This window comes from Ranitomeya imitator, chromosome 6 (genome assembly GCF_032444005.1).
Source record: "Ranitomeya imitator isolate aRanImi1 chromosome 6, aRanImi1.pri, whole genome shotgun sequence".
In the NCBI taxonomy this organism is placed as follows: Eukaryota; Metazoa; Chordata; class Amphibia; order Anura; family Dendrobatidae; genus Ranitomeya; species Ranitomeya imitator.
Window position 1 is genome coordinate 271,118,577 of NC_091287.1, and position 72,089 is coordinate 271,190,665.

Genomic DNA, 72,089 nt, shown 5'->3' on the forward strand with positions numbered 1-72,089 from the left:
AGCAAGGGTATTTACTAAGCTAGATCTGTGGGGCGCCTATAACCTGATATGCATCCGTGAGGAGGACGAATAGAAGACAGCATTTCACACTACGGATGGCCACTATGAATATCTGGTGATGACCTTTGGGCTCTGTAATGCCCCTGCTGTTTTCCAAGACTTTGTGAACGACATCTTCTGGGATCTTTTATCCACCTCGGTCATAGTGTATCTGGATGATATTCTCATCTACTCTCCAGATTTAGATTCCCACCAGAGAGATGTCTGCAAAGTCTTTGACCTCCTAAGGGCTAGTTCCCTCTATGCAAAGCTTGAGAAGTGCGTTTTTGAGCAGGAATCCTTGCCATTCCTTGGTTATATCATCTCAGATCAGGGATTGGCCATGGATCCTGCCAAACTAGAGTCTGTGATAAACTGACAAAAACCCCATTCTCTGAAAGCGGAGCAGCCCTTTATGGGGTTCATTAATTACTATTGCCAGTTCATACCCCACTTTTTAACTTTGATAGCTCCTCTGGTTGCCCTCACCAAGAGAGGAGGTAATCCCAAGTTGTGGTCAGAGGAAGTCTCCAAGGCCTTTCTTTCTATAAAGTCACACTTTGCTAGCGCTCCCATTCTACATCACCCTGATGTTGATAAGCCATTTATCATGGAGGTGGATGCCTCTTCCGTCGGTGCTGGAGCCATCCTCTGTCAGAAGGATGCTCTGGGTTGAAAACGTCTGTGTTTTTTCTTATCCAAGACCTTTTCACCAGCGGAGAGGAATTATTTCATCACGGACAGGGAGCTGCTAGCTATGAAGTTTGCCTTTTCTGAGTGGAGACATCTCCTGGAGGGGGCCCATTACCCCTTCCAAGTATACGCTGCCCTTAAGAATCTCATTTTTTTGCAGAGGGCCCAGCGGCTAAATTCTTGCCAGGCCAGATTGTCCCTGTTCTTCTCCCGATTCAACTTCACCCTGAACTTTCTTTCCGGGGAAAAGAACTCTTGTGTCGACGCTCTCTCCCGTTCCTTAGTCTCAACTGAGGAGGGAGAGGAACCTCAGCCTATTGTCCCTTTGGAGAGCCTGAGAACTGTGGTTTCAGTTTTGCTAGAGTCTGTTCCCCGGGCAAGACTTTTGTTCCATCTAATTTGCAATTGGAGGTTCTCTCTTGGGCTCATTCGTCCAGGGTGGGTGGACATTTTGGGAATAAGAGGACATCTGAGCTCCTGGCAAGGTTGCATTGGTGGCCACATATGGCCCATGATATCAGAGACTATATTTGGGCATGTGTCTCCTGCGCCAAAAATCGGTCTCCCCAGCAGCAGCCTGTGGGTTTACTGTATCCCCTATTGGTGGTGGATAGGTCCTGGGAGATGGTCGGGATGGACTTTATTGAAGGTTTACCCAAATCCCGTAACTAAACCGTTATCTGGGTGGTCACCCACCATTTCTCCAAGATGATGCACTTGGTGCCTCTGCCATGGGTACCTTCAGCAAGGGCTTTGGCGGTACTCTTTATTAAACACGTGTTTCGCCTACACAGTATGCCTGACAAAATTGTCAGTGATCTGGGTCCCCAGTTCGTTACTCAGTTTTGGAGAGAGCTTTGTCGTCTGCTCAGCATTGAGCTAAACCTCTCTTCAACGTATCATCTTGAGATGAACGGGCCGGTGGAGAGAGCCAACCAGACCCTGGTCACGTATTTGTGACATTTTGTTTCCGCCAGGCAGGATGACTGGGCATCCTTGCTACTGTGGGCAGAGTTTGCCTTTAATAATGTCATTGCTGACTCTACATGGCAGACCTCTTTCCTCTTTAACTATGGCCAGCATCCGTGTATTCCTGTGCCCATGTCCGTGTTGTCCACTGGCTCTAGTGTGGCAGACTGGATGGTGGAGGCTCGTGATATTTGGGACCGCACACAGGATGCCATCTGGGCTTCTAGCGAGAGAATGGGGGTCACTGCCTATGTGCATCGGCGCCTCGCTCCAAATTTTGCCTCTGGTGTCTTAGTGTGGCTCTCTGCATGTAAAATGCGCATGCAAATTGAGTCCACTAAGTTCGTTTCCCACTTCACAGGTCCCTTCAAGATACTGGAACAGGTCAACCCTGTGGTCTTTTTGTCTGGCCCTTCCTCCGTGCCTGGGTAACACCGATAACTTTCATGTGTCCCTCTTAAAACCCGTTCACAGTTTTTGGAGTCATCTCTGGGACATCAAGCTAGTCCACAGATGATTTTGAGGTGAACATCATTTTTGGGTCTAAGGTGGTACGCGCAAAAAGTTCTAACTGGTGGATTGGAAGGGTCATGGTCCAGAGGACAGGACCTGGAAGTCTGTTGCGCACATCTGGGTTCCTCAGCTCATTGCAGCTTTTGAGCTTGGCGAGGTCCAAGGAAGGGCGACCCTAGGAGGGGGGTAATGTTAGGCATCGAGATCCCGCCGCTGCACAGGGGAAATCTCAAGCCATGTCTTATGCGATCTCCCATTCTTTCTCAGCCGCAACGATCATGCTCAGTGGAGACTTCGGTCCCGGTAATGCTCAAGGTAATGCTGTGCGTTTGAATGCTGTCAGCATTAGTAAGCGGCAAGGCAGACGCTTTTGGGACTAATTCCTTCTTTTGGCCTTCTGAGCATGCTCATGTGACAACCACTCATTGGTGGTTGGAGGTCACATGCCCAGGTCCTCAGGCAGCTCAGATTGGTCCACTAGTAAGGCCGTACACTAATATACTTTGAAATTGTGGTGTCTGTGCAAGCGTGTATGTCTCTGGTGCTAGCTCCTAATGAACCCTCTTGCTGTGAATGTGTTTGGGAGTTTGGAGTAAAGACAGTGCCAAGTAGTGGCATCGTTTGTGCGATGCCGTGTGCACACCTTGCGTCAATCCTATAGGTAGCGTCTGTTAGTGGCGTTCACCAGTGCAGCGCTGCGGGCACTTGTTGCGCTAAATCTCTAGTTAGCATCAGTTTAGGCATGACCAGTGCAACACCGCACGCATAGTGGGTCTAGACACACTCTTACCCCCATGTCTAAGGGGGCTAAGTCTAGTTACTTCACTTGCACCTAATCTGCTGTGCCCTGTGACAGCTAACAGGGTATGGTGCTGTTATGTTAATTTATAGCAGCTCTGTGAGGCAACAAAATTCACTGTAGTACAGAGTGATTGTTAACCCACATGTGTTTAGTGCTGTACGCCATATACTAACCGCCATTACTGAGCAGCAGTTACCATCTCTGCACGGTGGACCCTAGGTTGCGAACGCTCCTTATCTTTATATTTTAGTTGTTGTGTTCCTTCAACCCTAACAGTATGAATACTTTCTGTACCCACTGTATAACTATTAATAACCCATTCGAAGATGGTAATATACTGTACAACCACTTTTTATAACATTCTGTACAGACAGACATTTTATACTTTTAAAAACAGTAAAAACGTTTAAAAAATATTTGTTTTTTGTAACAATTCTGTCGCTTCCTGATTGTCTGAGAGAACAACTAATATTTCCTTTGCTGTGTCCTACCTTGATTGGCCTTTAGTCATTTTCAACTCTGGTTGGACCATGCATCTTAAAAATAAGACAACAAGGTAGTGGTGTTAGGTTTTGCTCTATCAACTTTGCGTTCTGTTGCTATCATGGTGACCAGACCAAAGATAACTCAGTCACAGTTGATTCCTGATTAAATTATCCTGTCAGACCTGATAAGGTACTGACAATAAATACCACTCCCCAGGTCCCCCAAATTTTGTAAAAATTTTGACATTATTTGTGCAGATTGCTAAAAAACACAACATTTCACACATTGCTGCAGATTACATCAAGCAGGTGCTGCTGTGTGGGCTTCCCATTAAACGCTTGTATCACATGATCTACTGAAGCCAATGATTGTAGACTATCACAGACAGATAGTAGCAATTTTCAGGTTTTTCAGCCTAGAAATAGGAAATAATTGTGCACAGTTCATTATTATATAAAGGGTTAGAAAAGCCTAAATTTGAGTGTGATGTACTACTGCTGCTCTGATTATTATTGAAAATGTGAATGGTACTTTCAGTTTGTGAATAATATTCCATGGATCCTTATGACAAGGAGGTCCAGGAACTGTAAAGTCTTTGTGATTGTAAATTGATTCACTTGCGATATACTGCAGAACAGTTTTTTTTATTCTTGGCGTTCTATAATCAAAGAGAGTATTTCAAGTCCTCAGTCCTATTTTCCTAAGGAAGAAAGATACTGAAATCAAGGCTTATCTCACAGAGAATATGTGCTCCTTGTGTCCTGTGAGACTGACAAGCCATAAGTGATCTCAGTTTTTGCAGTACTTTAAGTTTTTTTTTAAAGATATACAGTGATGAGCAAAAGAGTAACAATATTTTGAATTCTTGTCTTTCAGACTCCATATCTCACGCTCCACTACTGCTCTCAACATGAGACTACCAACATTTTATAGACAATCTTTTTGGCTACCTTATACAAAAATTTGAATTCCAACTGTTTTGCATATGATTAGCTAATCAGATCCTTGTAATGTCACTGCATTACTACTGTTTTGCTCCTGGTGGTGGAAAAATCTATTTCTTCCTGTATATTACAAAATGCAACCTGTTCCTACATTCCCTAACAGCTCAGTGTGTTTCATACTGCGAATATACAGTGTCTGGTATAAATGGTAAAAAGTCTTGGGTATTTATTCAAACATTTAAAAATCCATGTCAATCAAGCAGGGAACAGGAAAACACATGGTGACACATATCAAATGCAATCCAGTGCTCTTCCACATGGCCAGTGAAAGGGGCTAACCAGCGGAATTCACACCAGTCAATGCCGCCAAAATTACTTGCGCTTGCATAAAATAAGCATGGTGGTAAAGAAAATTGTAATAATGAATTACGTGTATTTTTTATGATAATTGTAGTCTTTGTTCCCAATCCTGCGCAGGGATCCAAAAAATAGTAAAGATAGAAGCAATAGATTTTTAGGGGTTCATGCTCAATCAAGCGCATAGTCTATTGAGGAAAGTCACACAAGTCAATGCAAAAAAATCTTCATTTTTGCAAAAATATGAAAATTGTGGTCAATAAAATAAAATCATAGAGGCAGTAGATTTTTGTAAATGTTGACCTTTTGCGTCCAGTCCTGTGCAAGGTCCGACTGGGAGAAATATGTGAGCCAATGTCCCAAAAAATCTAATTTTTCCAAAAGATGTTGAGGAAGGTAAATTATGAATCATTGAAGCAATGGCTTATTATGGCCATGAGAAAATAAATTGATTTGGCAATGCAGCAATATCTTAAAAATTTACATTCCCGTGCCCATGACAGCCCAAAGAAAGTCACAAAAAGGTATTCTTGACATTTATAAAGCAATATGAAGCAGCAGAGGCCCATACACGACAAGCAAAAATCAATGAAAAGCAGAGCCTGTGCAATGAGGAAAAAAGTTGCTAATCTTGATTCATTGTTTGTTTATTCTGAGATAGCATTCTTTCTAATATAATTATGTGAGGAATTATGTTTTTTAGCCAGAGTTGTCCATCAAAGCTTGGCATATTCCATAATTACAGCAATGGCAGAAGAATCCATGTTGTAAAACAGCAACTGTAGGTTATTTGCATATGTTGGAGTTGAGTTTCTACACAAAAGGACAGTATGAAATTGTTAAGATTCCTGACTGCATATATGAATACCTGATGATGCAATGTAATTCAAGGAGGAAGAGTATGGAAATCAGTATATAATGATAATGTGATTATGACAGTGACCAGGTACTACTTGTGGATGCATACAAGCTACCAGAAAGACTATAATAAGGAGAAGGATGGTAGGAAAATGAGACTTGCTCATATTAGTGGCCAGTCTGATTTTGACACATGAGCAGGTTATGATGCTTGTTTTACTTATGTTGAGCTATATTTTCTAATTGATTATGCTCCTGAACACCTTTTGCTTATTATGTTGCTGCAGAACCTTCATGATTGAATGCAACATACAAATGAATTATCACACCTTAAAGAACCACACATAGGACTCACAACCACTATGGCCAGATCTTTTAATTGTTGTTCAACCTCCTCCGCTAACAGCAGTTGCAGCATCAACTACTCCTGATTTGACCACAGATGAAGTTGGTTGGCCCTTAAAGCATTTTAAGAAGGTTGTAGACTATTTATTGCAAATACAGCAATCTTTATCTCTGTCATCATCACCTCTTTGACACCCTAATATAATTTCCAGGCCCTGTACATCACACAATTATCATAATCATCATCGCCATCACCATCATTGTCATCATTTCTAACTTGAATGACAGTTACCTAAGTGTGGGAAATGTCCTTAGTGCCTTGACTTTTACCTCCACCCTCCCGATTTCCACTGTTAGATTTGCCATGACTTAGTACCAGTAGCACATCAGCTGTCAATACCAGTGGTCCTAAATCAGATGCCAATAAAACTATTACTACCAACACAGCTATGTGTTTGAGTCTTGTCATCCACCTTATCTCCACATCTCATCCAAGTTCCAACACATCAACTCTAAAACTCTGTAATGTAACATATGAAATCCTATAACAGTGAAGGAGAAAAAATATTCAGAACACTTATTCAAACTAATGAAGATACGTTCAGAAGGAACATCATCATGCTGTAGCTGAGATGAGTGTCGTGCCAAATAGTTCATACCATTCTTCACATTGTTCCCATTATTACACTTGCTTTAAGCAAAGGAGGATAATTGTGACCTTTACTTAGAATTACTTACAACTCCAATATTCATGTTGCAAGGAACATTGGTATGTTTCTTAATTTTTTCATTAACTCATGCATCGTCGTTACATTTAACATTGTATTTTTATTATATCATACTAACTTTTTTGGCTTGAACCACAATTTCTTCTTCCCAAAAATGAGTGACTAAGAAATGCTAGGTACATACCAAAACAACAATATAAAAAGACAAAAGTGTTCAGTTGCAATGTAAATATATTAAACTTAACTAATATGATGAGTGCAAAAAATTCATTACTTAGTGGCATGCACACTTTGTGAGGCGGAAAGATACAGTTAATTATTTGCAATTTTTGCTTTCTCTTTTGTAACGCAAAAAAGAAGCAACCAAAACCAAGAAATGCTAGTTACATGCCCCAAAAAATATTAACTGGCCTTGGTATTGGTGTGATATGCACTGTACGTACATCAAATTTGAATAAAAAAGCAAATGTGCACAGACTCAATAAATTGTGACACGTACAATGGCTTGTGAAAGCAAACAACGCCTTGGCTTTTTATCTGTTTTGCTACTTTGCAACCTGTGTTTAAATATTTTTGGTGTCCGATTTGGGTCTGATGCATCAGAACTAAAAAGTTCTAAAGAGTTCTTGAAGTGAAGTGATAAAAATATAGGCATAAATCAAACTTATGGGATGAAATAACTGAAAATTGGCATGTGCATTAGTATTCATCCCTTTTGCTTTGAAGCTACTAAAGAGTTATGGTGCAAGCAATTACTTTTTTGAGTCACATGCTTAGTGAAAAGAGGTCCACCTGTGTGCAGTCTAAGTGTCACATGGTCTGACAGTATATACACACTTTTCTGAAAGGCCACACAGGTTTCAACACCATTAAGCAAGAGGCATTAGACGCCAAACCACACAATGAAGACCAAAGAGATCTCCAAACAAGTGAGGGACAAAATTATTGAGAAGTACAAGTCAGAATTGGGTTATAAAAAAATTTCCCAATCTCTGATGATCCGCCTGAAGCACCATCATATCCATTGACAGAAAATAAAAAGAATATGCTCCAACAATAAATCTGCCAAAAGAAGGCAGCCCACCAAAACTTTCAGCCCAGGCAAAGAGGGCATTAACCAGAGAAGCTGCACATTAACTAAAGATAACCTGGAAGGTACTACATAGATCCCAAACAGAGGCGGGAGTATTTGTCCATACGACCACAAAGAGCCGTACACTCCATAGAGGTGGCCTTTATAGAAGAGTGGGCAGAAAAAAGCCCTTATTTACACACAAGAATTGTAAGGCTCATTTAAGGTTTTCCAAAAGACATGTGGGAGCTCCCAAAAAATATGGAGGAAGGTGCTGTGGTCAGAAGATATCAACATTGAACTTTTTAGCCGCCACCAAGGTAAATGCTATGTCTGACCCCAAAACTACACAGATCATGACTCAAAAAACACCATCCCCACAGAAAAAGATGGTGGTGATGACATTATGGTGTGGGGATGATTTTTGGCAGCAGGGACAGAGAAAATGGTCAGAGTCAAGGGGAAAATTGATGTTTCGAAATTCATGGATATTTTTAAGCAAAACATGCTTCAGTCTGACAGTGATTTGAGACGGGAACGGAGATTCACCTTCTACCAACAAGACAATGATGCCACTTAAGCAACACTGAAGTGGTGTAAGGGAAAACTTGGAAATATTTGAGTGGCATAGTCAAAACCTAGACCTGAAGGAGTAGTTGCAGTATTGCCTTGAGGAATGACCAAAAATAACAATGGCAAGATGTGGAAAGTACAAAGAACCATTTCCAAAATGGCTTGCAGCTGTAATTCCTGCAAAAGGAGGTTTTACAAAGTAGTAACTTTAGGGTAGTAAATAAACACAATTAAGTTTTCAGCTATTTTGTACAATTTTTTTTGCTTCACAATGAAAGAAAACAAAATCTTCACAGCTTTGAGGATAAATTTTAAGGTGAACCTAAGATGTACACTAACCTTTTCAAGTGAACTTAATGTGACATTCTCTAAACTTTTGAATGCATTGACCAACTGTTCAATGTTTCAAACCTTTTTGCATAACTTTCTGTTTCCTAACAAGGAGGTTAATGGAAAAATTTACAACAGGTGTATTATCTATGAATTGACCAATACATTTAATGGTTTAATTAGAATTGGTATTTAAACAGTCCTGTGCACATTTTGGTATCAGACCAAGACAACACTTGCTAATTGATCGTTCTCAGATGGAAGTTGCCATTGAGCTTAGAGTGTAACAGAGTATTATCAGCAGGTTGCCACAGAGATACAGAGAGATTGGAAGAGTCACAGAAAGGCAGAGAAGTGGACAAACCTTGGCCACGTTCCACAATGATGATTGCTTCTTTGTGAACAATGACCTTCGGAACTGATGATGATGAATGCAACTCAACTCCAGGCACATATTATGGAGGTGAGAGGCACCCAAGTGTCACGTCAGACCATTCAAAACCATTTACATATGCATCATCTGTGCGCTAGATGATCTGCAAGATTATCTGGCCACACCACCAGGCACTGGTGTCATCATCTTGCGTAGGCCAGAGAGCATCTCCACTAGATGAGAGACCAGTGGGCCTCAGTGATTTTCATTGATAAAGTCAATTCATGCTGAGCAGATATGATGGCTGCCAATGATGTTGAACACGTCAAGGAGAGTGTTATGCATCAGCCACTGTTTTCACCAGATGAGCCTTTGGTAGTAGCTGTATTACAGTGTGGGCAGTTGTGTCTAATCGATACAGAACTTCCCTACACTTTGGGAGTGGAAAAGTGACAAACTCACACTACTTGAATAAAATTATTAATCCAGACATTGTGCATCTGCACCAACAATATTAGCTTATTTTCGCCTTCATGGAACACATGTTAGAGCACATCGAGGTCGCATCATTAGGAAGTGTATGCTTGAGACTGGGGTTCATCAAATGCAGTAGCTTATACTTTCTCCAGACCTAAATCCCATAGAAAGCATAGGGGATCAGCTGATTCAGCATGTAGAAGATCATAACACTGTACCCCAGAGCCTCAATGACCTGAGGGCCACCCTTCAAAAAGAGTGGGATGCTATGCCTCTGTAGACAATAACTCTGCTTGTGAACAGCATGAGACATTGATGTCAAGCTGTAATTGATGCTCAAGCCACATGACAAGTTATTGAAATATTGACATTTTTTGTTGGGGTATACCCACCACTGTTGTTTGCTTTTGCTTCAATAAATTGTTTAAAATGAGGAAATCGCCACTGCATGCTCCTACTTAAATATTCTACTTTCATGATAAAATATCACTGCAACGTGATCTTTCTACACTTTTTATAAAGCCAAATGTCCCTAATTTTTTATGAGTAGTGTATATTAAACATACAAAGACTGCAACATTATCTTTTGACTTGTCAAAACAATTTTGCAGAATGAAGCTTATAAAAATAAAGCATAAATTACAATTCTACTGTACATTTGTTATTTTTTCTATTAGTGCAATAGATTTTGAAATAAATTAGCTGCGTCAATTGGACACTTTGCTAAAATATATTGACTGCACAGACAAGTTCTGCTGTAGTAATTACATTCTGTCTATGCTAATTAACACTGCATTTCGTTGTGAAGCCATACAATATAATTTATTCACATTGATTCGATTTCTTTTAAGCTAAAAATAGATAAAATGTGCAATAATAGGGCATAATATTTTTACAGATCTAAGTGTAATATCAAATATTGCCTATAACAACAATTTCATTACCTTTTATTAATAGATCACACAGTAACAAAGAGTTAATTTTTGTAAGTTTATTTTATTTTAAATAAAAAGAGCTAGTTTATAACTTGTTTCAAAGACTGCCAAATCAATTTTGGAAACAAAGATAAAAATAATTAGCAGAAACAGTACTAACACTATATCTGAAAAGAACAATTACAATTTTTTTTTTACTTATTTTTGGATTTGCTTATTTACACTTAAATTAGTAATGACCTATCATTACAGTTAAAAGATTTCCATTTTAAATTACGAGGTTGTTTTACTGTTTCGCATTTTAAAAAAAATATTGGAAAATCAAATGTTTTTAAGATCAGACTTAAAGGATGTGACATGATATAGAGATATTTTACATATATTAGTGGCTAACTTTAGTTAAAAAGAGTTGTCCAGAACTTTTATACAGATAGCCTATCATGAAGTATCTAATATACATGTTGTTACCTATTTTTAAGACAGTTCACTTCACTGCCCGTGGTTGTATATACTTGTTTTTATTCGATTCCTTGTATAATATTATTTTGACCTTGCAAGGTATATATAAACACTTTTTTCCATCTATTTTATAAAAGATTCAGGGGTATTGTTACATTTCATGTGGTTTTAAGTGTTTTTATCATGTTCGTATGTTTTTTTGTGTTAATAAGTTCTTGTTTTGCACTTTATCATACATTAGTTGTGCACATTTTATATGCACTGATCATTACTGCCTCCCATTTTATCCTTAGGATAGATCATCCACATAAAATTCATTTGGAGTGCACAGCACACTCACCGAACAGCTAATCCCCTCACAACTATTCACACCAGAAGCCACTGACAACAAGAGCATAACGCTATAAACACAGCGCCAAAATAGTCTATCAAAAATAAAAAGTTTCTGTATTAAATTGTAACAACAATATAGGTAATCACATATAATACATACAGTGGATGCAGAAAGTATTCATACCCCTCTAAATTTTTCGCTATTTGTTTCAATGCAACTGGAGTTGAGCGACTTTTACTTTTTTTAGGATCGAGTGGGGTTTCGCGAAATCCGACTTTCTTAAAAGTTGGGTAGGGTGAAATCGGCCGATTATTGCAAAAAGTCGGGGGCCGACTGAAACACAAAACCCAATGTAAGTCAATGGGGAATCAAAGTCGGCAGTGAGTGGAGGACAGGAAAACACCAACAGTGCCCATTTTAATGCCAAAAACATCAATTCGTATTACTGAAGCTTGTCAATCTTAATTTACTTTATAATAATAGTTAGGCATTGAAAACAGGGGGTCATTTGGCTAAAGTTGTGGAGGGGTAGGGCTGGCTCAAGACTTTCGTGGGCCCAGTAAATGTGGAATACGTCATGGCAGTGGAGCAGGGAAAGGTAAGTATTTCAGCTTTGCAAGTGCTGTGATCCTGAGCAAGCAGGGGGGGGCCCATTAGTTGGCACTGGCACAGGGCCCCTCATAATACGGCGGTGTGATTGACGGTGGGTGGCGCCTCCCACTGCCAGAGACACTTTTGCGTACTATGAAGGGCCCTGTGTCAGTGCCAATGAGTATGCCCCCCCACCTGATGAAGGAACCTGCACTTTCATCTGCACCTTCCTCTTTGTCCCCGTGTAAGGTGGTATAGTAGGCGGGAAGGGGAGCCTGACTTTCAGCAGGGTCAGATTGGCTGTGTAGAGTGCAAGGGGAATGTAGTGGTCTGGGTTAATGTACCAGCAGACTCATCAAGCAGTGGCTGGGCAATGGGCAGGATGAGGAGGAAACACAGATATAGGCCCAAATAATAAAGTAGGCTAAGTGCAGTTCAAAATTGGTAACAGGAGTCCACAGGCGGCATAGCTTTGTTCAGTGGAGGACAACTGCATTGAGTGGTGCAGATAGACTTAGTAGGCCCAAAATAAAAAGTAGGCTAAATGCAGTTCAAAATTGGTAACAGGAGTACACAGGTGGCATTGCTTTGTTCAGTGGAGGAGGACAACTGTAATGAGTGGCGCAGAGAGACTTAGTAGGCCCAAAATAAAAAAGTAGGCTAAATGCAGTTCAAAATTGGTAACAGGAGTACACAGGCGGCATTGCTTTTTTCAGTGGAGGAGGACAACTGTAATGAGTGGCGCAGAGAGACTTAGTAGGCCCAAAATAAAAAAGTAGGCTAAATGCAGTTCAAAATTGGTAACAGGAGTACGCAGGCGGCATTGCTTTGTTCAGTGGAGGAGGACAATTGTAATGAGTGGTGCAGAGAGACTTAGTAGGCCCAAAATAAAAAAGTAGGCTAAATGCAGTTCAAAATTGGTAACAGGAGTACAAAGGCGGCATTGCTTTGTTCAGTGGAGGACACCTGTATTGAGTAGCGCAGACAGACTTAGTAGGTCCAAAATAAAAAAGTAGGCTAAATGCAGTTCAAAATTGGTAACAGGAGTACACAGGCAGCATTACTTTGTTCAGTGGAGGAGGACAACTGTAATGAGAGGCAGACACAGTTACTAGGCCCAAATAAGTAAGTAGGCTAAATGCAGTTCAAAATTGGTAACAGGACTAAAAAGGCGGCATTGCTTTGTTCAGCGGAGGACAACTGTAATGAGAGGCTGACACAGTTAGTAGGACCAAAAAAGTAAGTAGGCTAAATGCAGTTCAAAATTGGTAACAGGACTAAACAGGAGGCATTGCTTTATTCAGTGGAGGACAACTGTAATGAGTGGCTGACACAGTTAGAAGACCAAAATAATAAAGTGGGCTAAATGTCTGCCAAAAAATTGTTCATAAATAAACAGGTGGCATAGCTAGATACAGGGGTGGGCTCCTCTGCTGAGTAGCAGACAGTGGTAGTTGGCACAAAGTATTAACTGGTCTATATGGAGGCCAGGGCATCTGTATATTTTTACTATCATCTATAATTTCAACAAATTTGTATTGGCAGTGCCAATGAAGGTGACCAAGTGGTGACCACGGCCCTGTGTGAGGAGTCAGCCCATTTAGGGAGGTATAAAAATGGCCTATGGTGGACATTCAGGAGCTGCAAATGGAGGAATTGGAGCAGTCAGTAAGAGGAGGCCAAAAGCAAGACATTTTTCAGGCAAGCTACATGTCAGCAGGGGAAGGTGGGACAAAATAATTTGAAATCCATGATTGGTTAATTTTAATGAAGGTTAGATCATCAACATTTCGGGTAGCCAGATGTGTCCTTTTTTCAGTCAGTATTGAACCAGCAGCACTGAAGACTCTTTCTGATAGCACACTAGCAGCTGGGCAAGCGAGCTCCTGTAATTTATATTCTGCCAATTCAGGCCAGGTGTCTATTTACAGTCATGGCCAAAAGTATTGACAACCCTACAATTCAGGTAATTCAGATAATACTCATTTTCTTCCTGAAAATGATTGCAAATACAAATTGTTTGGTATTATTATCTTCATTTAATTTGTCTTAAATGAAAAAACACAAAAAGAATTGTCCTAAAGCCAAATTGGATATAATTCTACACCAAACATAAAAAAGGGGGTGGACAAAAATATTGGCACTGTTGGAAAAATCATGTGATGCTTCTCTAATTTGTGTAATTAACAGCACCTGTAACTTACCTGTGGCACCTAACAGGTGTTGGCAAAAACTAAATCACACTTGCAGCCAGTTGGGATTAAAGTTGACTCAACTTCTGTCCTGTGTCCTTGTGTGTACCACATTGAGCACAGAGAAAAGAAAGAAGACCAAAGAACTGTCTGAAGACTTGAGAAACCAAATTGTGAGGAAGCATGAACAATCTCAAGGCTTCAAGTCCATCTCCAAAGACCTGAATGTTCCTGTGTCTACCGTGCGCAGTGTCATCAAGAAGTTTAAAGCCCATGGCACTGTGGCTAACCTCCCTAGATGTGGACGGAAAATAAAAATTGACAAGAGATTTCAACGCAAGATTGTGCGGATGTTGGATAAAGAACCTCGACTAACATCCAAAGAAATTCAAGCTGCCCTGCAGTCTGAGGGAACAACAGTGTCAACCCGTACTATCCGTCGGCGTCTGAATGAAATGGGACTGTATGGTAGGAGACCCAGGAAGACTCCACTTCTTACCCCGAGACATAAAAAAGCCAGGCTGGAGTTTGCCAAAACTTACCTGAAAAAGCCTAAAACATTTTGGAAGAATGTTCTCTGGTCATATGAGACAAAAGAAGAGCTTTTTGGGCAAAGGCATCTACATAGAGTTTACAGGAGAAAAAAAGAGGCATTCAAAGAAAAGAACATGGTCCCTACAGTCAAACATGGCAGAGGTTCCCTGATGTTTTGGGGTTGCTTTGCTGCCTCTTGCACTGGACTGCTTGACCGTGTGCATGGCATTATGAAGTCTGAAGACTACCAACAAATTTTGCAGCATAATGTAGGGCCCAGTGTGAGAAAGCTGGGTCTCCCTCAGAGGTCATGGGTCTTCCAGCAGGACAATGACCCAAAACACTTCAAAAAGCACTAGAAAATGGTTTGAGAGAAAGCACTGGAGACTTCTAAGGTGGTCAGCAATGAGTCCAGACCTGAATCCCATAGAACACCTGTGGAGAGATCTAAAAATGGCAGTTTGGAGAAGGCACCCTTCAAATATCAGGGACCTGGAGCAGTTTGCCAAAGAAGAATGGTCTAAAATTCCTGGAGAGCATTGTAAGAAACTCATTGATAGTTACCAGAAGCGGTTGGTCACAGTTATTTTGGCTAAAGGTTGTGCAACCAAGTCTTAGGCTGAGGGTGCCAATACTTTTGTCTGGCCCATTTTTGGAATTTTGTGTGAAATGATCAATGTTTTGCTTTTTGCTTAATTCTCTTTTGTGTTTTTTCATTTAAGACAAATTAAATGAAGATAATAATACCAAAGAATGTGTGATTGCAATCATTTTCAGGAAGAAACTGAGTATTATCTGACTGAATTGCAGGGGTGTCAATACTTTTGGCCATGACTGTAGATGCCCAGTAGGGTTGAGCGAAACGGATCGGACAATTTCAAAAGTCGCCGACTTTTGACAAGGTCGGGTTTCATGAAACCTGACCTGATCATATTGTGGGATCGGCCATGCGGTCGGCGATATTCGCACCAAAGTCGGGTTTCGTATGACGCGCTCAGCGCCAGTTTTATATATATATATATATATGTCATTGAGACACATATATATATATATTTATATTTACTTTAGCGCGATAATGCAGAACAGCCGGTAATTCAATTGCCGGCTTTTCATTTCTCCTTCCTAAACCCGACATGATATGATACATGGTTTACATACAGTAAACCATGTCATATTCCCATTTTTTTTGCATATTACACACTACTAATGTTAGTAGTGTGTATGTGCAAAATTTGGGTGCTATAGCTATTAAATTTAAGGGTTAAATATCAGAAAAAATTGGCGTGGGCTCCCAGAATGGTAAAGCCAGTGACTGAGGGCAGATATTAATAGCCTAGAGAGGGTCCACGGTTATTGCCCCCCACCCGGATAAAAGCATCTGCCCCCAGCCACTACAGAAAAGGCACATCTGGAAGATGCGCCTATTCTGGCACATGGCCACTCTCTTCCCACTCCCATGTAGCGGTGGGATATGGGGTAATGAAGGGTTAATGTCACCTTGCTATTGTAAGGTGACATGAAGCCAGATAAATAATGGAGAGGCGTCAATTATGACACCTATCCATTATTAATCCAATAGTAAGAAATGGTTAAAACAACACACACACAATATTGCAAAGTATTTTAATGAAATAAACACACAGGTTGTTGTAATATTTTATTCCACTCTCAATCCACCTGAAGACCCTCGACCTGTAACAAATTAAAAATAATAAACCAACAATATCCCATACCTTCCGATGATCTGTAACAACCCACGATGTAAATCCATCTGAAGGGGTTAAATTATTTTACAGGCAGAAGCTCGGCTAATGCAGGTGTGCTCGTGCCAGTAAAACCCCAGCGAATGAATGGAAAGTAGGTCAATGACCTGTAGTTACCTTCATTTGCGGTGATGCACCCTCTGATGGATGTCCTTTGCAATATTGTGTGTGTGTTTTTTTAACCATTTCATACTAGTGGATTAATAATGGATAGGTGTCATAATTGACGCCTCTCCATTATTAATCTGGCTTAATTTCACCTTACAATAGCAAGGTGACATTAACCCTTCATTACCCCATATCCCACCGCTACACGGGAGTGGGAAGAGAGTGGCCATGTGCCAGAATAGGCGCATCTTCCAGATGTGCCTTTTCTGGGGTGGCTGGGGGCAGATGGTTTTTTTAGCCGGGGGGGGGGGGGGCAATAACCCTGGACCCTCTCTAGGCTATTAATATCTGCCCTCAGTCACTGGCTTTACCTTTCTGGCGGAAAAAATTGCTCGGCAGCCCAAGCCAATTTTTTCCGCGATTTAACCCTTAAATTTAATAGCTACAGCGCCAAAATTTTGCATATACACACTACTACCATTAGTAGTGTGTAATATGCAAAAAAAATGGGAATATGACATGGTTTACTGTATGTAAACCATGTCTTATATCATGTTGGGTTTAGGAAGGAGAAATGAAAAGCTGGCAATTGAATTACCGGCTTTTCTGCATTATCGCGCTAAAGTAAATATAAATATATACATATATATATACGTGTCTCAATGACATATATATATATATATATATATATATATACATATATATATATATATATATATATACGGATTACATATTTCCCATTGACTTGCATTGAGTTTCGTGTTTCGGTCGATCCCCGACCCCGACTTTTCGCGATAATCGGCCGATTTCACTCGACTTGACTTTTGAGAAAGTCGGGTTTCACGAAACCCGACTCCACCATAAAAAAGTAAAAGTCGCTCAACCCTAATGCCCAGTAATCAAAGGGGAATGACCTGTGAGGGAGAACATTGATAAGGGAGGAAAAATAGTTTGTAACCATACTGGACAAATACTGTCTCCTGTCACTTTGAATCGATGCAGCAGTACCTGTCGTGCCTGCAGTCATTGCGAAATCACTCCACATCCTGGTCATAAAACCCCTCTGTCCAACAACACTTCGGATTTGTGCAGCTCTAACACCTCTGCCATGTTGCCCCCTACAGCTCGTGTGAGAACCATCACCGCTGCTGTGTGCTGGGAATGCCTGAACCAAACGGTCTACAAGAGTTGCTTGTTTAGTAGCCAATATTTGCTCAACCTTCTCATGTGGCATGATATTTTGTAATTTTCCTTTATATCATGAATCCAGGAGGCAGGCCAACCAGTAAACGTCATCGGTAGGGTTGAGCGACCTTGACCTTTTTAGAGTCGAGTCGTGTTTCGCGAAACCCGACTATCTTAGAAGTCGAGTCGAGTGGAATCGGCCGATTATGGCGAAAAGTCGGGTATCGCCCGAAACACGAAACCCAATGCAAGTCAATGGGGGAGCATAGTCGGCAGTGAGTGGACGCCAGGAAAACACCTACACTGCCCATTTTAATGGCAAAAACATCCATTCTTGTTACAGAAGCTTGTCAATCGTAATTTAGCTTATAATAATTGGAAGGCATTTGAAATTGGGGGTCATTTGGCTAAAGTTGTGGGGGGTAGGGCTGGTTCAAGTAATTAGTGGGCCCAGTAAATCTGGACCACGTCACGGCAGTGGAGCAGGGAGAGGTAAGTATTTCAACTTTGCAAGTGCTGTGATCCTGAGCAAGCAGGGGGGGCCCACTCGTTGGCATTGGCACTGGCACAGGGCCCCTCAAAGTACAGCGGTGTGTTTGCACGGCGGGGGCGCCTCCCACCGGCAGCAACACTTTTGCGTACTATGAGAGGCCCTGTGCCAGTGACGTCGCCAACTAGTATTCCTCCCCCCACCTGATGAAGGAACCTGCACTTTCATCTGCACCTTCCTCTTTGTCCCCGTGTAAGGTGGTATGGTATGCGGGAAGAGGAACCTGACTTTCAGCAGGGTCACAATCTTGCTGTGTAGCGTGCAGGGGGAATTTTGCGTTATGGGTCAATGTACCAGCAGACTCATCTATCACTGGCTGGGCAATGGGCAGGATGAGGAGGAAACACAGATATAGGCCCAAAGAATAAAGTTGGCTAAATGCAGTTCAAAATTGGTAACACAGGACTAACCAGGGGGCATTGCAGTGGAGGACAACTGGAATGAGAGGCTGACACAGAGAGTAGGCCCAAATCAGTAAGTAGTCGAAATGCAGTTCAAAATTGGCAACCGTAGTAAACAGGCGGCACAGCTTTGTTCAGTGGAGGAGAACAGCAAGGAGTGGCAGACACCGATAGTAGGCCCCAACCCAACTAGTAGGCCAAATGCAGTCTAACATTAACAACTACTTAACGAGAGCCTGAAAATGTAATTTCAGGACTGGAAACCAGGAGAACAGCAAGGAGTGGCAGACACCGATAGTAGGCCCCAAACCAACTAGTACGCCAAATGCAGTTGTTCCATTTAACCACAATTTAATGAGAGCCTGAAGATAGAAGTTCAGGAAAGGCAACCTGGAGAACACCTTGGAGTGTAACACACCATCTCTCTACACCCCATACCCAATTTGTAGGCCTAATGCAGTGTAGTTTTCAACAACTACTAAACGAGAGTCGGAAGATCGAAGCAATGTGGATGAAACCTGGGGAACACCTTGGAGTGTAACACACCGTCTCTCTACACCCCATACCCAATTTTTAGGCCTAATGCAGTGTAGTTTTCTACAACTACTAAACGAGAGTCGGAAGACCGAAGCAATGTGGATGAAACCTGGGGAACACCTTGGAGTGGAACACACCATCTCTCTACACCCCATACCCAATTTGTAGGCCTAATGCAGTGTAGTTTCCAACAACTACTAAACGAGAGCATGAAGATCGAAGCAATGGACAGGAAACCTGGGGAACACCTTGGAGTGGAACACACCATCTCTCTACACCCCATACCCAATTTGTAGGCCTAATGCAGTGTAGTTTCCAACAACTACTAAACGAGAGCATGAAGATCGAAGCAATTGAGAGGAAACCTGGGGAACACCTTGGAGTGGAACACACCATCTCCCTACACCCCATACCCAATTTGTAGGCCTAATGCAGCGTAGTTTCCAACAACTACTAAACGAAAGCCAGAAGATCGAAGCTCAGGAAAGGCAACCTGGAGAACACCTTGGAGTGGAACACACCATCTCTCTACACCCCATACCCAATTTGTAGGCCTAATGCAGCGTAGTTTCCAACAACTACTAAACGAGAGCATGAAGATCGAAGCAATGGAGAGGAAACCTGGGGAACACCTTGGAGTGTAACACACCATCTCTCTACACCCCATACCCAATTTGTAGGCCTAATGCAGTGTAGTTTCCAACAACTACTAAACGAGAGCCGGAAGATCGAAGCTCAGGAAAGGCAACCTGGAGAACACCTTGGAGTGGAACACACCATCTCTCTACACCCCATACCCAATTTGTAGGCCTAATGCAGTGTAGTTTCCAACAACCACTAAACGAGAGCATGAAGATCGAAGCATTGGCGAGGAAACCTGGGGAACACCTTGGAGTGGAACACACCATCTCTCTACACCCCATACCCAATTTGTAGGCCTAATGCAGTGTAGTTTCCAACAACTACTAAACGAGAGCATGAAGATCGAAGCATTGGCGAGGAAACCTGGGGAACACCTTGGAGTGGAACACACCATCTCTCTACACCCCATACCCAATTTGTAGGCCTAATGCAGTGTAGTTTCCAACAACTAGTAAACGAGAGCATGAAGATCAAAGCAATGGAGAGGAAACCTGGGGAACACCTTGGAGTGTAACACACCATCTCTCTACACCCCATACCCAATTTGTAGGCCTAATGCAGTGTAGTTTCCAACAACTACTAAATGAGAGCATGAAGATCGAAGCAATGGAGAGGAAACCTGGGGAACACCTTGGAGTGGAACACACCATCTCTCTACACCCCATACCCAATTTGTAGGCCTAATGCAGTGTAGTTTCCAACAACTACTAAACGAGAGCATGAAGATCGAAGCATTGGCGAGGAAACCTGGGGAACACCTTGGAGTGGAACACAACATCTCTCTACACCCCATACCCAATTTGTAGGCCTAATGCAGTGTAGTTTCCAACAACTACTAAACGAGAGCCGGAAGATCGAAGCTCAGGAAAGGCAACCTGGAGAACACCTTGGAGTGGAACACACCATCTCTCTACACCCCATACCCAATTTGTAGGCCTAATGCAGCGTAGTTTCCAACAACTACTAAACGAGAGCATGAAGATCGAAGCAATGGATAGGAAACCTGGGGAACACCTTGGAGTGTAACACACCATCTCTCTACACCCCATACCCAATTTGTAGGCCTAATGCAGTGTAGTTTCCAACAACTACTAAACGAGAGCCGGAAGATCGAAGCTCAGGAAAGGCAACCTGGAGAACACCTTGGAGTGGAACACACCATCTCTCTACACCCCATACCCAATTTTTAGGCCTAATGCAGTGTAGTTTCCAACAATTACTAAACGAGAGCATGAAGATCGAAGCATTGGCGAGGAAACCTGGGGAACACCTTGGAGTGGAACACACCATCTCTCTACACCCCATACCCAATTTGTAGGCCTAATGCAGTGTAGTTTCCAACAACTACTAAACGAGAGCCGGAAGATCGAAGCTCAGGAAAGCCAACCTGGAGAACACCTTGGAGTGGAACACACCATCTCTCTACACCCCATACCCAATTTGTAGGCCTAATGCAGTGTAGTTTCCAACAACTAGTAAACGAGAGCATGAAGATCGAAGCAATGGAGAGGAAACCTGGGGAACACCTTGGAGTGTAACACACCATCTCTCTACACCCCATACCCAATTTGTAGGCCTAATGCAGTGTAGTTTCCAACAACTACTAAACGAGAGCATGAAGATCGAAGCAATGGAGAGGAAACCTGGGGAACACCTTGGAGTGGAACACACCATCTCTCTACACCCCATACCCAATTTGTAGGCCTAATGCAGTGTAGTTTCCAACAACTACTAAACGAGAGCATGAAGATCGAAGCATTGGCGAGGAAACCTGGGGAACACCTTGGAGTGGAACACACTATCTCTCTACACCCCATACCCAATTTGTAGGCCTAATGCAGTGTAGTTTCCAACAACTTGTAAACGAGAGCATGAAGATCGAAGCAATGGAGAGGAAACCTGGGGAACACCTTGGAGTGGAACACACCATCTCTCTACACCCCATACCCAATTTGTAGGCCTAATGCAGTGTAGTTTCCAACAACTACTAAACGAGAGCATGAAGATCGAAGCAATGGAGAGGAAACCTGGGGAACACCTTGGAGTGGAACACACCATCTCTCTACACCCCATACCCAATTTGTAGGCCTAATGCAGTGTAGTTTCCAACAACTACTAAACGAGAGCATTAAGATCGAAGCAATGGCGAGGAAACCTGGGGCACACCTTGGGGAGGCAGACACCGTTAGTAGGCCCTACCAAAGTTGTACCCCCAATGCAGTTTTAAAATTCCTAGAGGCTGAAAACAAGACTATTGACGCTCAGCTTTTTTCAAAGGAACACAGCTGAATTGAGTGGCGCAGACAGACACAGGTAGTAGGACTTAAACCAAAAATGTGGCTCACTGCAGCTTAAAAAAGTTACAGGGGTACACAAGCAGCAGTGCTCTGGGCAGTGGAGGACAATTTCAATAGTGGACCGCAGACAGACTTTGTACGCCTACTATTAAAAAAAGGATGCTCTATGCAATTAAAAATAGATTCCAGGGGTCCACGGGCAGCAGTGGTGTGGTCAGTGGACGAGTATTGGAAGGAGGGACCGCAGACAGGCGTAGTAGGCCTAACATAACATAATTAGGCTGTAGATACTGTAAAATTGGTTCCAGGGGTACACGGGCAGCAGTGGTGTGGTCAGCGGAGGAAAATTGGAATTAGGGACTGCAGACAGACTTTGTAGGCTGTCCCCTGTGGACCATGCATCCAACACATTAACCCAGTGCGCCGTAATGGACACGTAACTTTTTGTGGACATGCCTACTGGTCCATGCGTCTCTTGTCAGGTGCACCTTTCTACTGTTTGATTGCCTGAGTGCTATGACAATGCAGACTTTTTCATGCCGCTGGAGGGCTGGGATGGCTTTTCTCGCAAAAGAAATGTCGACTGGGTAGCTTGAACCGTTGCACAGCGTAGTTCATCTGGGCGTTCTAAATATAAAGCAAAGAAAAAAAGGAGGCTACATGCACTTTCAGCTGGGTTCCAGGGGTACACGGCCAGCATTGGTCTGGTCAGTGGAGAACTATTGGAAGGAAGGACCGCAGACAGGCTTCGAAGGCCTAACATAATAACAGATGGCTGTAGGCAATTTTAAATTGGTTCCAGGGGTACACGGGGAGCAGTGGTGTGGTCAGTGGAGGCCTAGTGGAAGGAGTGACCGCAGACAGGCATCGAAAGCCTAACATAATAACAGATGGCTGTAGGCAATTTTAAATTGGTTCCAGGGGTACACGGGCAGCAGTGGTGTGGTCAGTGGAGGCCTAGTGGAAGGAGTGACCGCAGACAGGCATCGAAGGCCTAACATAATACCAGATGGCTGTAGGCAATTTTAAATTGGTTCCAGGGGAACACGGGCAGCAGTGGCCTGGTCAGTGTAGTAGTAGTAGAAAGAACGGACCGCAGACAGGCTTCGAAGGCCTAACATAATAAAATTGGGCTGGCTGTAGGCAATTTTAAATTGGTTCCAGGGGTACACGGGCAGCAGTGGTGTGGTCAGTGGAGGCCTAGTGGAAGGAGTGACCGCAGACAGGCATCGAAGGCCTAACATAATAACACATGGCTGTAGGCAATTTTAAATTGGTTCCAGGGGAACACGGGCAGCAGTGGCCTGGTCAGTGTAGTAGTAGTAGAAAGAACGAACCGCAGACAGGCATCGAAGGCCTAAAATAAAAAAATTGGGCTGGCTGTAGGCAATTTTAAATTGGTTCCAGGGGTACACGGGCAGCAGTGGTGTGGTCAGTGGAGGCCGAGTGGAAGGAGTGACCGTAAACAGGCATCGAAGGCCTAACATAATAACAGATGGCTGTAGGCAATTTTAAATTGGTTCCAGGGGAACACGGGCAGCAGTGGCCTGGTCAGTGTAGTAGTAGTAGAAAGAACGGACCGCAGACAGGCTTCGAAGGCCTAACATAATAAAATTGGGCTGGCTGTCGGCAAGTTTAAATTGGTTCCAGGGGTACACGGGCAGCAGTGGTGTGGTCAGTGGAGGCCTAGTGGAAGGAGGGACCGCAGACAGGCTTCGAAGGCCTAACATAAAAAAATAGGGCTGTTGGCAATATAAAATTGGTTCCAGTGGTACAAGGGCAGCAGTACAATGGTCAGTGGAGGCCTAGTGGAAGGAGGGACCGCAGACAGGCTTCGAAGGCCTAACATAAAAAAATAGGGCTGTTGGCAATTTAAAATTGGTTCCAGGGGTACACGGGCAGCAGTACAATGGTCAGTGGAGGCCTAGTGGAAGGAGGGACCGCAGACAGGCTTCGAAGGCCTAACATAAAAAAATAGGGCTGTTGGCAATTTAAAATTGGTTCCAGTGGTACAAGGGCAGCAGTACAATGGTCAGTGGAGGCCTAGTGGAAGGAGGGACCGCAGACAGGCTTCGAAGGCCTAACATAAAAAAATAGGGCTGTTGGCAATTTAAAATTGGTTCCAGGGGTACACGGGCAGCAGTACAATGGTCAGTGGAGGCCTAGTGGAAGGAGGGACCGCATACAGGCTTCGAAAGCCTAACATAAAAAAATAGGGCTGTTGGCAATTTAAAATTGGTTCCAGGGGTACACGGGCAGCAGTACAATGGTCAGTGGAGGCCTAGTGGAAGGAGGGACCGCAGACAGGCTTCGAAGGCCTAACATAACAAAAATGTCAATACAATGGTATTGTCAGTGCCAGGCATTGAAGGATGTCAGCGCATAGACTAAACATTAGTGGAGCTGTGAGAGATAATTTTGCAAGTGGTAGAGCACTGTTTGAGCTGGGGGGGAACTGTCTTGTGGCCGGCGGTACAGGCCCAGGGCCCCTCATATTACAACGGTGTGTCTGACGTTGGGTGCGCACCACCACCGCCAGAGACACTTTATTGTACTATTAGGGACCCAGTGGCAGTGCCGTCGACCAAAAGCGGGCACACCCACCTCTTCAGACAAACAGCACTCTCACGGGTGCTGGCGCCAAGTGGCGATACCACGGCCCCGTGTGGGGAGTTTGGCCATTTAGTGAGGTGTAAACATGTCGTATGCTGGACGATCAGGTGCAGAAAATTACGAGATTGGAAAAGTCATTCAGAATAGTCCACAGGCAAGACCTTTTCATAGGAAAGCTAGGTGTCAGCCGGGCAAGGTGGGGCAAAAGATTTTGAAATCCAGTTGTGGTTCATTTTAATGAAGGTTAGATCATCTACATTTTGGGTAGCCAGACGAGTCCTTTTTTCTGTTAGTATTGAACCTGCAGCACTGAATACTCTTTCTGATAGGACACTAGCTGCCGGGCAAGCAAGCTCCTGCAATGCATATTCTGCCAATTCTGGCCAGGTGTCTAATTTGGATGCCCAGTAATCAAATGGGAATGATGGTTGAGGGAGAACGTCGATAAGGGATGAATTGATGCTGCAGTACCTGTCCTGTCTGCGGTCATAGCAAAATCACTCCACAACCTGGTCAGAAAACCCCTCTGGCCAACGCCACTTCTGATTTCTGCCCCTCTAACACCTCTGGTCTGCTGGCCCCTGCAGCTCGTGTGAGAACGATCACGGGCGCTGTGTGCAGGGAATGCCAGAAGCAAACGGTCAACAAGAGTTGATTGTTTGGTTGCTAATATTATTTCCAAGTTGTCGTGTGGCATTATATTTTGCAATTTGCCTTTATAGCGAGGATCAAGGAGGCAGGCCAACCAGTAATCGTCATCGTTCATCATTTTAGTAATGCGTGTGTCCCTTTTGAGGATACGTAAGGCATAATCCGCCATGTGGGCCAAAGTTCCAGTTCTCAAATCTGTGGTTGTGCTTGGTCCAGGGGCAGTTTCAGGCAAATCCACGTCACTTGTGTCCCTCCAAAAACCAGAACCCGGCCTTGCCGCGCCAACAATTTCCAGTGGCCCCGGAAAAGCTTCCTCATTAAAAATATAATCATCCCCATCATCCTCCTCGTCCTCCTCCTCCTCTTCGCCCGCTACCTCGTCCTGTACACTGCACTGGCCAGACAATGGCTGACTGTCATCAAGGCTTTCCTCTTCCTCAGCTGCAGACGCCTGATCCTTTATGTGCGTCAAACTTTGCATCAGCAGACGCATTAGGGGGATGCTCATGCTTATTATGGCGTTGTCTGCACTAACCAGCCGTGTGCATTCCTCAAAACACTGAAGGACTTGACACATGTCTTGAATCTTCGACCACTGCACACCTGACAACTCCATGTCTGCCATCCTACTGCCTGCCCGTGTATGTGTATCCTCCCACAAAAACATAACAGCCCGCCTCTGTTCGCACAGTCTCTGAAGCATGTGCAGTGTTGAGTTCCACCTTGTTGCAACGTCTATGATTAGGCGATGCTGGGGAAGGTTCAAAGAACGCTGAAAGGTCTGCATACGGCTGGAGTGTACGGGCGAACGGCGGATATGTGAGCAAAGTCCACGCACTTTGAGGAGCAGGTCGGATAACCCCGGATAACTTTTCAGGAAGCACTGCACCACCAGGTTTAAGGTGTGAGCCAGGCAAGGAATGTGTTTCAGTTGGGAAAGGGAGATGGCAGCCATGAAATTCCTTCCGTTATCACTCACTACCTTGCCTGCCTCAAGATCTACAGTGCCCAGCCACGACTGCGTTTCTTTCTGCAAGAACTCGGACAGAACTTCCGCGGTGTGTCTGTTGTCGCCCAAACACTTCATAGCCAATACAGCCTGCTGACGTTTGCCAGTAGCTGCCCCATAATGGGAGACCTGGTGTGCAACAGTGGCAGGTGCGGATGGAGTGGTTGTGCGACTGCAGTCTGTGGACGAGCTCTCGCTTCTGCAGGAGGACGAGGAGGAGGAGGAGGGGGTGCGAACGGCTACAGCCAACTTTTTACTAGACCGTGGGCTAGGCAGAACGGTCCCAATTTTGCTGTCCCCTGTGCACCCTGCATCCACAACATTCACCCAGTGTGCCGTGATGGACACGTAACGTCCCTGGCCATGCCTACTGGTCCATGCATCTGTTGTCAGGTGCACCTTTGTGCTCACAGATTGCCTGAGTGCATGGACGATGTGCTCTTTAACATGCTGGTGGAGGGCTGAGATGGCTTTTCTGGAAAAAAAGTGTCGACTGGGTAGCTCGTAGCATGGTACAGCGTAGTCCATCAGGGCTTTGAAAACTTTGCTTTCAACTAACCGGTAGGGCATCATCTCTAACGAGATTAGTCTAGCTATGTGGGCGTTCAAACCCTGTGTACGCAGATGCGAGGCTAAGTACTTCCTTTTTCTAACCATAGTCTCATGTAGGGTGAGCTGGACTGGAGAGCTGGAGATCGTGGAACTAGCGGGGGTGTCGGTGGACATGGCAGACTGAGAGACAGTGGGAGATGGTATTGTTGCCGCCGGTGCCCTAGATGCAGTGTTTCCTACTACGAAACTGGTGATTCCCTGACCCTGACTGCTTTGGCCTGGCAAAGAAACCTGCACAGATACTGCAGGTGGTGCGGAAAATGGTGGCCCTACACTGCCGGAAGGGATGTTGCGTTGATGACAAGCTTCATTGGCCGAGGGTGCTACAACCTTAAAGGACGTTTGGTAGTTAGTCCAAGCTTGCAAATGCATGGTGGTTAAATGTCTATGCATGCAACTTGTATTGAGACTTTTCAGATTCTGCCCTCTGCTTAAGGTAGTTGAACTTTTTTGACAGATGACTTTGCGCTGATCAATTGGATGTTGTTTAAAAAAATGCCAGACTGCACTCTTTCTAGCATCGGATACCTTTTCAGGCATTGCAGACTGAGCTTTAACCGGATGGCCACGCTGTCCTCCAACAGGTTTTGGCTTTGCCACGCGTTTTGGGCAAGATACGGGCCCGGCAGATGGAACCTGTTGAGATGTTGATGCCTGCTGCTGCCCCTCCTCCTCCGCTTCAGAACTGCTGCCGCCTGCACCCTGTTCCCCCAATGGCTGCCAATCGGGGTCAAGAACTGGGTCATCTATTACCTCTTCTTGTAGCTCGTGTGCAACTTCGTCTGTGTCACCGTGTCGGTCGGTGGTATAGCGTTCGTGATGGGGCAACATAGTCTCATCAGGGTCTGATTCTTGATCATTACCCTGCGAGGGCAATGTTGTGGTCTGAGTCAAAGGACCAGCATAGTAGTCTGGCTGTGGCTGTGCATCAGTGCACTCCATGTCAGATTCAACTTGTAATGGGCATGGACTGTTAACTGCTTCACTTTCTAAGCCAGGGACGGTATGTGTAAAGAGCTCCATGGAGTAACCCGTTGTGTCGCCTGCTGCATTCTTCTCTGTTGTTGTTTTTGCTGAAGAGGACAAGGAAGAGACTTGTCCCTGACCGTGAACATCCACTAACGACGCGCTGCTTTTACATTTACCAGTTTCACGAGAGTAGGCAAAAGAGCTAGAGGCTGAGTCAGCAAGATAAGCCAAAACTTGCTCTTGCTGCTCCGGCTTTAAAAGCGGTTTTCCTACTCCCAGAAAAGGGAGCGTTCGAGGCCTTGTGTAGCCAGACGACGAACCTGGCTCCACAGCTCCAGACTTAGGTGCAATATTTTTTTTCCCACGACCACCTGATGCTCCACCACTACCACTACCCTCATTACCAGCTGACAATGAACGCCCCCGGCCACGACCTCTTCCACCAAACTTCTTCATTGTTTTAAAAACGTAACCAAACTAACGGTATTTGTTGCTGTCACACAACTTACACGGTGAACTATAACTTCAGTATGATTTAGCTACCCATTTACAGGTGGGTGAGACCACAACGAAAATCAGGCACAATGTTACACACTCTGTTTTTGGTGGCACCAAATGAGAGAGATGCCACACACGCAGGACTGTCACTGAAGCACAAATGTTAACATTAATCTCCCACTGTTTTTTTTTATTTATTTTTTTTTTTTCAGGGAGACTTTAGAAACAAAATAAAATAAAATGATTTTTTCAGGAAGAATTTAGAAACCAAATAACATAAAATGATTTTTCCAATGACAATTTAGAAACCAAATATAAAAAAAAAAAAAAAAAAGGCTTTCTATGCCCCACTGAGTGAGAGATGCCACACACAGGAGTCAGGAGTGGCACACAAGCCCAGAGGCCAATATTTTTCTCCCAATGATTGATGTAGTGATTTTTTCAGGTAGATTTTGGAACCCAAATCAAGCTAAAAAAATAATAGGCTTTCTATGGCCCACAATTGGAGAGAGAGAGAGAGAGAGATGGCATACCCAGGAGTCAAGACTGGCACACAAGCAGAAAGGGCAATATTAATCTCCCACTGATTTTTTTTTTTTTTTTTTCAGGGAGACTTTAGAAAAAAAAAATAGAATAAAATGATTTTTTCAGGAAGAATTTAGAAACCAAATAAAATAAAATGATTTTTTCAGGGAGAATTTAGAAAACAAATAAGACAAAAAATAGGCTTTCTATGGCCCACTGAGTGAGAGATGACGCACACAGGAGTCAGGAGTGGCACACAAGCCCAGAGGCCAATATTGTTCTCCCAATGATTGATGTAGTGATTTTTTCAGGTAGATTTTGGAACCCAAATCAAGCTAAAAAAATAATAGGCTTTCTATGGCCCACAGTTGGAGAGAGAGAGAGATGACACACCCAGGAGTCAAGACTGGCACACAAGCAGAAAGGGCAATATTAATCTACCACTGATTTTTTTTTTTTTTTTCAGGGAGACTTTAGAAAAAAAAAATAATAGAATAAAATGATTTTTTCAGGAAGAATTTAGAAACCAAATAAAATAAAATGATTTCTTTAGGGAGAATTTAGAAAACAAATAAAACAAAAAATAGGCTTTCTATGGCCCACTGAGTGAGAGATGACACACACAGGAGTCAGGAGTGGCACACAAGCCCAGAGGCCAATATTTATCTCCCACTGATTGATTTAGTGATTTTTTCAGGTAGATTTTGGAACCCAAATCAAGCAAAAAAAATAATAGGCTTTCTATGGCCCACAATTGGAGAGAGAGAGAGAGATGGCACACCCAGGAGTCAAGACTGGCACACAAGCAGAAAGGGCAATATTAATCTCCCACTGATTTGTTTTTTTTTGTTTTTTTTCAGGGAGACTTTAGAAAAAAAAATAAGAAAAAAAAATGATTTTTTCAGGAAGAATTTAGAAACCAAATAAAATAAAATGATTTTTTCAGGGAGAATTTAGAAAACAAATAAGACAAAAAATAGGCTTTCTATGGCCCACTGAGTGAGAGATGACGCACACAGGAGTCAGGAGTGGCACACAAGCCCAGAGGCCAATATTGTTCTCCCAATGATTGATGTAGTGATTTTTTCAGGTAGATTTTGGAACCCAAATCAAGCTAAAAAAATAATAGGCTTTCTATGGCCCACAATTGGAGAGCGAGACAAAGATGGCACACCCAGGAGTCAAGACTGGCACACAAGCAAAAAGGGCAATATTAATCTCCCACTGATTTGATTTTTTTTTTTTCAGGGAGACTTTAGAAAAAAAAATAATAAAAAAAAATGATTTTTTCAGGAAGAATTTAGAAACCAAATAAAATAAAATGATTTTTTCAGGGAGAATTTAGAAAACAAATAAAACAAAAAATAGGCTTTCTATGGCCCACTGAGTGAGAGATGACGCACACAGGAGTCAGGAGTGGCACACAAGCCCAGAGGCCAATATTGTTCTCCCAATGATTGATGTAGTGATTTTTTCAGGTAGATTTTGGAACCCAAATCAAGCTAAAAAAATAATAGGCTTTTTATGGCCCACAATTGGAGAGCGAGACAAAGATGGCACACCCAGGAGTCAAGACTGGCACACAAGCAGAAAGGGCAATATTAATCTCCCACTGATTTGATTTTTTTTTTTTCAGGGAGACTTTAGAAAAAAAAATAATAAAAAAAAATGATTTTTTCAGGAAGAATTTAGAAACCAAATAAAATAAAATGATTTTTTCAGGGAGAATTTAGAAAACAAATAAAACAAAAAATAGGCTTTCTATGGCCCACTGACTGAGAGATGGCACACACAGGAGTCAGGACTGGCACACAAGCCCAGAGGCCAATATTAATCTCCCACTTTTTTTTTTTTTTTTTCAGGGAAAATTTATAAACCCAATAAAAAAAATAATAAATAGGCTTTCTATGGCCCACTATCTGAGAGAGAGAGATGGCACGCTTAGGACTGGCACACAAGCCCAAAGGCCAATATTAATCTCCCTTTTTTTTTTCAGGGAGAATTTATAAAACCAAAAAAAATAAAATAAATAGGCTTTCTATGGCCCACTATTTGTGAGAGAGATGGCACGCTTAGGACTGGCACACCAGCCCAAAGGCCAATATTAATCTCCCACTGATTGATTTATTGATTTTTTCAGGTAGAATTTAGAACCCAAATAAAGCAAAAAAAAAAATAGGCTTTCTATGGCCCACTGAGTGAGTGATGATGCACACAGGAGTCAGGAGTGGCACACAAGCCCTGAGGCCAATATTTTTCTCCCACTGATTGATGTAGTGATTTTTTCAGATAGATTTTAGAACCCAAATCAAGCAAAAAAATAAATAGGCTTTCTATGGCCCACTGAGTGAGAGATGGCACAGACAGGGATGGCACTCTAGCAGAAATGCCAATCTTAATCTCCCACAAAAAAAAAAAAAAAAAAGGAACTGTCCTTCAATTACTATCTCCCTGCAGTAATCTCAGCCAGGTATGGCAGGCAGCAATAAGGAGTGGACTGATGCACAAATTAAATAAAAAGTGTGGACAAACAAACAAGATAGCTGTGCAGAAATGAAGGAACAAGAGGATTTGTGCTTTGAAAAAAGCAGTTGGTTTGCACAGCGGTGTACACACAGCAATGCAGCTATCAGGGAGCCTTCTAGGGCAGCCCAATGAGCTACAGCGCTGAGGAAAACAAAAATGTAGCTTCCACTGTCCCTGCACACCGAAGGTGGTGTTGGACAGTGCAAATCGCTACAGCACAAGCGGTTTGGTGGTTAATGGACCCTGCCTAACGCTATCCCTGCTTCTGACGAAGCAGCAGCAACCTCTCCCTAAGCACAGATCAGCAGCAGTAACATGGCGGTCGGCGGGAACGCCCCTTTATAGCCCCTGTGACGCCGCAGACAGCAAGCCAATCACTGCAATGCCCTTCTCTAAGATGGTGGGGACCAGGACCTATGTCATCACGCTGCCCACACTCTGCGTTTACTTTCATTGGCTGAGAAATGGCGCTTTTCGCGTCATTGAAACGTGACTGGTGCGAAAGTCGCGTACCGCATGGCCGACCCCGCACAGGGTCGGATCGGGTTTCATGAAACCCGACTTTGCCAAAAGTCGGCGACTTTTGAAAATGAACGACCCGTTTCGCTCAACCCTAGTCATCGGTCATCATTTTGATAATGCAGGGGTCCCTTTTTAGGATACGCAAGGCATATTCAGCCATGTGGACCAATGTTCCAGGTGTCAATTCACTGCTTGTGATGGGTTGAGGAGCACTTTCTTGCAAATCAACATCACTTGTGGCCCACAAAAACCCTGTACCAGACCTTGCAACGCCACCAGTTTCTATTGCCCCCTGAGAAGCACCCTCCTCCCATAAATATTCATCCCCATCATCCTCCTCCTCCTCTTCATCCGCCACCTCATCCAGGAGAGTTCCCTGAGCAGACAATGGCTTTACTGTCATCAAGGCTGCCCTCCTCCTCGGCTGCAGATGCCAGCTCCTTATTGTTTTTCAAACTTTGCATCAGCAGACGCATTAGTGGGATGCTCATGCTTATGATGGTGTCATCTGCACTTACCAGCCATGTGCATTCCTCAAAACACTGAAAGACTTGACAGAGGTCTTGTAGTTTCGACCACTGCACACCAGACAACTCCATGTCTGCCATCCAACTGCCTGCCTGTGTATGTGTATCCTCCCACAAATACATGACAGCACGCCTCTGTTCACACAGCCTCCAAAGCATGTGCAGTGTGGAGTTTCACCTTGTTTCAACGTCGACTATTAGGCAGTGCTGGGGAAGATTCAGCGATCGCTGATGGTTCAGCATACGGCTGGAGTGTACGGTAGACTGGCTTATGTGCGAGCAATGTCTTTGCACCTTCAGGAGCAGGGCTGGTAACCCCGGATAATTTTTCAGGAAGCACTGCACCACCAGGTTCAAGGTGTGAGCCAGACAGGTATGTGTTTCAGTTCTGAAAGGGCAATGGCAGCCATAAAATTCCTTCCATTATTACTGACTACCTTGCCTGCCTCAAGATGTACACTGCCCAGCCATGACTGAGTTTCTTGCTGCAAGCATTTGACAAGTACTTCCGCTGTGTGTCTGTTGTCACTCAAACACTTCATTCCTAACACAGCCTGCTGACGCTTACCACTAGCTGTTCGATAATGGGACACCTCATGTGCAACACTGGCAGCTGTGGATGGAATAGTCGTGCGACTGTGCTCTGTGGACGAGCTTTCGCATCTGGAGGAGGAGGAGGGGTGGCGAACGCCTACAGCCAACTGTTTCCTAGACCATGGGCTAGGCAGAACTGTCCCACCATGGCTGTCCCCTGTGGACCCTGCATCCACCACATTAACCCAGTGTGCCGTGATGGACACGTAACGTTCCTGGCTATGCCTACTGACAATGCTTTATTTGACATGCTGGTGGAGGGCTGGGATGGCTTTTCTCTCAAAGAAGTATCAACTGGGTAGGTCATAGCGTGGTACTGTGTAGGCCATCAGGGCTTTGAAAGCTTCGCTTTCAACCAACTGGTAGGGCATCATCTCTAAAGAGATTAGTCTAGCAATGTGGGCGTTCAAACCCTGTGTACGCGGATGACAGGATGAGTACTTTCTTTTCCTAACGAGAGTCTCTTGTAGGGTGAGCTGGACTGGAGAGCAACATATGGTGGAACTATCGGGGGTGGTGGTGGACATGGTAGATTGAGAGAGGGTTGGTGATGGTATTCTTGATGTTGGCCTGCATACAGTGTTTCCTACCAAGAACCTTGTGATTCCCTGACTGCTTTGGCCTTGCGACGATACCTCCACATTTGCTGCTGGTAGTGTCCTAACCGGTGGGCTTACAGTGAGGGAAGCAATGTAGCATTGCTGATTACCTTCATTCTGAGCAGGTGCCCCAATGGTACGGGACCTTAGGTAGTTTGTCCAGGTTTCCAAGTGCATTCTGATTAAATGTCTAAGCATGCACGTTATACTTAAATTTTGAAGATTCTTCCCTCTGCTAAAGGTCTTTGAGCATTTCTTACTGATAACTTTACACTGATCATTGGGATCTTGGTTAAAAAATTCCCACACTGCACTCTTCCAACTATGAAATACCTTTTCAGGCATTGCACGCTGTGCTACTTTCACCGAATGGCCATGCTGTCCTAAAACTGTTTTTGTTTTTACAAACGTTTTTGGCCTGATACCGGCCTGCCAGATGACAGCTGTTGCGATGTAGATGGCTGCTGCGGATCATCCTCCTCCGCTTCTGAGCTACTATCAGCGGCACCCTCTTCCCCCAATGGCTGCCAATCTGGGTCAACAACTGGGTCATCTATCACCTCCTCTTCAATGTCATGTGCACCTTCCTCTGTGTCACCGTGTAAGGTGCTATAGCGTTCAGGACGGGGCACCATAGTCTCATCAGAGTCAGATTCTGGCTCAGTACACTGCGAGGGCAATGTAGTGATCTGTGTCAAGGGAACAGCATAATAATCTAGCTGTGGCTGTGCATCAGTGCACTCCATGTCCGATTCAACTTGTAATGGGCTGTTAAAAATTTCCCTTTCTAACTCAGGCACGGTATGTGTAAAGAGCTCCATGGAGTAAACTGTAGTGTCGCCTGCCGCATCCTTCACTTTTGGTTTGGGTGAAGGACACAAGGAAGCGACTTGTTCCTGACCTGGAGCATCCACTGATGACTCGCAGCTTTTATATTTGGAACATTCTGAAGAGGAGGCAAAAGAGCTAGAGGCTGAGTCAGCAAGGAAATCCAAAACATTTTCCAGCTGCTACAGCTTTAAAAGACGTTTTCCTACTCCCAGATAATGGAGCCTTCAAGGCCTTGTGTAGCCAGACGATGACGCTGGCTCAACACCTCGAACCTTAGGTGCTATTTTGCTTTTCCCACTACCACCAGATGCTCCACCACCACCACCACCATCATTACCAGCTGGCAACAACCGCCCACGGCCTCTTCCACCAGACTTCCTCATTTTGGGGAAAATCCAACCAAAATAACAACCGTTATATTGTACTGTAAAATAAGGTAGAAGGTGTATATAAACTTGTTGAGAATTTTAATCTCCCTCTTTTTTGGGAGACTGAACCAAAACTCAGGCCCAGTGTATTAACACTACCTACACAATGTAAGTGGCAGAACGTGGCTGGAAGATATATGACAAACTAACAGAACTGATGTAGATCCACTTTGTGACAATTTAAATCTCCCTTTTTTGGGGGGGAGACTGCACCAAAACCCAGGCCCAGTGTATAACACTACACAATGTAAGTGGAAGAACGTGGCTGGCTGATGTACGAGAAACTAACAGAACTGACATAGATCCACATTGTGACACTTTAAATCTCCCTTTTTTGGGGGAAGACTGCACCAAAACTCAGGCCCAGTGTATAACACTACACAATGTAAGTGGCAGAACGTGGCTGGCTGATATATGACAAACTAACAGAACTGACGTAGATCTACTTTGTGACAATTTAAATCTCCCTTTTTTGGGGGGGAGACTGCACCAAAACTCAGACCCAGTGTATAACACTACACAATGTAAGTGGCAGAACGTGGCTGGAAGATATACAAACAAACTAACAGAACTGACGTAGATCCACTTTGTGACAATTTAAATCTCCCTTTTTTGGGGTGGAGACTGCACCAAAACTCAGGCCCAGTGTATAACACTACACAATGTAAGTGGCAGAACGTGGCTGGCTGATATACGGCAAACTAACAGAACTGACATAGATCCACTTTGTGACAATTTAAATCTCCCTTTTTTGGGGGGAGACGGCACCAAAACTCAGGCCCAGTGTATAACACTACACAATGTACCGTAAGTGGCAAAAGGTGGCTGGCTGATATACATCAAACTAACAGAACTGATGTAGATCCACTTGATGACAATTTAACCCCTTAGCGACCGCCGATACGCCTTTTAACGGCGGCCGCTAAGGGTACTTAAACCACAGCGCCGTTAATTAACGGCGCTGTGGAAAAAGTCCATAGCGCCCCCCAGAGGCCGATTTTCTCCGGGGTCTCGGCTGCCGAGGGTAGCCGAGACCCCAGAGAACATGATTCGGGGGGTTTTTAACCCACCCCGCATTTGCGATCGCCGGTAATTAACCGTTTACCGGCGATCGCAAAAAAAAAAAAGCGATCTCTTTTTAATTTTTCTGTCCTCCGATGTGATCGCACATCGGAGGACAGAGAAAAGGGGTCCCAGGTGGCCCCCCAATACTCACCTAGCTCCCCCGATGCTCCTCGTGTCTCCCGGTGGGCGCCGCCATCTTCAAAATGGCGGGCGCATGCGCAGTGCGCCCGCCGGCCGGCACCGGGAGAATCTTTGGGGTCTCGGCTGCCGGGGGTAGCCGAGACCCCAAAGAGCATGATCGGGGTCGGTATTACCGACCCCTGTTTTGCGATCGCCGGTAATTAACTGTTTACCGGCGATCGCAAAAAAAAAAGTAAAGTGTAATTCTCTGTCCTCTGATGTGATCGCACATCAGAGGACAGAGAAATAGGGGGATTCGGGGACCCTAGCATACTCACCTAGGTCCCTGGATCCTCTTGCTGCTCCTCCTGGCCGCCGGCAGCAGAACATGGCGGACGCATGCCCAGTGCGCCCGCCATCTGTCTCCATCTGCCGGCCGGCAGGAGAACAGCAGTTGGGGCTAAAATTAGGGGTAGGGGTAGGTTTAGGGTTAGGGGTAGGGTTAGGGTTAGGGGTAGGGTTAGGGGTAGGGTTAGGGGTAGGGATAGGGTTAGGGGTAGGGTTAGGGGTAGGGTTAGGGGTAGGGTTAGGGGTAGGGTTAGGGGTAGGGGTAGGGTTAGGGTTAGGGGTAGGGGCAGGGGTAGGGGTAGGGTTAGGGGTAGGATTAGGGCTAGGGTTAGGGCTAGGGTTGGGGCTAAATTTAGGGTTACGGTTGGGGCTAAATTTAGGGTTAGGGTTGGGGCTAAACTTAGGGTTAGGCTTCTTTCACACTTACATCGGTACGGGGCCGTCGCAATGCGTCGGCCCGACATACCGACGCACGTTGTGAAAATTGTGCACAACGTGGGCAGCAGCTGTAGTTTTTCAACACATCCGCTGCCCAATCTATGTCCTGGGGAGGAGGGGGCGGAGTTACGGCCACGCATGCGCGGTCAGAAATGGCGGATGCGACGTACAAAAAAACGTTTCATTGAACGTTTTTTTGTGCCGACGCTCCGCCAAAACACAACTGATCCAGTGCACGATGGACGCGACGTGTGGCCATCCGTCACGATCCGTCGGCAATACAAGTCTATGGGCAAAAAACGCATCCTGCGGGCACATTTGCAGGATCCGTTTCTTGTCCAAAACGATGGATTGCGACGGAATGCCAAACGACGCAAGTGTGAAAGTAGCCCTAGGGCTAGGGTTAGGGTTGGGGCTAAAGTTAGGGCTAGGGTTGGGGCTAAAGTTAGGGTTAGGGTTTGGATTAGGGTTGGTATTAGGGTTAGGGTTGGCATTAGGGTTACGCTTGGGATTAGGGTTAGGTTTGGGATTAGGGTTAAGGTTAGGGTTGTGATTAGGGGTGTATTGGGATTAGGGTTAGGTTTGAGGTTAGGGTTGAGATTAGGATTAGGGGTGTGTTGGATTTAGGGTTTTGATTAGGGTTACGGTTAGGGTTGACATTAGGGTTGTTTTGGGGTAAGGGTTAGTGATTAGGATTATGGATCAGGTTGGGATTAGGGTTAGGGGTGTGTTGGGGTTAGGGTTGGAGCTAGAATTGTGGGGTTTCCACTGTTTAGGTACATCAGGGGGTCTCCAAACACGACAGCCAATTTTGCGCTCAAAAAGTCAAATGGTGCTCCCTCCCTTCTGAGCTCTGCCGTGCGCCCAAACAGTGGGTTACCCCCACATATGGGGCATCAGCGTACTCGGGATAAATTGGACAACAACTTCTGGGGTCCAATTTCTCTTGTTACCCTTGTGAAAATAAAAACTTAAAAACTTGGGGGCTACAAAATCTTTTTTGTGAAAAAAAAAAATATTTTTTATTTTCACGACTCTGCATTCTAAACTTCTGTGAAGCACTTGGGCATTCAAAGTTCTCACCACACATCTAGATAAGTTCCTTGGGGGGTCTAGTTTCCAAAATGGGTCACTTGTGGGGGGTTACTACAGTTTAGGTACATCAGGGGCTCTGCAATCGCAACATAATGCCCACAGACCATTCTATCAAAGTCTGCATTCCAAAAAGGCGCTCCTTCCCTTCCGAGCTCTGCCGTGCGCCCAAACATTGGTTTACCCCCACATATGGCGCATCAGCGTACTCGGGATAAATTGGACAACAACTATTGCAGTCCAATTTCTCCTGTTACCCTTGTGAAAATAAAAACTTGGGGGCTACAATATCTTTTTTGTGGAAAAAAAAATATTTTTTATTTTCACGACTCTGCATTCTAAACTTCTGTGAAGCACTTGGGCATTCAAAGTTCTCACCACACATCTAGATAAGTTCCTTGGGGGGTCTAGTTTCCAAAATGGGGTCACTTGTGGAGGGTTTCTACTCGTTAGGTACATCAGGGGCTCTGCAAACGCAACATAATACCCGCAGACCATTCTATCAAAGTCTGCATTCCAAAACGGCGCTCCTTCCTTCCGAGCTCTGCCGTGCGCCCAAACAGTGGTTTACCCCCACATATGGGGTACCAGCATACTCAGGACAAATTGGACAACAACTTTTGGGGTCCAATTTCTCTTGTTACCCTTGTGAAAATAAAAATTTGGTGGCTAAAAAATCTTTTTTGTGGAAAAAAAAAATATTTTTTATTTTCACGGCTCTGCATTATAAACTTCTGTGAAGCACTTGGGCATTCAAGGTTCTCACCACACATCTAGATAAGTTCCATGGGGGGGTCTAGTTTCCAAAATGGGGTCACTTGTGGGGGATTTCTACTGTTTAGGCACATCAGGGGCTCTCCAAAGGCGACATGGCGTCCGATCTCAATTCCAGCCAATTCTACATTGAAAAAGTAAAACGGCACTCTTTCTCTTCCAAGCTCTGCGGTGCGCCCAAACAGTGGTTTACCCCCACATATTGGGTATCGACGTACTCAGGAGAAATTGCACAACAACTTTAGTGGTCTAATTTATCCTGTTACCCTTGTGAAAATAAAAATTTGTGGGCAAAAAGATCATTTTTGTAGAAAAAATGCAATTTGTTTTTTTCACGGCTCTACGTTATAAACTTCTGTGAAGCACATGGGAGTTCAAAGTGCTCGCCACACATCTAGATAAGTTCCTTAAGGGGTCTAGTTTCCAAAATGGTGTCACTTGTGGGGGGTTTCCACTGTTTAGGCACATCAGGGGCTCTCCAAACGCGACATGGCGTCCAATCTCAATTCCAGCCAATTCTACATTGAAAAAGTAAAACGGCACTCCTTCTCTTCCAAGCTCTGCGGTGCGCCCTAACAGCTGTTTACCCCCACATATTGGGTATCAGCGTACTCAGGAGAAATTGCACAACAACTTTTGTGATCTAATTTCTCCTGTTACCCTTGTGAAAATAAAAATTTGTGGGCAAAAAGATCATTTTTGTAGAAAAAATGCGATTTTTTTTTTCACGGCTCTACGTTATAAACTTCTGTGAAGCACATGGGGATTCAAAGTGCTCGCCACACATCTAGATAAGTTCCTTAAGGGGTCTAGTTTCCAAAATGGTGTCACTTGTGGGGAGTTTCCACTGTTTAGGCACATCAGGGGCTCTCTAAACGTGACATGGCGTCCGATCTCAATTCCAGCCAATTCTGCATTGAAAAAGTCAAACGGCGCTCCTTCACTTCTAAGTTCTGCGGTGCGCCCTAACAGTGGTTTACCCCCACATATTGGGTATTGGCGTATTCAGGAGAAATTGCATAACAAAATTTATGGTTACATTTCTGTTTTTACACTTGTGAAAATAAAAAAAATGGTTCTAAATTAAGATGTTTGCAAAAAAAAGTTAAATGTTCATTTTTTCCTTCCACATTGTTTCAGTTCCTGTGAAGCACGTAAAGGGTTAATAAACTTCTTGAATGTGGTTTTGAGAACCTTGAGGGGTGTAGTTTTTAGAATGGTGTCACACTTCATTATTTTCTATCATATAGACCCCTCAAAATGACTTCAAATGTGATGTGGTCCCTAAAAAAAAATGGTGTTGTAAAAATGAGAAATTGCTGGTCAACTTTTAACCCTTATAACTCCCTAACAAAAAAGAATTTTGTTTCCAAAATTGTGCTGATGTAAAGTAGACATGTGGGACATGTTATTTATTAACTATTTTTCATGCCATATCTCTCTGATTTAAGGGCATAAAAATACAAAGTTTGAAAATTGCAAAATTGTAAACATTTTCGCCATATTTCCGTTTTTTTCATAAATAATCGCAAGTAATATCGAAGAAATGTTACCACTAACATGAAGTACAATATGTCACGAAAAAACAATCTCAGAATCAGCGGGATCCGTTGAAGCGTTCCAGAGTTATAACCTCATAAAGTGACAGTGGTCAGAATTGCAAAAATTGGCCTGGTCATTAAGTACCAAATTGGCTCTGTCACTAAGGGGTTAAATCTCCATTTTTTGGGGGGAGACTGCACCAAAACTCAGGCCCAGTGTATAACACTACACAATGTAAGTGACAGAACGTGGCTAGAAGAAATATGACAGACTAACAGAACTGACGTAAATTACCTTGGTGACAATTTAAATCTCCCTTTTTTGGGGGGAGAATGCACCAAAACTCAGGCCTAGTGTATAACACTACACAATGTAAGTGGCAGAACGTGGCTGGAAGATATATGACAAACTAACAGAACTGATGTAGATCCACTTTGTGACAATTTAAATCTCCCTTTTTTGGGGGGAGAATGCACCAAAACTCAGGCCTAGTGTATAACACTACACAATGTAAGTGGAAGAACGTGGCTGGCTGATGTACGACAAACTAACAGAACTGACATAGATCCACATTGTGACAATTTAAATCTCCCTTTTTTGGGGGAAGACTGCACCAAAACTCAGGCCCAGTGTATAACACTACACAATGTAAGTGGCAGAATGTGGCTGGAAGATATACAAACAAACTAACAGAACTGACGTAGATCCACTTTGTGACAATTTAAATCTCCCTTTTTTGGGGTGGAGACTGCACCAAAACTCAGGCCCAGTGTATAACACTATACAATGTAAGTGGCAGAACGTGGCTGGCTGATATACGACAAACTAACAGAACTGACATAGATCCACTTTGTGACAATTTAAAGCTCCCTTTTTTGGGGGGAGACGGCACCAAAACTCAGGCCCAGTGTATAACACTACACAATGTACCGTAAGTGGCAAAACGTGGCTGGCTGATATACATCAAACTAACAGAACTGATGTAGATCCACTTGATGACAATTTAAATCTCCATTTTTTGGGGGGAGACTGCACCAAAACTCAGGCCCAGTGTATAACACTACACAATGTAAGTGGCAGAACGTGGCTAGAAGAAATACGACAGACTAACAGAACTGACGTAAATTACCTTGGTGACAACTTAAATCTCCCTTTTTAGGGGGGAGAATGCACCAAAACTCAGGCCTAGTGTATAACACTACACAATGTAAGTGGCAGAACGTGGCTGGAAGATTTATGAAAAAATTAAAGGACTGTAGTACAATTTCAATCTCCCTACAATGATCTCAGGACAAGTATGGCAGCAATAAAAAGGACTGCTGCACACAAAAGTGTGGACAAATAAATAAGATAACTGTGCAGAAAGGAGCAACAGGATTTTTGCTTTTAAAAAAGCAGTTGGTTTGCACAGCGGCGTATAAACAGCAATGCAGCTATCAGAGAGCCCTATAAGGCAGCCTAATAAGCTACAGAGCTGATGCACAAAAATATAAACTCCACTGTCCCTGCAAACAAATGGTGGTATGTACATATTAATCCCAAAAACGACCTAACACTCAACAGAGCCTGGTCACATTCCGTACTACGATCAATACCACAAAAAGCTACGTATAGAAACAAGACGTAAGCTCAAGGAATGCAAAAAATATCAAAATTCTTTATTTATAAATTTACTTAAAAACACATAATAACAGGGTACCTCATATTGCAACAAAAGTCATCCAGACAGAGGCAAAGCAAATAACAATACAGATGCATGTTATATCCTACTCCTATGATCCTTATATAGAATATGGCTTAGGGGCTCAGTAAGATCCTGCAAACAGCGTCACATACGCCACCTGAACTAAATAAGACCTAAGTGGGGAGCGCACTAAACAGGAAAAACCCTCTAACCGTTCACTAGTGCTCAATAGGAGCCAGGTTCCATAGTATAAATAGGAAGATTAACGTTATAGGTATATTACAGAATAACAGGCATAGACAAAAGTAAACACAACATAACATAAAATAGACATAGAAATAAAAATAAAACCCACCCCATTAAAAATGAGACTTCATGCCCGTATAAAGGAGACTACTACCTATCTATCATGTGGCTCCTACAGGAAAGCCACAAAACCAAAACTTTCATTAAGCCCCTGTGGTGCGATCGTACCTAACCGGTAGATCCACCGGCTCTCAATTTGCGCTAAAGTTTTAGCCATATTACCACCCCTGGGTCCCAAAGATACCAAATCTATACCCTTAATTCTCAGGCCATGTGGATTGCATTGATGGTGCTGTCTGAAATGCCTTGGTATAGTCTTTAGAGATGACACATCCTGAGCTGTTTTGGCATTCAATATGTCCCTACAATGTTCTCGTGTACGGATTTTTAATTCACGTGTAGTTAACCCTATGTACACCTTATTGCACAGACACGTGGCGTGATATATCACACCACGAGACGTACATGTGATTTTTTTCCGGATGGTAAATGTTTTTGCGCCATTAAAGTTGGAAAAGGTTTTGGCTTTTGTGTGGTTTCCACAGGCCTTGCACAAACCACAAGGATAGAAACCATAATCCATGGTACCACTGGAATTCCCACTTCTCACCGGGTTGTAAAAGCTATGTACCAAGATATCACGTAGATTTCTTGTTGTTTTAGCTACCACCATAGGTCTCTCAGGTAAAATCTTTTTGAGAACCGGATCAGTCTGTAAAACCTCCCAATGTTTGCGGAGGATATTACTAAAGTGATGCCATTTGTTATGGTAGGTGGTAATAAAACGTACCGTGTTTTGGTTATCAGGTTGTTCAGATTGATTTCGTTTGTAGAGAAGGTCATTCCTATTGGTCCTGGTTGCTCTTTGGTATCCTCTCCTAATATTTCTCTTGCTGTATCCTCGTTCTTGGAAATGTCTAGAGAGATCTGCCGCTTGTCGTTCAAAGTCTTCAGGGTTTGTGCATATTCGTTTAGCACGTAAAAATTGTCCCGTTAGGATCCCTCTAATTGTAGCTGGAGGATGTGCAGAGGTGGCGTGAAGAAAAGCATTTGTGGATGTGGGCTTTCTATATAGGTCTGTAAATAGAAATCCATTATCATCAACTTTGATGGACAAATCCAAAAACTCAACACTTCGGCCACTTTTAAAAGTTAATTTGATGTTGAGATCATTGTTGTTAAGGGCCTCCATACATGTTGACAATTCTTCAACTGACCCCTCCCAGATGAACCAAATGTCATCAATATACCTCATCCAACCTGAAATCAGGTTGGCATGAGGTATAGGATCACATACGAAGATCTGGCGTTCCCATAAACCGAAAAATAAATTGGCGTATGATGGGGTGCAACTAGCCCCCATCGCCGTGCCCTGACATTGTTTGTACACGGCGCCCTTAAAGATGAAAATGTTATGGGTGAGTATATATTCCAACAGCTCCATTAGCAGAGCAGCCAGGTCTCCATCTAAATTGGAGTTCTTTAAAAACCAGGATACAGCCCTCAAACCATCTTGATGTCTTATGGATGTATAGAGGGCCTCTACATCAGCCGTCACCATGATAGCATCATCGTTCATATGTATATTATCCAGTCTGCATAATGCTGAGTTGGTATCCTTGATATAAGATGGCAACTCGTGAACCAACGGTTTGACATAGTGATCAATTACCATGGTGACGACCTCACAGAGGCCCCCATTACCAGACACTATGGGCCTGCCGGGTGGGTCCAATGCGTTTTTGTGGACCTTTGGGATTAGGTACAGAGTAGGGAGGCGGGGGTGCATTTCCTTCACAGTTTCTACCATTTTTTGGGGGATAATATCTTTTTCCCAAGCACCCTCCAATATCTCAATTAATTCTTGATGAAATGCGTGGATAGGATTTTGCGGCAATTTTCGATAGCAATCTTTTTCATTTAGAAGTTTAAATGCCTGTCTCTCGTACATCTTATTGGGCCATATTACTAGGTTCCCCCCTTTATCTGAGGGTTTAAAAACCACATCGTTTAGATTTTGTAAACTAGTTATGGTTTCTCGCTCCTCCTTACTACAATTATTAGTCCCATACCCATTGTGACACAATTTCTCAATGTCCCTGGTAACCAATCTGGTGTATACCTCTACCGCTGGGCAGATGCTCAGTGGAGGAAATTTTTTAGATTTATTGATGAGGGATATGGGAAAACTCAGATTTGCCACAGGGTACTCACTTTCTTGTTCTAATGCCTCAAGATTTTCTAAGGCCTCTCTCTCCATGTCAGATAAAGATGTTTCCTCAACACCATGTTTAGCATGTAGTCTCTGTAGGATTATTTTCCTTGAAAAAAGATGCAGGTCCTTAATAGCTACAAAGGGGTCTAAATAGTTAGAGGGAGAAAAAGTTAGTCCCTTCTCAAGAACTGCAATTTGACTATCTGACAAAATATGATTTGATAGGTTTATTACCTTAAGATGGTCATTTTTTCCTTTTTTGAAACCCTTGGTAAAAAAATCAGATTGTTTCTTATTTCCACCGTTACGTGTGTTATACTTCGTGGAATGATATCCGTCACGCTCGTTACCAGATGTATTTGGTTCCGATACTGAGGATGTCGAACTAAAAGAGGACTCTCTTGGTCGTGATCTTTTAATAGAATCTTTTTTGAATTGCCACCGAAAAATCCTATTGTCCTCATAGTCCGTCAAATCCCTTTGGTACTTTTTGATTTTCTTATCACAGATCTCTTTCTCCCACTTTTCCATGTCTTTATTAAGATCACTGGACCATACGTCCAGGATCTCTTGCTTGATATCTTTTTTCATCACAGTCTCCAGTCTTTCCAGATCACTCTCAATAGTTTTCAATGTTTGAGAGTTGCTTTCGATGATAATTCTCAAAAATTCCAATGAGCACGTGGATGCTGCCAAAGACCATCTTTTGACCAAATTCTCGTCATTTAACTCAAAAGTTGGGAACAATTGGATTCTCAGGCCTCTTGGAACTATCTCGTGAGCAACATAGTTTTCCAAAGATGTTTTGGTCCACCAAAGTCTGGTTTTTTTAAAGATGGCATTCCTATATTGCTTAAAAGTCTCCTTATCGGACATGGAAGTCTCATTAGTTGCCTTAGAGGCCCCTGATTTAAACATACTAGATGCTTTCTGTCGCCAGGCACATTCCCTGGCTTTGTAATCCATAATGCACGTTAGGATTCTCTGTCTGAAAACAGAACACACATATATGTACATATTAATCCTAAAAACGACCTAACACTCAACAGAGCCTGGTCACATTCCGTACTACGATCAATACCAAAAAAAGCTACGTATAGAAACAAGACGTAAGCTCAAGGAATGCAAAAAAATATCAAAATTCTTTATTTATAAATTTACTTAAATACACATAATAACAGGGTACCTCATATTGCAACAAAAGTCATCCAGACAGAGGCAAAGCAAATAACAATACAGATGCATGTTATATCCTACTCCTATGATCCTTATATAGAATATGGCTTAGGGACACAGTAAGATCCTGCATACAGCGTCACATACGCCACCTGAACTAAATAAGACCTAAGTGGGGAGCTCACTAAACAGGAAAAACCCTCTAACCGTTCACTAGTGCTCAATAGGAGCCAGGTTCCATAGTATAAATAGGAAGATTAACGTTATAGGTATATTACTGAATAACAGGCATAGACAAAAGTAAACACAACATTACATAAAATAGACATAGAAATAAAAATAAAACCCACCCCATTAAAAATGAGACTTCATGCCCGTATAAAGGAGACTACTACCTATCTATCATGTGGCTCCTACAGGAAAGCCACAAAACCAAAACTTTCATTAAGCCCTTGTGGTGCGATCGTACCTAACCGGTAGATCCACCGGCTCTCAATTTGCGCTAAAGTTTTAGCCATATTACCACCCCTGGGTCCCAAAGATACCAAATCTATACCCTTAATTCTCAGGCCATGTGGATTGCATTGATGGTGCTGTCTGAAATGCCTCGGTATAGTCTTTAGAGATGACACATCCTGAGCTGTTTTGGCATTCAATATGTCCCTACAATGTTCTCGTGTACGGATTTTTAATTCACGTGTAGTTAACCCTATGTACACCTTATTGCACGGACACGTGGCGTGATATATCACACCACGAGACGTACATGTGATTTTTTTCCGGATGGTAAATGTTTTTGTGCCATTAAAGTTGGAAAAGGTTTTGGCTTTTGTGTGGTTTCCACAGGCCTTGCACAAACCACAAGGATAGAAACCATAATTCATGGTACCACTGGAATTCCCACTTCTCACCGGGTTGTAAAAGCTATGTACCAAGATATCACATAGATTTCTTGTTCTTTTAGCTACCACCATAGGTCTCTCAGGTAAAATCTTTTTGAGAACCGGATCAGTCTGTAAAACCTCCCAATGTTTGCGGAGGATATTACTAAAGTGATGCCATTTGTTATGGTAGGTGGTAATAAAACGTACCATGTTTTGGTTATCAGGTTGTTCAGATTGATTTCGTTTGTAGAGAAGGTCATTCCTATTGGTCCTGGTTGCTCTTTGGTATCCTCTCCTAATATTTCTCTTGCTGTATCCTCGTTCTTGGAAACGTCTAGAGAGATCTGCCGCTTGTCATTCAAAGTCTTCAGGGTTTGTGCATAATCGTTTAGCACGTAAAAATTGTCCCGTTGGGATCCCTCTAATTGTAGCTGGAGGATGTGCAGAGGTGGCGTGAAGAAAAGCATTTGTGGATGTGGGCTTTCTATATAGGTCTGTAAATAGAAATCCATTATCATCAACTTTGATGGACAAATCCAAAAACTCAACACTTCGGCCACTTTTAAAAGTTAATTTGATGTTGAGATCATTGTTGTTAAGGGCCTCCATACATGTTGACAATTCTTCAACTGACCCCTCCCAGATGAACCAAATGTCATCAATATACCTCATCCAACCTGAAATCAGGTTGGCATGAGGTATAGGATCACATACGAAGATCTGGCGTTCCCATAAACCGAGAAATAAATTGGCGTATGATGGGGCGCAACTAGCCCCCATCGCCGTACCCTGACATTGTTTGTACACGGCGCCCTTAAAGATGAAAATGTTATGGGTGAGTATATATTCCAACAGCTCCATTAGCAGAGCAGCCAGGTCTCCATCTAAATTGGAGTTCTTTAAAAACCAGGATACAGCCCTCAAACCATCTTGATGTCTTATGGATGTATAGAGGTCCTCTACATCAGCCGTCACCATGATAGCATCATCGTTCATATGTATATTATCCAGTCTGCATAATGCTGAGTTGGTATCCTTGATATAAGATGGCAACTCGTGAACCAACGGTTTGAGGTAGTGATCAATTACCATGGTGACGACCTCGCAGAGGCCCCCATTACCAGACACTATGGGCCTGCCGGGTGGGTCCAATACGTTTTTGTGGACCTTTGGGATTAGGTACAGAGTAGGGAGGCGGGGGTGCATTTTATACTATGGAACCTGGCTCCTATTGAGCACTAGTGAACGGTTAGAGGGTTTTCCCTGTTTAGTGCGCTCCCCACTTAGGTCTTATTTAGTTCAGGTGGCGTATGTGACGCTGTATGCAGGATCTTACTGTGCCCCTAAGCCATATTCTATATAAGGATTATAGGAGTAGGATATAACATGCATCTGTATTGTTATTTGCTTTGCCTCTGTCTGGATGACTTTTGTTGCAATATGAGGTACCCTGTTATTATGTGTTTTTAAGTAAATTTATAAATAAAGAATTTTGATATTTTTTGCATTCCTTGAGCTTACGTCTTGTTTCTATACGTAGCTTTTTGTGGTATTAAACAAATGGTGGTGTTGGACAGTGGAAATCGCTAAAGCACAAGCAGTTTTGGGGCTTAATCTTCCCTCCCTAACTATATCCCTTCTTCTGATGCAGCTGCGGCCACCTCTCCCTATGCTACAATCGGCAGAAGTAAGATGCACACCCCTTTATAGCCCCTGTGACGCCGCAGAAAGCAAGCCAATCACTGTCATGCCCTTCTCTAAGATGCTGCGGACCGACACCTATGTCATCACGCTGCCCACACTCTGCGTCCTCCTTCATTGGCTGAAAAATGGCGCTGAAAGCGTCATATGAAACACGACTTTGGTGCGAAGATCGCCAACCTCGTGCCCGATCCCACACTAGGATCGGGTCGCGTTTCACGAAACCCGACTTTGCCGAAAGTCGTCGATTTTTTGAATTTGTCCGATCCGTTTCGCTCAACCCTACTTCTTACGATGCCACTCCTTTGTTGCCCTGGCGGTGTGCTTGGGATCATTATTATGCTGAAAGACCCATCCATGTTTCATCTTCAGTGCCCTTGCTGATGGAGGGAGGTTTGCACTCCAAATCTCACGATACATGGCCCCATTCATTCTTTCATGTACACAGATCCATCACCCTGGTCCCTTTGCAGAGAAACAGCCCCAAAGCATAATGTTGCAACCCCCATGATTCACAGTATGTATGGTGTATTTTGGATGCAACTCAGCATTCTGTCTCCTCCAAACAGGACGAGTTTTGTTTCTACCAAACAGTTCTACTTTAGTTTCATCAGACCATATGACATTCTCCCAATACTCTTCTGGATAATCCAAATGCTCTCTAATAAACTTCAGATGGGCCAGGACATGTACTGGCTTAAGCAGGGGGACACGTCTGGTACTACAGGATCTGAGTCCCTGGCGGCGTAGTGTGTTACTGATGGTAGCCTTTGTTACTGTTGTCCCAGCTTTATGCAATTCATTCACTATGTCCCCCAGAGTAGCTCTAGGATTTTTGCTCACTATTCTTGTGATCATTTTGACCTCATTGAGTGAGATCTCGCGTGGACCCCCAGATTGAGGGAGATTATCAGTGGTCTTGTATGTCTTCCATCTTCTTATTATCGCTCCCACAGTTGATTTCACACACCAAGTTGCTTGCCTATTGCAGATTCAGCCTTCAGCATGGCGCAGGGCTACAATTTTGTGTCTGTGTCCTTCGGCAGCTCTTTGGTCTTTACCATAGTGGAGTTTGGAGCGTGACTGTTTGCGGTTGTGGAGAGGTGTCTTTTATACTGATACCAAGTTCAAACAGATGCCATTACTACAGGTAATGAGTGGAGGACAGAGGAGTCGCTTAAAGAAGAAGTTAAAGGTCTGTGAGAGCCAGAAATCTTGCATGTTTTAGGTGACCAATAACTTATTTTCCACCATAATTTGCAAAATAAATCTTGACAAATCAGACAGTGTGATTTTCTATATTTGTTTTCTCATTTTGACTCTCATAGTTGTGGTCTACTTATGATGTTAATTACACGCCTCTCTCATCTTTTTATGTGGGAGAACTTGCACAAATGGTGGCTGTCTAAAAACATTTTCACCCACTGTATGTGTGATGGGTATATGGGCATGTAGTAGAAAAAAAGAAAGGGCTGACAGCACCGTTCCATGTCCAGGGAACCATCCCGGATGCTCCAAACAGTCCAAAAGTAGATGAACAGCGCTCCAACCAGGTATAATAGTATCAAAAAGACAATTTATTTCACCATGAATCAGCAACTTTTCGACCAAAATCTGGTCTTTTTCAAGCATATACAAAGGTACAAAATGCCGGCTTAAATGGTGTGGATACCATGCAGGGCACCAATCACCATCTAGCTACTAATTACTATAAAAATACAGCACATAACACACATCAAATAGACATAAAATCCATAGTGACCAATAAAGCAGAACCCACAGTATAGATAATTGTGAAACCTTTACAAAATACATAGTTAGTAATGTGTTTATCTTCTGTTGATCAAATCAAAGTTCGGCATCATCGTATCCATAGTGATGTTCAGCCAATACATGAGCTTGTGTAGTAGTCTTCCAGACCAATCCGGTGTATCCAAGGCATCGGCACCAGAAATGGGGACAACCAATCCCTTCTTCACATATATTAGAGCGCGCCCAAAGCAGCCAATCGGAGAATACCTTACGTAATACATCCGTATCTACATCATTACATCACGTTACTTCCCCGGTTACACCGCTGGGTCGCAGGCCCTGCGTGAACCGTCTAATGAGAGTGCACGCGCACCACATCGCAGACCCACCCACATCACATGGCCGCAACATGGGTACGCCCAGTGATGACGCGCAAGCAACCCCCCTCACAGCAAAAGCTGCATCATGGGAGCACAGGCGCGTCACACCGTAGACCCACCCACATCACATGACCGCGACAAGGGTATGCCCAGTGATGACGCGCACGCAACTCCCCTCACAACAGACTTACAAGACCGCGGCCCCACCCAGTTGCCAGGGTATATGGGCATGTGACTAAGGGATAGATGATATGTATGATGGCTATATTGGCATGTGACTATGGGATGGAAGGTATGTATGATCGGTATATGGGCACTGGACTATGGAATGGAGGATGTGTGATGGTATATGGGCACTGGACTATGGGATGGAGGACATGTGATGGGTATGTGGGTATGAGACTATGGGATGGAGGCTATGTGATGGGTATATGGGCACAGGCCTATGGGATGGAGGATATGTATGATGGGTATATGGGCATGGCACTATGGGATGGAGGATATATACGATGGGTATATGGATATAGGACTATGGGATGGAGGATGTGTGATGGGTGTACGGACATGGGGCTATGGGTTGAAGGATATGTATGATGGGTATATGGGCACGAGACTATGGGATGGAGGATGTTAGGAGTCGAGTTTCCTCTGCTGCACAGGAGGAATCTCGATCCGTGTCTGCTGCGGTCTCCCATTCTGCATCGGCCGCAGTGGGGTCTGCCCAGCGGAGGCGTCGCTTCCAGCGTCTTGCTGGGACTGATTCTGTGCAGAGGGTTACTACTGCCTTTTCTGGCTCTCCTGTTGTAACCTGCACTGATCTGCGGCGAGCAGGCTTCTCTGGGACTAAGTCCTTATTTTCACACACTGAGCATGCCCAGGGCAAGATCTCCCGTTGGAGATCAAGGGTCACATGCTCAGGTACTGCAGCACATTCCATTGGTCCTCCAGGAAGGTCCTGAAAGGGCAAAACTTCGGTAGCAGCTTCCTGTGCTGCAACTATATAAACTGCTCATGACCGCACGGCCATGCGCTAGTATTGTCTTGATAATATGTGTGTGTGTTGTGAGTGAAAGTCGCTCTTTAAAATACCCTCCCTATTGGATGACTGTTCGCGGAAGGTGTATGTTTGCTATCTAGCGCCCGACTTATCCAACAGCACGTTACACACATAACAGCGGCTAGTTGCTGTGACCGCCTGTACGGCGCCGTGCGCTTCCTCTGCGCTTTCCTTACCCAAGCCTGGGTGGTTAGTGGCGTCCGTCAGTGCGGCACTGCATGCACTCTCGTGCCTTTATATACTATTTAATAGTTTCCTTACACACCCAGTTGCGGTGTTGTGCCAGCAAGTGGTCTAATCGGACTTCAATCCTGTGTTGGGGTTGTGTTCGCTGACTTCTTGCTCTCGCTCTATGTGCGGTACCGCGGTCCTGTGACTCAACAGGATCGCTTCCTTCACGCAGGGTGAAGTTAACCCGTGCGTGTATACTTATAGTACCGCCATATAGTCCGTCTTACTAGCAGCAGGGTTTTTACCTGCACGGTGGACCTCGGACTGCGAACGCACCTAGTTTCATATCATCTATACTTGGTGCGTTCCGCCAGTCCTTAACATAATACTAGCGCCAAAGTCTGGCTAGTAAATGGCGGACATTCAGCAATCTTTGCGGTATATCCAGCAGCTGGAGGGTAGTTTGACGGCTCTCGAGAGCTCAACCTCAGCTGTGGATGTTACCGCATTTGCTGTACAGGCTGCTAGCGTGGCTGCAGCAACCTTGTCCACTGCCACCCCAGTTCCGACATTATCCCGCCTCCCGTTGCCAGAAAAATTTTCTGGAGATTGCAAAACTTGTAGGGGATTCGTGAGTCAGTGCTCTATCCATCTCGAGCTCCTGGCTGTACGTTTTCCTACAGAGCGGGCTAAGGTGGGATTTATTGTCTCTCTCTTGTCGGACAGGGCGTTGGAGTGGGCTTCGCCGCTGTGGGAGCGTGGTGATCATGTGGTGCAGAGTGCTCCGTTGTTCCTGAGCACTCTGAAAAAGGTCTTTTTAGGACCTCTAGTCACCCATGACACAGCGCTCCAACTACTGGCTTTAACTCAGGGTGAATCCTTGGTCAGCCATTTTTCCGTCCGCTTCCGTACTTTAGCTTCCGAGCTGGAGTGGTCGGATAAGGCCCTTATCCCCATATTTTGGAGGGGCCTGGCTGATCACGTTAAGGACGCTCTGGCCACTAGGGAGATTCCTGCCACACTGGAGGAATTAATAACTGTCTCTACTCGTATTGACCTCCGTTTTAACGAGCGGAGGTTAGAGCGAGCCCAGTGTAGGCAGAGGTTTCGGCTGGCTCCCACCTTCGCCAAACCTTTGGAATCTCCAATCCAGGCATCCAAATCACATGAGGCCTTAGAGGTGACACGAGCGGGATCCAAATCTCTGTCCGCCCGTGCACATAAGGTTCGTCATGTTTGCCAGCAGTCAGGACATCTTGCCTCCAAGGGTCCTCAGCGGTCGGGGAAACGTCAGCGTCTAGTGGCAGTTGGAGGAGGTACACTAGACACGGCGACGTTTGCCTCAAAGTTGTCCTTCAAGGGGACACTTACCATAAGCCCATCCACTCTTATGGTCGAGCTATGCGTGGATTCTGGGGCAGAGGGTAACTTTATGTCTTCTGCTTTTGCCCAGCGTCACGCAATACCCTTGGTGATGCTCGCCAAGCCAGTAACCGTTCGAGTGGTAAATGGGTCAACACTACCCTCACAGATTACCCACCAAACCATTCGTTTCACACTTTCTGTGTCTCCGTCACATCAGGAGATAATCTCCCTATTAGTCATTCCTGAGGGAATTGATGAGGTCCTGTTGGGGATACCATGACTTCGCTACCATTCTCCTCATATTGAGTGGTCCTCTGGGAGAATTTTGGGATGGAGTAAATCCTGCGAGGGTAGATGTCAGAGGGAGTGCGTTCAGGTTGCTACTACACAGGTACCCGCAGATCTTTCCTCTCTCCCCAAGCACTATTGGCCCTATGCAGACGTGTTCTCCAAAAGAGCTGCGGAGACCCTTCCGCCTCACCGCCCCTATGACTGTCCAATTGACCTCTTGCCTGGTGCTGAGCCTCCCCGGGGTCGAGTCTATCCGTTATCTCTCCCGGAGATGGAGGCAATGTCTCAGTATATCCAAGAGAATCTGGCAAGAGGATTCATTAGGAAGTCAGTGTCACCGGCAGGGGCTGGGTTCTTCTTCGTACAGATGAAGACTGGAGACTTACGTCCATGCATAGACTACAGGGGTCTTAATGCCATCACCGTTAAGAACAAATACCCATTACCCCTGATATCTGAGCTGTTTGATAGGCTACGGGGAGCGAGGGTATTTACAAAGTAAGATCTGCGGGGTGCTTACAACCTGATTCGCATCCGTGAGGGGGATGAATGGAAGACGGCTTTTAACACCAGGGATGGGCACTATGAATATCTGGTGATGCCCTTCGGGCTCTGTAATGCCCCAGCCGTTTTCCAAGACTTTGTGAACGACATCTTCTGAGATATGCTCACCACCTCAGTCGTAGTCTATCTGGATGATATTCTCATCTTCTCTCCAGATATTGACTCCCATCGGAGAGATGTTCGCAAAGTCTTCGACCTCTTATGGGCAAACTACCTCTACGCCAAGTTGGAGAAGTGTGTGTTTGAGCAGGAGTCCTTGCCATTCCTTGGTTATATCATCTCTGCCCAGGGTTTGGCTATGGATCCTGCCAAGCTACAGGCTGTAATGGACTGGCAGGAACCCCATTCTCTTAAAGCGGTGCAGCGCTTTGTGGGGTTCATTAATTACTATCGCCAGTTCATTCCACACTTCTCAACTTTGGTAGCTCCCTTGGTTGCCCTCACCAAAAAGGGAGCAAATCCCAAGTTGTGGTCAGAGGAGGTCTCCAAAGCCTTTCTCTCGATCAAGTCTCATTTCGCTAGCGCTCCCATCCTACATCGCCCCGATGTTGATAAACCATTTATCTTGGAGGTGGATGCCTCATCTGTTGGTGCTGGAGCAGTCCTTTTCCAAAAGGATGCTCAAGGTCGGAAGCATCCTTGCTTCTTCTTCTCCAAGACCTTCACACCAGCGGAGAGGAATTATTCCATCGGGGACAGGGAGTTGCTAGCCATGAAGTTGGCTTTTTCAGAGTGGAGACATCTCTTGGAGGGAGCTCGCTTTCCCTTCCAAGTCTTCACTGACCACAAGAACTTGGTATATCTACAAACGGCCCAGCGGCTGAATTCTCGCCAGGCTAGATGGTCCCTGTTCTTCTCCCGGTTCCATTTTACTCTCCATTTTCTCTCCGGGGAGAAGAACGTTCATGCCGACGCTCTCTCCCGCTCCGTAGTGTCATCTGAGGAGGAGGAGGAGGAGCCTCGGCTTATTGTCCCTTCTGAGAGCCTGAGAACTGTAGCTCCGGTTTTGCTAGAGTCTGTGCCCCCGGGCAAGACTTTCGTGCCAGCTAACTTGCGACCGCAGGTTCTCTCTTGGGCTCACTCCTCCAGAGTGGGTGGGCATTTTGGGACCAAGAGGACATCTGAGCTTTTGGCGAGAACATACTGGTGGCCGCATATGGCCCGAGATGTCAGGGACTATATTCAGGCGTGTGTTTCCTGCGCCCAGAATCGGTCTGCTCGGCAACAGCCTGCTGTGTTGCTTTACCCTCTACCGGTGGCAGACAGGCCCTGGGAGATGGTCGGGATGGACTTTGTGGTGGGCTTACCCAAGTCGCGTGGCTGCTCCATTATTTGGGTTGTCACCGACCATTTCTCTAAGATGGTGCATTTGGTGCCGCTTCCTCGGTTACCTTCAGCACGGGCCTTGGCGGTGTTGTTCATTAAGCACGTTTTCCGATTGCATGGTATGCCTGATAAGATTGTCAGCGATCGGGGTCCCCAGTTCGCGTCTCGGTTTTGGAGAGAGCTCTGCCGTTTACTCAGCATAGAGTTAAACCTCTCCTCTGCATACCATCCCGAGACGAATGGGTTGGTGGAGAGAACTAACCAGACTCTGGTGACATATTTGCGTCATTTCATCTCTGCTAGGCAGGACGACTGGGCATCTTTGCTACCTTGGGCGGAATTTGCCTTGAACAACGCCGTTGCCGATTCCACTGGTCAGACTCCTTTTCTCCTTAATTACGGCCAGCATCCGCGTGTCCCTGTGCCCATGCCCGTGTCATCCACCGATTCTAGGGTGGCAGACTGGGTGGTGGAGGCACGTGACATCTGGGACCGCACACAGGATGCCATCCGGGCCTCCAAGGAGAGAATGAGGGTTTCGGCTGATACACACCGGCGCCCCGCTCCGGTCTTTGCTCCTGGCGACTTAGTGTGGCTCTCCGCCCATAACATCAGGCTGCGAGTTGAGTCCACTAAGTTTGCTCCTCGCTACATTGGCCCGTTTAAGGTTCTGGAACAGGTCAACCCTGTGGTCTACCGTTTGGCTATTCCTCCACGCCTTGGTATCACCGATACTTTTCACGTTTCCCTCTTAAAGCCCGTTCGTTTGTCCCGGTTTTCTGAGTCATCTGCTGGGACATCGGGTTCATCCACGGATGAGTTTGAGGTGAATGCTATTGTGGGGTGCAAGGTGGTACGTGGCAAGAAATTTTATCTGGTGTACTGGAAGGGTCACGGCCCAGAGGATAGAACCTGGGAGCCTGTAGAGCACATTCGGGCTTATTGCAGCTTTTGAGCGTAGTGAGGCTCAAGGAGGGGGGGGCCCTAGGAGGGGGGGGTAATGTTAGGAGTCGAGTTTCCTCTGCTGCACAGGAGGAATCTCGATCCGTGTCTGCTGCGGTCTCCCATTCTGCATCGGCCGCAGTGGGGTCTACTCAGCGGAGGCGTCGCTCCCAGCGTCTTGCTGGGACTGATTCTGTGCAGAGGGTTACTACTGCCTTTTCTGGCTCTCCTGTTGTAACCTGCACTGATCTGCGGCGAGCAGGCTTCTCTGGGACTTAGTCCTTATTTTCACACACTGAGCATGCCCAGGGCAAGATCTCCCGTTGGAGATCAAGGGTCACATGCTCAGGTACTGCAGCACATTCCATTGGTCCTCCAGGAAGGTCCTGAAATGGCAAAACTTCGGTAGCAGCTTCCTGTGCTGCAACTATATAAACTGCGCATGACCGCACGGCCATGCGCTAGTATTGTCTTGATAATATGTGTGTGTGTTGTGAGTGAAAGTCACTCTTTAAAATACCCTCCCTATAGGATGACTGTTCGCGGAAGGTGTATGTTTGCTATCTAGCGCCCGACTTATCCAACAGCACGTTACACACATAACAGCGTCTAGTTGCTGTGACCGCCTGTACGGCGCCGTGCGCTTCCTCTGCGCTTTCCTTACCCAAGCCTGGGTGGTTAGTGGCGTCCGTCAGTGCGGCACTGCATGCACTCTCGTGCCTTTATATACTATTTAATAGTTTCCTTACACACCCAGTTGCGGTGTTGTGCCAGCAAGTGGTCTAATCGGACTTCAATCCTGTGTTGGGGTTGTGTTCGCTGACTTCTTGCTCTCGCTCTATGTGCGGTACCGCGGTCCTGTGACTCAACAGGATCGCTTCCTTCACGCAGGGTGAAGTTAACCCGTGCGTGTATACTTATAGTACCGCCATATAGTCCGTCTTACTAGCAGCAGGGTTTTTACCTGCACGGTGGACCTCGGACTGCGAACGCACCTAGTTTCATATCATCTATACTTGGTGCATTCCGCCAGTCTTTAACAGAGGATATGTGTGATGGGTATATGGACACTAGACTTAAGGATGGAGGATATGTATGATGGGTATATGTGCATGGGTCTATGGGATAGAGGATATGTATGATGGTTATATGGACAATTGACTATGGGATGGAGGATATGCGATGGGGATCTGGGCATGGGACTGTGGGATGAAGGATGTGTGATGGTTATGGGGGCATGGGACTTTGAGATGGAGAATGTGTGATAGTATATGAAAACTGGACTATGGGATGGAGGATATGTATAATGGGTATATTAGCACAGGATTGTGGGATGTAGTATATGTGTGATGGGTTTATGGGCATGTGACTATGGGATGGAGGATATGTATAATGGGTATGTGGGCACGGGACTATGGTATGGAGGATGTGCATGATGATTATATTGGATCAGGACTATGGGATGGAGGATAAGTAAAATGGGTTTATGAGCACAGGACTGTGGGATGTAGGATATGTGTGATGGGTATATGGGCATGGGACTATGAGATAGAGGATATGTATGATGGTTATATGGACATGTGACTATGGGATGTAGGATTTATATAATGGGGATATGGGCACGGGACTATGGTGTGGAGGATGTTCATGATGGGTATATGGGCACTAGACTATGGGATGGAGGATGTATGATGGGTATATGGACACTGGACTATGGGATGGAAGATATGTATGATGGTTATATGGGCACTGGACAATGGGATGGAGGATGTGTGAGGGTATATGGGCACTAGACTATGGGATGGAGGATAGGTGATGGGTATATGGGCATGGGACTATGGGAAAAAGGATGTGTAATGGGTATGTGGACAAGGGGCTATGGAATGGAGAATGTGTGATGGATATATGGACACTGGACTTTGGCATGGTGGAAATGTATGATGGGTATATGGGCACATGACTGTGGGATGTAGGATATGTGTGATGGGTATGTGGGCACAGGATTATGGGATGGAAGATATGTATGATGGGTTTATGGGCATGGGACTATGGAGTCGAGGATATGTGTGATGGTTATATGGGCACAGTGCTATAGGATGGAGGATATGTGTGATGTGTATATGGGTGCGGGTTTATGGGATGGAGGATATGTATGATGGTTATATGGGCATGGGACTATGGGATGGAGTATATGTGTGATGGGTACATGGGCTTGGGATTATGGGATTATGATATGTATGTTTATATGGGCATGGGACTATGGAATGGAGGATATGTATGATGGATATATGGGCACAGGACTATTGGATGGAAGATGTGTATGATGGGTATATGGGCACGGGACTAAGGGATGAAGGATGTGTGATGGCTATATGGGCACGGGATTATCGGATGGAGGATATGTATGATGGGTTCATGGGCATGGGACTATGGAGTGGAGGATATGTGTGATGGTTATATGGGCACAGTGCTATAGGATTGAGGATATGTGTGATGTGTATATGGGTACGGGTTTATGGGATGGAGGATATGTATGATGGTTATATGGGCACAGGGCTATAGGATGGAGGGTATGTGTGATGGGTACATGGGCACAGATTATGGGATGAGGATAGGTATGATGTTTATATGGGCACGGGACTATGGAATGGAGGATATGTATGATGGATATATGGGCACAGGACTATGGGATGGATGATGTGTATGATGGGTATATGAGCACGGGACTATGGGATGATGGATGTGTGATGGGTAGTGTTGAGCGATACCGTCCGATACTTGAAAGTATCGGTATCGGATAGTATCGGCCGATACCCGAAAAATATCGGATATCGCCGATACCGATATCCGATACCAATACAAGTCAATGGGACATCAAGTATCGGAAGGTATTCTCATGGTTCCCAGGGTCTGAAGGAGAGGAAACTCTCCTTCAGGCCCTGGGATCCATAGGGATGTGTAAAATAAAGAATTAAAATAAAAAATATTGATATATTTACCTCTCCGGCGGCCCCTGAACTCAGCGCGGGTAACCGGCAGGCTTCTTTGTTCAAAATCAGCGCTTTTAGGACCTGAGAATCACGTCCCGGCTTCTGATTGGTCGCGGGCCGCCCATGTGACCACCACGCGACCAATCACAAGCCGCGACGTCACCGCAAGCTATTAACGCGCTCATTTTTAAAAATGAGCGCGTTAATGGCTTTCAAAGACGTAGCGGCTTGTGATTGGTCGCGTGGCCGCGACCAATCACAAGCTGCGACGTCACCGCAAGCTATTAACGCGCTCATTTTTAAAAATGAGCGGGTTAATGGCTTTCAAAGACGTAGCGGCTTGTGATTGGTCGCGTGGCCGCGACCAATCACAAGCCGCGACGTCACCGCAAGCTATTAACGCGCTCATTTTTAAAAATGAGCGCGTTAATGGCTTTCAAAGACGTAGCGGCTTGTGATTGGTCGCGTGGCCGCGACCAATCACAAGCCGCGACGTCACCGCAAGCTATTAGCGCGCTCATTTTTTAAAAATGAGCGCGTTAATGACTTTCAAAGACGTAGCGGCTTGTGATTGGTCGCGGCCACGCGACCAATCACAAGCCGCTACGTCTTTGAAAGCCATTAACGCGCTCATTTTTAAAAAATGAGCGCGCTAATAGCTTGCGGTGACGTCGCGGCTTGTGATTGGTCGCGTGGCGGTCACATGGGCGGCCCGCGACCAATCAGAAGCCGGGACGTGATTCTCAGGTCCTAAAAGCGCTGATTTTGAACAACGAAGCCTGCCGGTTACCCGCGGACTCACCAGGGGCCGCCGGAGAGGTAAATATATCAATATTTTTTATTTTAATTCTTTATTTTACACATCTCTATGTATCCGATACCGATACCCGATACCACAAAAGTATCGGATCTCGGTATCGGAATTCCGATACCGCAAGTATCGGCCGATACCCGATACTTGCGGTATCGGAATGCTCAACACTAGTGATGGGTATATGGGCACTGGACTATGGAATGGAGGATATGTATGATGTGAATATTGTCACTGGACTATGCGATGGAGGATAATCATTATTATTTGTTAAAACTATCCACAGTTAGTTACAATGCCCGAGCAACACCAGACTCTTCAGCTAGTGTATTATAAGTACATCGCAGTTACACATCTTGACAGCCAATATAAGGGGAAAGTTAAGTATATAGACATACATTTGTCAAGTCTTAAACGGCACGTTTCAAAATGAAGTGTGTTAATTCACACCTTACAATCAGCAACAGTGTAAATAATTTGCTGATATATGAGGATATATCTACTATATAAAGCTGAATGTGTGTATGTGTGTGTGTGTGTATGTGTGTGTGTGTGTGTGTGTATGTCCGGGATTGGCATCTGCACCGTCGCAGCTACAGCCACAAAATTTTGCACAGTCACACGTCTGGACCCCAAGAGCGTCATAGGCTACGTTGTGAGGCGAAATTTTAACCCCGCGCGTTCCAATTCACCAAACAATTTTGCCCCTATCTACATAATGGGGAAAAAAGTGAAAGGAAAAGTGTTGGAGGCGTCGCAGCTACAGAAACAAAATTTTGCACAGTCACACGTCTGGACCCTGAGAGCGTCATAGGCTACGTTGTGAGGTGAAATTTTAACCCCGCGCTTTCCAATTCACCAAACAATTTTGCCCCTATCTACATAATGGGGAAAAAGTGAAATGAAAAGTGTTGGAGGAGTCGCAGCTACAGCCACAAAATTTTGCACAGTCACACGTCTGGACCCTGAGAGCGCCATAGGCTATGTTGTGAGGTGAAATTTTAACCCCGCGCTTTCCAATTCACCAAACAATTTTGCCCCTATCTACATAATGGGGAAAAAGGTGAAAGGAAAAGTGTTGGAGGCGTCGAAGCTACAGCCACAAAATTTTGCACAGTCACACGTCTGGTCCCCGAGAGCGTCATAGGCTACGTTGTGAGGTGAAATTTTAACCCCGCGCTTTCCAATTAACCAAACAATTTTGCCCCTATCTACATAATGGGGAAAAAAGTGAAAGGAAAAGTGTTGGAGGCGTCGCAGCTACAGAAACAAAATTTTGCACAGTCACACGTCTGGACCCTGAGAGCGTCATAGGCTACGTTGTGAGGTGAAATTTTAACCCCGCGCTTTCCAATTCACCAAACTATTTTTCCCCTATCTACATAATGGGGAAAAGTGAAAGGAAAAGTGTTGGAGGCAAATTGACAGCTGCCAGATGTGAACAAGGGGGACTTAAAGAATGAGAGCGATGGCGCCAAAGAGTATATACCGATCAGTTGCTAAGGTGGGGCCCGACATGAGATACTCACCACACATGGGGATATGAATACACACACAAAATGCGCCACACACTACCACATGCTTGAACACATATACCACCCTCAGCACACATTTCACCACACATACACCAACCTCGCCACATAAAAGTCAAAACACAAAAGTCGCCGCTCAAAACTCACCACGCGCAAAACTCGCCACATGCAAAAACTAGGCTCACGCAAAACTCACCACAAGTGCAAAATTCACCTCATGGAAAACTCGCCACACGCAAAACTTGCACACGCGGAAAAATTGCCACATGCACAAAATTTGCAACACATGCAAAAGTTGCCTCACACAAAACTTGCACATACTCAAAAGGCACCAGACATAAAACTCACCACGTGCAAAACTCGCCATGTGCAAAACTTGCTGCACACAACTTGCTACACTAACCTGTCACATGCAACTCGACACACAAAAAGTTGCTACACGCATGTTGCCACACAAAACTCATCTCACAAAAGTCGCTACATGCATGTCGCCACACACAACTCAACACACACAACTTGACAGACGAAACTCGCCCTAAAACACACACAAGTCTGGTATTAGCCTTCAAAAATAAAAATCTGATTAATAAGCAGACAAACTACAAGAGCAACAAATGAACCATATAGGAAATACAGCAGCTGTCAGTCACATGACCTGTCTATTATGTGTATGTGTGAGCTAATATATACTGCCAGGGGGAGGGCTTCCTGTTGGCTGGGGATTTATCAGGCTGCCAATTTATCTTACAAATACTGAGGTAAAAATACTGTGCAAATAACGTGTTAACGAGGTCTAATACAGGAGATCACACAGGTATATACTATATACAGGGGAGATGACACACAGATATATACTATATACAGGAGAGATGACACACAGGTATATACTATATAGAGGAGGAGATGACATACAGGTACATACTATATACAGGAGGAGATGACATACAGGTATATACTATATACAGGAGGAGATGACACACAGGTATATGCTATATATAGAAGATGACATACAGGTATATACTATATACAGGAGGAGATGACACACAGATATATACTATATAGAGGGGAGATGACACACAGGTATATACTATATACAGGAGGAGATGACATACAGGTATATACTATATATAGAAGGAGATGACATACAGGTATATACTATATATATGAGGAGATGACATACAGGTATTTACTATATATAGGAGGAGATGACATACAGGTATATACTATATACAGGGGAGATGACACACAGCAGGTATATACTATATACAGGGGAGATGACATACAGGTATATACTATATACAGGAGATGACATACAGGTGTATACTATATATAAGGGAGATGACAAACATGTATATACTGAGGTGAAAATGAGAGGTGTGAGGTGAAAATGAAAAGGTGTGAGTGCAAAATGAGAGGAGTGAGGGAAAATAGTGTAGTGATCGGAAAATGACAGATGTGAGGTCGAAATGACAAGTGTTAGGCGGGAATGAGGAGTGAGGGAGAAAATGAGAGGTGTGAGGGAGAAAATGAGAGATGTGAGGGGGAAAATTAAAGATGTGATTGGGAAAATGAGAGGAGTGATGGGAAAATAAGAGAAGTGACGTGCTATAACTAACCACAGATATTTACTATGCCCATATCAGATGAGACAAATGTATGTGTTAATACACACTTTGTAATCAACAATGATGTAAATAATACGCTGGTATACATGAATATACGATCAATATATAATATGAGACAAATGTATGAATATTCTTCTGCATAGCTAAAAGTCATAGCACTAACCCATAATGCACCAGCGTACTAATCACGTGTACTGATCCTTCCATTAATATTAGTATAAAATGAGATGGCTGTCATAGAGGAGCACATACTGAATCTATAAGAAAATAATCCATATACGACATTACCAATACGCACAAATGTGTGCCTCAACCCACCACATCAAGATTGGATACTGAATATAAAATGTATGAGTACTTAATACTTTCTTAAATTTTTATGCTCTTATCTAACAATATTGATATACCCAATCATGAACCACATATAGGGAATACAGATCAACTACTACTATAAATATACTATAAATATTTGAAAAAGGACATATGAGCAAATAAAAAGAAGTTTTCAGTAGCTGGAATGTATTAAAATTAGAATGCAAACCAGTCCATTACAGTGCTCTCACCATCTGGGCTGGAGAGGAGGATTCCAGCTGGAACCACTTCTGAACATGATGCAGCAAGTCAAACATTTGGGAGTTGGGGGTGCCCTGACATGCAAAGTCACTCCCTAGAGTGCCAATATTTCTGTCTTTAGTTTGGCATATCAATTTGCATCCTGTAAGCCGAGGTCGTAAAAAGCCTTTTGGGTCTCACCAGTTAGAGAAGGGTGCCAGCACCTCTGCCCACTGCTCCGGCTGCAGCTTCTCCTGCTTTGTGACCCTTTGAAATACAGTCAAAAATATCTTTACATCATCCCTCTACATTGTTTTTTGCATGGCACGTCTTACATCCTTCTGAACATTAGAGTCCACTGTTGCTGCTGTTGAGTCTTTCGTATCAGGAGTTTATTTGTCTCCTGCTGGGCTTTATTGCTGATGGTGCTGCTGCTGAAGCTGCTGCTGATGGTGCAGCTTTGCTTGGATTAGGTGCGTGTGTAAGGGGGATGACAGAGGCCGTCATCTGCCTCCCCTCTTTCAACAGTGTTCACATTAAATACGTGAGGTTCCATAGAGTGTATAAATGTTAATGTATTCATTTACTGTTATTGCTATGTGTATGTATTTTACATACATTGTGTATAGGATTAGGGAAAGATATAGAATGGAAGTGTAGCAGTAGAAAAGGACAATAGTGGGACTAGAATAATGTGGCATACTGAAGATAGAGAATGAGAATGTTAGAATAAGCCTATTTAGGATAAAGGTTTCTCCAGGCTTGGAGGAGTTACAGATGAGTGTAGTGCAGAGCAGTGAGCTACAGTGTGAGACTTCCTGTTTAGTGGGGAGAAAGTGATGGACAAGTGAGGGAAGAGAGTCAGATAGCCATGGGGGTGAAGTTGTTGAGGCAAGAAGGTACCCTTGGCTGAGCAGCGTGCAAGTGGTCACCATCTTATAAAGGAACCATTCCAAGGAGGGTCCAGGGTCTACGGCCAGAATTAGGCAGAGCTAAGCGTGCCTTTTGCATTTTCCTATTGAAACCGGACAAGGGGAATGGGAGGAAGTTGGTGGACCTAAAGGCACGGATGCCGCAGACGAGAAAGAAGTATCTGCGGGAGCGACAGAAATTGTCGGGACAAACAGAGATTGCCAGGAGTGACAGAGATTGTCGGGACAGACAGGGATTGTCGGGAGTGACAGAGATTGTCGGGTGTTGTGAATTCTGTGGTCAAGCTCCCTCCTGTGGTCATGAGTGGTACTTCGGATGGTTCTGTCTATGAGCTTCCTCTGGTGGATGTGAGTGGGGCTGCGGCTTCTGAGTTTCCTTCACCTCCACCTAGTTCTTTGTTCCTGGCCTCCAGTCAATGTTCCAGTATTGGTCTTGCTTTCTCCTGGATCGTTCTTGTGGCCTGTCTGCCCTGCATAAGCTAAGTTTTGTTTGTGTTACTTTTGTTTGCTATATTTTCTGTCCAGCTTGCTATATTGGTTTTTCTTGCTTGCTGGAAGCTCTGAGACGCAGAGGGAGCACCTCCGTACCGTTAGTCGGTGCGGAGGGTCTTTTTGCCCCTCTGCGTGGTTGTTTGTAGGTTTTTGTGCTGATCGCAAAGCTATTTTTCCTATCCTTGGTCTATTCAGTAAGTCGGGCCTCACTTTGCTAAAATCTATTTCATCTCTGTGTTTGTATTTTCATCTTAACTCACAGTCATTATATGTGGGGGGCTGCCTTTTCCTTTGGGGAATTTCTCTGAGGCAAGGTAGGCTTATTTTTCTATCTTCAGGGCTAGCTAGTTTGTCAGGCTGTGCCGAGTTGCATAGGGAGAGTTAGGCGCAATCCACGGCTACCTCTAGTGTGGTATGATAGGATTAGGGATTGCGGTCAGCAGAGTTCCCACGTCTCAGAGCTCGTACTATGTTATTAGTAACTATCAGGTCACCTTGTGTGCTCTTAACCACTAGGTCCATTGTGGTTCTGAATCACCAGTTCATAACAGTACTAGAGGCCCAAAGTACTAATGCTTCTCAATAGAGGGAAAAGAGAAGTTCTGAGACCATTTTTTTTTCTTTGCACTGTGTTTTGTCTTTCTTTTCCCCTAGACATTTGGGTGGTTCAGGATACAGGTGTAGTGATGGACATTAAAGGTCTGTCTTCTTGTGTGTATCATCTCACTGCAAGAGTACAAAATATTCAAGACTTTGTGGTTCAGAATTCTATGTTAGATCCAAGAATTCCTATTCCTGATTTGTTTTCTGGAGATAGAGCTAAGTTTCTGAGTTTTAAAAATAATTGGAAACTGTTTCTGGCTTTGAAACCCCGCTCCTCTGGTGACCCAGTTCAACAAGTTAAGATCATTATTTCTTTATTACGTGGCGACCCTCAGGACTGGGCATTTTCCCTTGCGCCAGGAGATCCTGCATTATGTAATATTGATGCGTTTTTTCTGGCGCTCGGACTGCTTTATGATGAACCTAATTCAGTGGATCAGGCAGAGAAAAATTTGCTGGCTCTGTGTCAGGGTCAGGATGAGGTAGAGATATATTGTCAGAAGTTTAGGAAGTGGTCTGTGCTCACTCAATGGAATGAATGTGCGCTGGCAGCAATTTTCCGAAAGGGTCTCTCTGAAGCCCTTAAGGATGTCATGGTGGGATTTCCTATGCCTGCTGGTCTGAATGAGTCTATGTCTTTGGCCATTCAGATCGGTCGACGCTTGCGTGAGCGTAAAACTGTGCACCATTTGGCGGTATTATCTGAGCATAAACCTGAGCCTATGCAGTGCGATAGGACTTTGACCAGAGCTGAACGGCAAGACCACAGACGTCAGAATGGGCTGTGTTTCTACTGTGGTGATTCCACTCATGCTGTCTCCGATTGTCCAAAGCGCACTAAGCGGTTCGCTAGGTCTGCCACCATTGGTACGGTACAGTCGAAATTTCTTTTGTCCGTTACTTTGATCTGCTCTTTGTCATCCTATTCTGTCATGGCATTTGTGGATTCAGGTGCTGCCCTGAATTTGATGGACTTGGAGTATGCTAGGCGCTGTGGGTTTTTCTTGGAGCCCTTGCAGTATCCTATTCCATTGAGAGGAATTGATGCTACGCCTTTGGCCAAGAATAAGCCTCAGTACTGGACCCAGCTGACCATGTGCATGGCTCCTGCGCATCAGGAGGATATTCGCTTTTTGGTGTTGCATAATCTGCATGATGTGGTCGTGTTGGGGTTGCCATGGCTACTAGTCCATAACCCGGTATTGGATTGGAAATCAATGTCTGTGTCCAGCTGGGGTTGTCAGGGGGTACATGGTGATGTTCCATTTCTGTCTATTTCATCATCCACCCCTTCTGAGGTCCCAGAGTTCTTGTCTGATTACCGGGATGTATTTGATGAGCGCAAGTCCAGTGCCCTACTTCCGCACAGGGATTGCGATTGTGCTATCGATTTGATTCCTGGTAGTAAGTTTCTTAAAGGTCGACTGTTTAATTTGTCTGTGCCTGAGCACGCCGCTATGCGGAGGTACGTAAAGGAATCCTTGGAGAAGGGTCATATTCGCCCGTCGTCGTCGCCATTGGGAGCAGGGTTCTTTTTTGTGGCCAAGAAGGATGGTTCGCTGAGACCTTGTATTGACTACCGCCTTCTAAATAAAATCACAGTCAAATTTCAGTACCCCTTGCCGCTGCTGTCTGATTTGTTTGCTCGGATTAAGGGGGCTAGTTGGTTCACCAAGATAGATCTTCGTGGTGCGTATAATCTTGTGCGTATTAAACGGGGCGATGAGTGGAAAACAGCATTTAATACGCCCGAGGGCCATTTTGAGTACATGGTTATGCCATTCGGGCTTTCTAATGCTCCATCAGTGTTTCAGTCCTTTATGCATGACATCTTCCGAGAGTACCTGGATAAATTCCTGATTGTATACTTGGATGATATTTTGGTCTTCTCGGATGATTGGGAGTCTCACGTGAAGCAGGTCAGAATGGTGTTCCAGGTCCTGCGTGCGAATTCTTTGTTTGTGAAGGGGTCAAAGTGTCTCTTTGGTGTTCAGAAGGTTTCATTTTTGGGTTTCATTTTTTCCCCTTCTACTATCGAGTTGGACCCTGTTAAAGTTCAGGCCATTTATGATTGGACTCAGCCGACATCTCTGAAGAGTCTGCAAAAGTTCCTGGGCTTTGCTAATTTTTATCGTCGCTTCATCAATAATTTTTCTAGTATTGCTAAACCGTTGACTGATTTAACCAAGAAGGGTGCTGATGTGGTCAATTGGTCTTCTGCTGCTGTGGAAGCTTTTCAAGAGTTGAAGCGTCGTTTTTCTTCTGCCCCTGTGTTGTGCCAACCAGATGTTTCGCTCCCGTTTCAGGTCGAGGTTGATGCTTCTGAGATTGGAGCAGGGGCTGTGTTGTCGCAAAGAAGTTCTGATGGCTCGGTGATGAAACCATGTGACTTCTTTTCCAGGAAGTTTTCGCCTGCTGAGTGTAATTATGATGTTGGCAATCGAGAGTTGCTGGCCATGAAGTGGGCATTCGAGGAGTGGCGTCATTGGCTTGAAGGAGCTAAGCATCGCGTGGTGGTCTTGACAGATCACAAGAACTTGACTTATCTCGAGTCTGCCAAACGGTTGAATCCTAGACAGGCTCGTTGGTCGCTGTTTTTCTCCCGTTTTGACTTTGTGGTTTCGTACCTTCCGGGCTCTAAAAATGTGAAGGCGGATGCCCTGTCTAGGAGTTTTGTGCCCGACTCTCCGGGTTTGCCTGAGCCGGCGGGTATTCTCAAAGAGGGGGTAATTTTGTCTGCCATCTCCCCTGATTTGCGGCGGGTGCTGCAAAAATTTCAGGCCAATAGACCTGACCGTTGCCCAGCGGAGAAACTGTTTGTCCCTGATAAATGGACGAGTAGAGTTATCTCTGAGGTTCATTGTTCGGTGTTGGCTGGTCATCCTGGAATCTTTGGTACCAGAGATTTGGTGGCTAGATCCTTTTGGTGGCCGTCTCTGTCGCGGGATGTGCGTTCGTTTGTGCAGTCCTGTGGGATTTGTGCTCGGGCTAAGCCCTGCTGTTCTCGTGCCAGTGGGTTGCTTTTGCCCTTGCCAGTCCCGAAGAGGCCCTGGACACATATCTCTATGGATTTTATTTCGGATCTCCCCGTCTCTCAAAAAATGTCGGTCATTTGGGTGGTTTGTGATCGCTTCTCTAAGATGGTCCATTTGGTACCCTTGTCTAAATTGCCTTCCTCCTCTGATTTGGTACCATTGTTCTTCCAGCATGTGGTCCGTTTACATGGCATTCCGGAGAACATCGTTTCTGACAGAGGTTCCCAGTTTGTTTCGAGGTTTTGGCGAGCCTTTTGTGCTAGGATGGGCATTGATTTGTCTTTTTCCTCAGCTTTCCATCCTCAGACAAATGGCCAGACTGAACGAACCAATCAGACCTTGGAAACATATCTGAGATGTTTTGTTTCTGCTGATCAGGATGATTGGGTGTCCTTTTTGCCTTTGGCTGAGTTCACCCTTAATAATCGGGCCAGCTCGGCTACTTTGGTTTCGCCGTTTTTCTGCAATTCTGGTTTCCATCCTCATTTCTCTTCAGGGCAGGTTGAGTCTTCAGACTGTCCTGGTGTGGATACTGTGGTGGATAGGTTGCAGCAGATTTGGACTCATGTGGTGGACAATTTGACATTGTCCCAGGAGAAGGCTCAACGTTTCGCTAACCGCAGGCGCTGTGTGGGTCACCGATTTCGTGTTGGGGATTTGGTTTGGTTGTCATCTCGTTATATTCCTATGAAAGTTTCCTCTCCTAAGTTTAAGCCTCGTTTCATTGGTCCGTATAGGATTTCTGAGGTTCTTAATCCTGTGTCTTTTCGTTTGACCCTTCCAGCTTCTTTTTCCATCCATAACGTATTCCATAGGTCATTGTTGCGGAGATACGTGGCACCTGTGGTTCCATCCGTTGATCCTCCTGCCCCGGTTTTGGTTGAGGGGGAGTTGGAGTACATAGTGGAGAAGATTTTGGATTCTCGTATTTCGAGACGGAAACTCCAGTACCTGGTTAAGTGGAAGGGTTATGGTCAGGAAGATAATTCCTGGGTCTTTGCCTCTGATGTTCATGCTGCCGATCTGGTTCGTGCCTTTCATTTGGCTCATCCTGGTCGGCCTGGGGGCTCTGGTGAGGGTTCGGTGACCCCTCCTCAAGGGGGGGGTACTGTTGTGAATTCTGTGGTCAAGCTCCCTCCTGTGGTCTTGAGTGGTACTTCGGCTGGTTCTGTCTGAGCTTCTTCTGGTGGATGTGAGTGGGGCTGCGGCTTCTGAGTTTCCTTCCTCAGGTGACGAGGTTAAGTCGTTAGGTGCTGCTCTATTTAACTCCACCTAGTTCTTTGTTCCTGGCCTCCAGTCAATGTTCCAGTGTTGGTCTTGTTCTCTCCTGGATCGTTCTTGTGGCCTGTCTACCCTGCATAAGCTAAGTTTTGCTGGTGTTACTTTTGTTTGCTATTTTTTCTGTCCAGCTTGCTATATTGGTTTTTCTTGCTTGCTGGAAGCTCTGAGACGCAGAGGGAGCACCTCCGTACCGTTAGTCGTGCGGAGGGTCTTTTTGCACCCTCTGCATGGTTGTTGGTAGGCTTGTCTTTCTATCTTCAGGGCTAGCTAGTTTCTCAGGCTGTGCACGAGGTGCCTAGGTCTGGTCAGGAGCGCTCCATGGCTACCTCTAGTGTGGTATGATAGGATTAGGGATTGCGGTCAGCAGAGTTCCCACGTCTCAGAGCTCATCCTATGATATTAGTAACTATCAGGTCACCTTGTGTGCTCTTAACCACTAGGTCCATTGTGGTTCTGAATCACCAGTTCATAACACAGACCATGTGGTCCAGTCAATCAAATAGAGAAAAATTACCGCACACAATACTGGTATGATGCAAAAAAAGGTATATGCCAGGTTTATTCAAACGAAGAAACAAAAAGTTGCCACAGATTTTTGTAGACAGAAATATATAGGCAGACAGAAACCCAACGTTTCGACCCTCCTGGGTCTTATTCATGGGGTTACTTCGATCCTTTGATACAAATAGACAAGAGTGGCAATAGTAGAAGGTAGGCGACCAATTCTTCTAAAGCATAACCTTGTGATAGGGCCAATATTAGGCCTCTGTGTCCCGGGTGGAGGAAGGCTGGTTGCAGGAGCTGTCACACTTAAGGATGGCCTGTGTGTCCTGTGTAATGGTGTGGGGTCAGCAGCGCTCCTGCGCCCTGCTGCCGATGCTGAACAGGGCTGAACAGACGACACCTTTAACCACTTTTACTCCCTGGACCACACCCTAGGGTGGAGATATGGTGAACAGTCATCTTACCTCACTCTTCAGCTGTTAAATAAAAAAAACTGGCCCTGTTATGGGTTATTAACTCTTCTCAGCAGACAACATGCTGAGACAAACTTCCAGGCTCACATCACTGAAGCCAACAACCTCCATGAAACATATCTCTCCTACAGCACAAAACCAGTGACCCACTTACACAAGCAAAAAATGCTCTGGTGGCTCTGAAATACCTTCATTTTCTGGGGATGCAGCAACACTTACTCTATATGTGAAATCTTTTATTCCTTGCTATGGGAAGCCATGCAATTTATCTATATATTAGCTTTTTTTTCTAGTAAATAAGGATTGCCTGAAACAGATAATCTATTTTTAAAATTCATTTCAATTTAGATTTTTGATTTTTAATTTTTTTTATATGTATATTGAATATATAAACACAGCATTTTGCAATAGTGTATTTTGCAATGTGATGAATAGAAAACATAAATAATTATTTTGCAACATCCTTTTCTGTGGCCTCACTGCTAACACCCTTGCACATCTCCAGTCCATCCTTAACTCTGCTGCCCGAGTAATTCATCTCTCTCCTCCCTACTCCTCCGCTTCCCTCTCTGCAAATCTCTTCACTGGCTCCCATTCCCTCAGAGTATCCAGTTCAAATTCCTAATACTGACCTACAAAGCCATCCTTAAGCTGTCTCCTCTATATATCTCTGAACTAATCTCCCGATATCTTCCCTCATGTAATTTCCTGTCCACCCAACACCTCCTTCTCTCCTCCACACTTATTCGCTCCTTACCCAACTGCCTCCAAGACTTCTCCTGAATATCCCCCATCCTCTGGAATTCTTTGCCCCAACACGTCCGACTATCAACCACATTCAGATCCTTCAGACGGAACCTGAAAACCCACCACTTCAGGAAAGCCTACAGCCTGCACTGACCCTGCTGCCTCCTCACCAACACCAGAACTCCTGCAACCCTTGACCTACTGTCTCCTTCCCCACCATCCTGTAGAATGTAAGCCCGCAAGTGTATGGTCCTCGCCCCTCTGCATCAGTCTGTCATTGTTAGTTAGTTTACTGTAAGTGATATCTGTAATTTGTATGTAACCCCAT